Source organism: Coffea eugenioides, chromosome 4, assembly GCF_003713205.1.
Source record: "Coffea eugenioides isolate CCC68of chromosome 4, Ceug_1.0, whole genome shotgun sequence".
NCBI lineage: Eukaryota > Viridiplantae > Streptophyta > Magnoliopsida > Gentianales > Rubiaceae > Coffea > Coffea eugenioides.
This window is the reverse complement of record NC_040038.1, coordinates 42,552,596-42,624,684: the sequence shown is the minus strand read 5'-3', so window position 1 is coordinate 42,624,684 and position 72,089 is coordinate 42,552,596. Positions and strand designations below refer to the sequence as shown.

Below are 72,089 nucleotides of genomic sequence, written 5' to 3'. Positions count from 1 at the left end.
AAATAAAGTATGAAACTCTAGTGATAAAATAGAAAATGTATAGGAAGCATTTCTTCTCCCCTCTTTCAAATTCTCATTTTGCGTTTTGCATTTTCGTCTCCCTATGTATCAATCCCCTTATCAACCTCTTTCAATTTTTCTCTTTTTCCTCTTATCATTTTCCAATTTTCCCTCCGTATCAAGCTCTGAGAGTTTTCCAATATTCCTTTGACCAATTTTGCTTTGACTTCAAACCAAAACCATTGCAGTGGACACTTGGGAAATTTGTTTGCTCTGAGAAATTTCCAAAATTCATGATGGATAAGGATCAAGATTCTTCAAGTTTTAAGCTCATTCTTTTATCAATCCTTTTTTGCTTGTTTTGCCTTTTTTGCCTGAATTTTGGACTCTTTTTCTTTACTTTTTATCCCACTGTAAATTTGTAAAGTAGGAATTTGTTATTTCCTTATAATTCATGATTTTGTTTTTGGATTTTTTAGTTTGATGATCTTGTTTGTTTTCCTAATAAGTTGATGAAGTTTGATTTTTTTTTTTAACAAAATTGATGCTGTGAAATTAGGTCTTCGATGCATGTACAAGAGATTAGGCTTAGCAGAAAAACCATGGTTGAAATTAGGTCTTGGATCATGTGTATGAAATTAGGTTTAGTACAAAATTGTTGTAAAGTTTTATTTCTTACTATATACTGTGCAAATATTTGAATGCGATACTACGATTCTACCTTCTTAATTTACTTTTTGCTTTAGGGCTCCTTGAGGTCTGATTTATTTAATTATGAACTGAAATTGCAATTTGTTACTAAGAAAGCTGAATGTGTAGTGCCTTTAAAGAGGTAAATACTAAACTTTTTTTTGTTAATTTTGACTTTGATATGCATTTTTAATTCAATTTCAATGAAATAATCATGTGCACTATGCATCTACAATTTGTTGTCTATTTGGGAAATTCATTTTGTTTGATTGTGTGTTTAGTTTCTCTTCTTAAATATGTACAGCTCCATGGATATCTATAGAGGCATGCAATTTGTTTTGATTGGTTATTTCTTGAAGTTAGAAATTTTCAATAGAATTGATACTATTCTATTATTTTTGTATTTAGTAAGCCATTTATCATATTATCATTGTATTAATGGAATTTGGCACACATTTACTTTAAATTTCAGAATTAGTAGTTTCTTATGTTCATATAGGTGAACACATGATAGATTACTACTATATGTCTCTATGCTTGTTTGAGTAAAGTATCAAGTAGTTGAGCATGACTTATCAACTTTAGGCTCCTGTGGTTATTTTTTGTTGATAAGGTGTGTACCTATGTCATTGCTTTTGCAAATTTTTTATGAAAAAATTGAAAATTAAATCAATGATCTCCATTCCTAATAAATCTTACAATACAAATATGAACTGGTGATTGCTGGCACTCATAATTTGGAGTAGTAATATCAGTTACATAAGAATTAAGGTACCATTTGTTCTTTATAAATGGAATTTAGCTGATTGTTTGAATTTGGAAAAATATAATTTTAAGACTCAAAACATATTCAAAATGATTAGTTGTTCAAGTTAATTCATTCGTTTAGATCAGTATGACTGTGGTAGTCTGTAAATATGGCAAACATGACAAAAGTTAGGCCTTCCAGTTTCAATGTTTAGCTTGCTCTGTCAGTTGCTGCATGGGGCAGATTTTTATTTGTCCCTAGCCTAAAATCTCACCATGATTAATTTTTTGATGTTGGCTATCTAGTGATGCATATATTTTAAGAGTGTGGTTTGTCTTGATAATTAATCTCTTCTTGGTACTTAGTTATTTATTGGATCCACTTTCCAAGATTAGGTAAGGGAGGTTTTGTAGACCTATTCTTGTGGATGAAACCGCTCCTGTGGAGAATGTTCATATTCAAGATTTTGAAAAAGATCCATGAAATTAATTTAGCTTTAGTAATTGCTTAATATAATAGTTCTTGGTGAGACGTAGAAGGACATCAATGTTGTGGTAAAAGTAGAGTTTGTAATGTAAAATTCATGAAGAACATTTGCTTTTGCTGGTTTATGGGTAACATCATATTTGCAGTCTTTTTTTTTAGCCTTGCATATTGAAAATAACAATTCTATATTTAATACTTTCATAAAATGCACTGATTCTATTTTTTTTATGCCTTATGTTAATCACAAATGGTTTTGAAATCTTGATATATGGAAATCTTATTTTATATTAGTATCAGTGATTTACCTTTATTTTTGGATTGAACAGGAAAAATTGAAGTGCTGGAATTTCATGTATTTGGGTGGTCATCCCAACTCATATCTAGCTGCCTAAGAGAATTCTTTTCTGGCAAATTTGCCTTTTACTCATCAACTTGATATTTATAAGCTTATAGAATTGTAAAACACCTGAACATGAAATTGGAATTTGAGCACTAGGTTCTTTATTTCTTGTCAATTTAAGATAACCTCATTTTATATGGTGATGAAATAAGTAAAGAATGTGTTGAAATTTACTGAATGGTGATGATTCTATTAAAATAACCTAATTTCATATTTCAAAATTTGAACTTTGAATACTTTATCTATGTCTTGTAAACACTTATTTTCAAAGTGGTTGGCTTGAATCTAGCCATGATATGAGCTACAAAATGTTATTATTATTTTGCTATGTTCATCTCTTTATTGATAGCGATGTGTTGAAGGAAGCTATTTTAGAAAGGTCTTTATTTGTTGCTCCCAAACTCAGCTTCTTAGTTCTAGAAATTCATGTAGGTTGTTGTGCTTTTGTTTTAACTGGGTGCATGAATTGGTATACAGAGTTCTATTGTAATGAGATGGATCGATAGTATATACTGGTCCTATTTACAAGACATAAAGAAAGAGATATAATTTAGTAATATATTTATTGTTGCTTCAACAAAAAATACTACAATGACTTCCTATAGTGGCCTAAGAATGAGCAATTGATTAGTTGCATGGTACTTAGATATAGGCAGTCGAGGAAATTAGATTTTGTTGGTTCGGTATTTTAATAGCCTTTTCTATAGACGGATCTTCCTTGGATATATTTTTATATTTGTTCTTTTATTATATTTGCTTATGTTATGTGAAGCAAAGCATAGCAGCTGTTCAATTATATTTGTTTTAGTATTATATTCTTCCTTTTCTGTAGTTGTTGCACTGATAGGTGTTGTGTATTGGTTGTAGGTTTTCTTTCTTTTTATTAGTTTTTAGGACTTCTGCTATTGTAAACAAAGTAAGCTGATCATTTGATGGCAGAGGTAACTATGCAACTTTCAAGTTCTAACTTTCTGGTTCTAAGATACATGTCGTTGACATCATTAATTGTCCATTTTATGCAAAGCTTGAAGTAGTGATCAAAGATGATGTGCCTATGCGTGTGCCTACGGTAACTGAAGGTGATTTTACTGTGGTCACTGAAGATGCCACGGAAACAAGTGAGATCTGAATAAACAGTTAAGGCCAAACATCCAATGTGGTCTTGGAAGCAGGTCAGGGTAGAACAAGGGGTTCGAGCCAAGCATCCAAGAAGGAAAATGAAAATAGCCAAGCCATCTTACCCTGGGTCATATTTGGGGCATTGGCAGTTAGTGTGGCTGCTCATACAACCATCTCTGGAGTTGTGGTTTTCACCAAAAAGAGTGGTGACACTCTTGAAGAAGAGCTGGTGAGCTCTTCTTTCAAGAGTGTCACCACTCTTTTTGGTGAAAGCCACAACTCCATAGATGGTTGTAGGAGCATTGGCAGTTGGTGTGACTGCTCCTACAACCATCTATGGAGTTGTGGTTTTCACCAAAAAGAGTGGTGGCACTCTTGAAAGAGCTGGTGAGCTCTTCTTTCAAGAGTGTCACTGCCTTGGCTAAAAAATGGGCAGCAGCGCCTCCTGCTGATACCCACATTGACAAAAATATCACAACATGACATCATTCAAATTAGTTATTATAACTAGCAAAAACTATCACATGATAGAAAGAAATTGGCTCATTTGTTTAGTTCAGATTCATATCCTTCGGTATAGAAATTGTGCATCCTTCTGAAACTTGTTTGTGAGTTTCCTTCTTTCGAAGTAACAAACCCATCCATTAACTTGTTCCCTGCAAAAAAGTTCGAAGGTAGATTGAAAGTCAGTGTCACATTTGCCTCCAATTTTTCAATTGGCAATACCATATATATGTTTTTTCTATTTTTCTATTAACACGATGTACCTATGAAGGATTTGTATAGCTTTATCCCAACTTATGATTTTTCAAATAATAGGAAGATGGCAAGTCATAACTTTCTAAATAAATGAACAATATATAGTTAGCTATTTTCTAGATGTTTAGTTTTAGTAACCTTATAAAAGGCTTGTCATCTACATACATATTTGAAAATTGAAATAGACAACATCATACGTAAATTGGTTTTTTCTCAAACATTTTGAATATTCTTTTCTGAGCCTGTTAGTAGGATGAAAAAACTAAAAATACTGTTAAAAAATGCTATTCGAAAAAATGCTGACGAAGAAAGTCCCTACACAAAATCAAGCCTACAGACAAAAAAGTCTCAATATAAACTATACTTTATTGATAAAAATGTCTACAAGCTATTGGCTATTGAAAAAAGAAAATCTCTATTAACAACAAAAATAACTCCAAGAAAAAACTATAGTATATGGTTAATGTATTCCTCTTTTCTCACACATATTTTGCCAAAAGGGCACATACATTGATCTATGAAATTTGTCTCCTATAGTTTTTTTGATAAAATTTTTTGGGTTCTACACTTGGTGCTTAGATCATTCAGTTTTGATAGGTATGAAATTTTCTAGATGTGGATGTTTAGCTTGTTCTTATCGTGTAATTAATATTATATTATTAATTTATTTCTTTTCTTCCACACATATTTTGCCTCCCTAGTCCCCATATACATTGATTTTATAAAACATATTTTTCCTATAGTTTTTTGATGAAATTTTTTGGGTTATAAACTTTGTGCTTGGATCATTCAGTTTTCATAGCTATGAAACTTTCTAGAATATGAATGTATTCTTTAAATTTATTCTAGTTCTTTAGATTTTGCTATGTGACGTCTATAATAGAAATTTACATTAAAAAAATGACATGTTTATGGAAATTTTATACTTCCTCGACAACAATAATATGTATTCTTCTAGTCTTATGGTTGTCAGCCTTCTAATTTCATGTTTTACATGTTTCTTCCTCCTTTTTTAGATACGAGTTTTCTCAATTGTGATATATTTTTGTGCATTCTCCGTAAATGGAGCTCCTATTGAATTCAAATTCATTGAGGATCATTTGATGTTCCTTTTTTTTTTTTACTAAAATGACTCAGTTGATATTCTAGAATGAAAGTTCCCATGCTTGAGCACGGAAAGTTCACTACTGCTCATTAACAAATTTTTTTTTTACCAAAGACAAAAGTTCTATTTGTAGTACATAGATGTATTCTAGTGATTATAGGATATGTGTTACATGATCAGGCGATAACATTATAAATTTGGGTGTATCTAGAATATTAAGAAATATGTTTCTCTTAGAGTTCATGTTCAAATAAGGAAGGGAAAAGAAAATCTAAAATCTACTACTAATGCTATCGATGAAGCGTAAATCCTACATGACAGGTGTCGAATCTAGTCAATACTACTATTTTAGTTTAAAAGAGAGCATCATTCCATTTTATGTCTCAAACTTTATATGAACTCTTACTTTGCACTTTATACTTTAATTCAGGTCATATTTTACCCTTATTTTTATAATCAATCCGTTTTAGGTCCAATCATTAACAGTTTGTAGAAACTAAATTTTAAAAAAAGCATATTAGCAGTAATACCGTATTTACCAAGGAAAAGGAAAAAAAACTAACATTTTCAAGTGATAAATAATTTTCTGAATGTGGAGGAATTATCAAAGGATTAAGAACTATACTGCTGACATGCTTCATCTCCCTCATCTTTCAATAGTATTAGCGCCATTGGACTAAAGTCTATAGTGGAACAGATATATATATATATATATATATATATTAAAGTTAAGGTTGCTTCATCAAAAAAAGTTAAAGGATACAATGAGTAGCATATTATATTTTGGGGTACAAAGTGAGAACCGGTATAACTAGACCTAATAAATTCACCCATCTTTTCGTTCACCTTCTATAATTGCATCCTTTCCATCAGGTAACAAATTCATCCTTCAATCAGTTGCAAACTTTGTAATGGGATGGCCTGCCACTCTAACTATAGGCAACAATTCCTTCATTTTCCTTCAAGGATCATTACATGCAAGGATTAGAGGTTTAGTTGTTAAGGCCATTAATCAACTTGATGCTCTCATAATACTTTAATAAAATGCTCTGATTCTATTTTTTTATGCCTTACGTTAATGCCAAATGATTTTGAAATCTTGATATATGGAAATCTTATTTTATATTAGTATCAGTGATTTACCTTTATTTTTGGATTGAACAGGACAAACTGATGTGCTGGAATTTCATATACTTGGGTGTTCATCCCAACTCATATCTAGCTGCCTAAGAGAATTCTTTTCTGGTAAGTTTGCCTTTTACTCATCAACTTGATATTTATAAGTTTAGAGAATTGTAAAACACCTGGACATGAAATTGGAATTTGGGCACTAGTTTCTTTATTTCTTGTCAATTTAAGATAACCTCATTTCATATGGTGATGAAATAAGTAAAGAATGTGTTGAAATTTACTGAATGGTGATGATTCTATTTAAATAACTTTATTTCATATTTCAAAATTTGAACATTGAATACTTCATCTATGTCTTTTAAACACCTATTTTCAAAGTGGTTGGCTTGAATCTAGCCATGATATGAGCTACAAAATGTTATTATCATTTTGCTATGTTCATCTCTTTATTGATAGCGATGTGTTGAAGGAAGCTATTTTAGAAAGGTCTTTATTTGTTGCTCCCAAACTCAGCTTCTTAGTTCTAGAAATTCATGTAGGTTGTTGTGCTTTTGTTTTAACTGGGTGCATGAATTGGTATACAGAGTTCTATTGTAATGAGATGGATCGACAGTATATACTAGTCCTATTTACAAGAAATAAAGAAAGAGATATAATTTAGTAATATATTAATTATTGCTTCAACAAAAAATACTACGATGACTTCCTATAGTGGCCTAAGAATGAGCAATTGATTAGTTGCATGGTACTTAGATATAGGCAATCGAGGAAATTAGATTTTGTTGGTTCAGTATTTTAGTGTCCTTTTCTATAGACGAATCTTTCTTCAATTATATTTGTTTTAGTACTATATTCTTCCATTTCTGTAGTTGTTGCACTGATAGGTGTTGTGTATTGGTTGTAGGTTTTCTTTCTTTTTATTAGTTTTTAGGACTTCTGCTGCTGTAAAAAAAGTAAGCTGATCATCTGATGGCAGAGGTAAGCATGCAACTTTCTAGTTCTTACTTTCTGGTTCTAAGATACATGTCATTGACATCATTTATTGTTCATTTTATGCAAAGCTTGAAGTAGTGATCAAAGATGATGTGCCTATGCGTGTGCCTACGGTAACTGAAGGTGATTTTACTGTGGTCACTGAAAATGCCACGAAAACAAGTGAGAGCTGAATAAACAGTTAAGGCCAAACATCCAATGTGGTCTTGGAAGCAGGTCAGGGTAGAACAAGGGGTTCGAGCCAAGCATCCAAGAAGGAAAATGAAAACAGCCAAGCCATCTTACCCTGGGTCATATTTGGGGCATTGGCAGTTAGTGTGGCTGCTCATACAACCATCTCTGGAGTTGTGATTTTCACCAAAAAGAGTGGTGGCACTCTTGAAAGAGCTCGTGAGCTCTTCTTTCAAGAGTGTCACTGCCTTGGCTAAAAAATGGGCAGCAACGCCTCCTGTTGATGCCCACATTGACAAAAATATCACAACATGACATCATTCAAATTAGTTGTTCTAACTAGCAAAAACTGTCGCATGATAGAAAGAAATTGGCTCATTTGCTTAGTTCAGGTTCACATCCTTCGGTATAGATATTGTGCATCCTTCTAAAACTTGTTTGTGAGTTTCCTTCTTCCGAAGTAACAAACCCATCCATATATAGTTAGCTACTTTCTAGATGTTTAGTTTTAGTAACCTCATAAAAGACTTGTCATCTACATACATATTTGAAAATTGAAATATACAACATCAAACGTAAATTGGTTTTTTCTCAAACATTTTGAATATTCTTTTCTGAGCCTGTTAGTAGGATGAAAAAACTAAAAATATTGTTAAAAAATGCTATTTGAAAAAATGCGGACAAAGAAAGTCCCAACACAAAATCAAGCCTACAGACAAAAAAGTCTCAATATAAACCATACTTTACTGACAAAAATGTCTACAAACTATTGGCTATTGAAAAAAAAAATCTCTATTAACAACAAAAATGACTCTAAGAAAAAACTATAATATATGGTTAATGTATTCCTCTTTTCTTACATATATTTTGCCAAAAGGGCACATACATTGATTTATGAAATTTGTCTCCTATAGTTTTTTTGATAAAATTTTTAGGATTCTACACTGGGTGCTTAGATCATTCAGTTTTGATAGGTATGAAATTTTCTAGAAGTAGATGTGTAGCTTGTTCTTATCGTGTAATTAATATTATATTATTAATTTATTTCTCTTCTTGCACACATATTTTGCCTCCCTAGTCCCCATATACATTGATTTTATGAAACATATTTTTCCTATAGTTTTTTTATGTAATTTTTTGGGTGATACACTGTGTGCTTGTATCATTCAGTTTTGATAGCTATGAAACTTTCTAGGATGTAAATGTATTCTCTAAATTTATTCTAGTTCTTTAGATTTTGCAATGTGACGTCTATAATAGAAATTTACATTAAAAAAATGAAATGTTTATGGACATTTATTCTTCCTCGACAACAATAATATGTAGTCCTCTAGTCTTATGGTCGTCAACCTTCTAATTTCATGTTTTACATGTTTCGTCCTCCTTTTTCAGATACAAGTTTTTCCAATTGTGATATATTTTTGTGCATTCTCCGTAACTGGAGCTCGTATTGAATTCAAATTCGTTGAGGATCATTTGATGTTCCTTTTTTTTTTTTTACTAAAATGACTCAATTGATATTCTAGAATGAAAGTTTCCATGCTTGAGCACGGAAAGTTCACTACTGCTCATCAACAAATTTTTTTTTTTTACCTAAGACAAAAGTTCTATTTGTACTAGATAGATGTATTCTAGTGATTATAAGATATGTGTTACATGATCAGGCGATAACATTATAAATCTGGGTGTATCTAGAATATTAAGAAATATGTTTCTCTTAGAATTTATGTTCAAATAAGGAAGGGAAATGAAAATCTAAAATCTACTTCTAATGCTATCGACGAAGCGTAATTCCTACATGACAAGTGTCGAATCTAGTAAATGCTACTATTTTAGTTTAAGAGAGAGCATCATTCCACTTTATGCCTCAAACTTTATATGAAGTCTTACTTTGCACTTTATACTTTAAATCAGGTCATATTTTACCCTTATTTTTATAATCAATCAATTTTAGGTCCAATCATTAACAGTTTGTAGAAACTAAATTTTAAAAAGCGCATATTAGCAGTAATACCGTATTTACCAAGGATAAGGAAAAAAAGCTAACATTTTCAAGTGATAAATAATTTTCTGAATATGGAGGAATTATCAAAGGATTAAGAACTATGCTGCTGACATGCTTCATCTCCCTCATCTTTCAATAGTATTAGCGCCATTGGACTAAAGTCCATAGTGGAACAGATATATACATATATATTAAAGTTAAGGTTGCTTCATCAAAAAGGGTTAAAGGATGCAATGAGTAGCATATTATATTTTGGGGTACAAAGTGAGAAGCGGTATAGCTAAACCTAATACATATATTGTGAAATTCACCCATCTATTCTTTCACCCTCTATAATTGCATCCCCTCCATCAGCTTACAAATTCATCCTTCAATCAGATTCAAAACTTTGGCATGGGATGGCCTGCCACTCAAACTATAGGCAACAATTCCTTCCTTTTCCTTCAAGGATCATTACATGCATGGATTAGAGGCTTAGTTGTGAAGGCCATTAATCAACCTGATGCTCTCATAATACTTTTATAAAGTGCTCTGATTCTATTTTTTTTATGCCTTATGTTAATGCCAAATGGTTTTGAAATCTTGATATATGGAAATTTTATTTTATATTAGTATCAGTGATTTAACTTTATTTTTGGATTGAACAGGACAAACTGATGTGCTGGAATTTCATAACTTGGGTGGTCATCCCAACTCAAATCCAGCTGCCTAAGAGAATTCTTTTCTGGTAAGTTTGCCTTTTACTAATCAACTTGATATTTATAACCTTATAGAATTGTAAACCACCTGGACATGAAATTGGAATTTGGGCACTAATTTCTTTATTTCTTGTCAATTTAAGATAACCTCATTTCATATGGTGATCAAATAAGTAAAAAATGTGTTGAAATTTACTGAATAGTGATGATTCTATTAAAATAACCTCATTTCATATTTCAAAATTTGAACATTGCATACTTCATCTATGTCTTGTAAACACCTATTTTCAAAGTGGTTGGCTTGAATCTAGCCATGATATGAGCTACAAAATGTTATTATCATTTTGCTATGTTCATCTTTTTATTGATAGCGATGTGTTGAAGGAAGCTATTTTAGAAAGTTCTTTATTTGTTGCTCCCAAACTCAACTTCTTAGTTCTTGAAACTCATGTAGGTTGTTGTGCTTTAGTTTTAACTGAGTACATGAATTGATATACAGAGTTCTATAGTAAAGAGATGGATCGACAGTATATACTGGTCCTATTTACAAGACATAAAGAAAGAGATATAATTTAGTAATAGATTTTTTGTTGCTTCAACAAAAAATACTACGATGGCTTGCTATAGTGGCCTAAGAATGAGCAATTGATTAGTTGCATGGTACTTAGATATAGGCAGTCGAGGAAATTAGAATTTGTTGGTTCAGTATTTTAGTGCCCTTTTCTATAGACGAATCTTTCTTGAATATATTATAATATTTGTTCTTTTATTATATTTGCTTATGTTGTGTGTAGCAAAGCATAGCAGCTATTCAATTATATTTGTTTTAGTATTATATTCTTCCTTTTCTGTAGTTGTTGCATTGATAGGTGTTGTGTATTGGTTGTAGGTTTTCTTTCTTTTTATTAGTTTTTAGGACTTCTGCTGCTGTAAAAAAAGTAAGCTGATCATCTGATGGCAGAGGTAACCATGCAACTTTCTAGTTCTAACTTTCTGGTTCTAAGATACATGTCATTGACATCATTTATTGTCCATTTTATGCAAAGTTTGAAGTAGTGATCAAAGATGATGTGCCTATGCGTGTGCCTACGGTAACTGAAGGTGATTTTACTGTGGTCATTGAAGATGCCACGGAAACAAGTGAGATCTGAATAAACAGTTAAGGCCAAACATCCAATGTGGTCTTGGAAGCAGGTCAGGGTAGAACAAGGGGTTCGAGCCAAGCATCCAAGAAGGAAAATGAAAACAGCCAAACCATCTTACCCTGGATCATATTTGGGGCATTGGCAGTTAGTGTGGCTGCTCATACAACCATCTCTGGAGTTGTGGTTTTCACCAAAAAGAGTGGTGGCACTCTTGAAAGAGCTCGTGAGCTCTTCTTTCAAGAGTGTCACCGCCTTGGCTAAAAAATGGGCAGCAGCGCCTCCTGTTGATGCCCACATTGACAAAAATATCACAACATAACATCATTCAGATTAGTTATTCTAACTAGCAAAAACTGTCGCATGATAGAAAGAAATTGGCTCATTTGCTTAGTTCAGGTTCACATCCTTCGGTATAGATATTGTGCATCCTTCTAAAACTTGTTTGTGAGTTTCCTTCTTCCGAAGTAACAAACCCATCCATTAACTTCTTCCCTGCAAAAAAGTGAGAAGGTAGATAGAAAGTCAGTGTCACATTTGCCTCCAATTTTTCAATTGGCAATACCATATATATGTTTTTTCTATTTTTTTATTAACACGATGTACCTGTGAAGGATTTGTATAGCTTTCTCCCAACTTATGATTTTTCAAATAATAGGAAGATGGCAAGTCATAACATTCTAAATAAATGAACAATATATAGTTAGCTACTTTCTAGATGTTTAGTTTTAGTAACCTCGTAAAAGGCTTGTCATCTACATACATATTTGAAAATTGAAATAGACAACATCATACGTAAATTGATTTTTGCTCAAACATTTTGAATATTCTTTTCTGAGCCTGTTAGTGGGATGAAAAAACTAAAAATATTGTTAAAAAATGCTATTTGAAAAAATGCTGACAAAGAAAGTCCCAACACAAAATCAAGCCTACAGACAAAAAAGTCTCAATATAAACCATACTTTACTGACAAAAATGTCTACAAACTATTGGCTATTGAAAAAAAAAAATCTCTATTAACAACAAAAACGACTCTAAGAAAAACTGTAGTATATGGTTAATGTATTCCTCTTTTCCACATATATTTTGCCAAAAGGGCACATACATTGATTTATGAAATTTGTCTCCTATAGTTTTTTTGATAAAATTTTTAGGGTTCTACACTGGGTGCTTAGATCATTCAGTTTTGATAGGTATGAAATTTTCTAGATGTGGATGTGTAGCTTGTTCTTATCGTGTAATTAATATTATATTATTAATTTATTTCTCTTCTTGCACACATATTTTGCCTCCCTAGTCCCCATATACATTGATTTTATGAAACATATTTTTCCTATAGTTTTTTTATGTAATTTTTTGGGTCATACACTTTGTGCTTGTATCATTCAGTTTTGATAGCTATGAAACTTTCTAGGATGTAAATGTATTCTCTAAATTTATTCTAGTTCTTTAGATTTTGCTATGTGACGTCTATAACAGAAATTTACATTAAAAAAATGAAATATTTATGGACATTTATTCTTTCTCGTCAACAATAATATGTAGTCCTCTAGTCTTATGGTCGTCAACCTTCTAATTTCATGTTTTACATGTTTCTTCCACCTTTTTCAGATAAAAGTTTTCCCAATTGTGATATATTTTTGTGCATTCTCCGTAACTGGAGCTCGTATTGAATTCAAATTCGTTGAGGATCATTTGATGTTCCTTTTTTTTTTTTTACTAAAATGACTCAATTGATATTCTAGAATGAAAGTTTCCATGCTTGAGCACGGAAAGTTCACTACTGCTCATCAACAAATTTTTTTTTTTTACCTAAGACAAAAGTTCTATTTGTACTAGATAGATGTATTCTAGTGATTATAAGATATGTGTTACATGATCAGGCGATAACATTATAAATCTGGGTGTATCTAGAATATTAAGAAATATGTTTCTCTTAGAATTTATGTTCAAATAAGGAAGGGAAATGAAAATCTAAAATCTACTTCTAATGCTATCGACGAAGCGTAATTCCTACATGACAAGTGTCGAATCTAGTAAATGCTACTATTTTAGTTTAAGAGAGAGCATCATTCCACTTTATGCCTCAAACTTTATATGAAGTCTTACTTTGCACTTTATACTTTAAATCAGGTCATATTTTACCCTTATTTTTATAATCAATCAATTTTAGGTCCAATCATTAACAGTTTGTAGAAACTAAATTTTAAAAAGCGCATATTAGCAGTAATACCGTATTTACCAAGGATAAGGAAAAAAAGCTAACATTTTCAAGTGATAAATAATTTTCTGAATATGGAGGAATTATCAAAGGATTAAGAACTATGCTGCTGACATGCTTCATCTCCCTCATCTTTCAATAGTATTAGCGCCATTGGACTAAAGTCCATAGTGGAACAGATATATACATATATATTAAAGTTAAGGTTGCTTCATCAAAAAGGGTTAAAGGATGCAATGAGTAGCATATTATATTTTGGGGTACAAAGTGAGAAGCGGTATAGCTAAACCTAATACATATATTGTGAAATTCACCCATCTATTCTTTCACCCTCTATAATTGCATCCCCTCCATCAGCTTACAAATTCATCCTTCAATCAGATTCAAAACTTTGGCATGGGATGGCCTGCCACTCAAACTATAGGCAACAATTCCTTCCTTTTCCTTCAAGGATCATTACATGCATGGATTAGAGGCTTAGTTGTGAAGGCCATTAATCAACCTGATGCTCTCATAATACTTTTATAAAGTGCTCTGATTCTATTTTTTTTATGCCTTATGTTAATGCCAAATGGTTTTGAAATCTTGATATATGGAAATTTTATTTTATATTAGTATCAGTGATTTAACTTTATTTTTGGATTGAACAGGACAAACTGATGTGCTGGAATTTCATAACTTGGGTGGTCATCCCAACTCAAATCCAGCTGCCTAAGAGAATTCTTTTCTGGTAAGTTTGCCTTTTACTAATCAACTTGATATTTATAACCTTATAGAATTGTAAACCACCTGGACATGAAATTGGAATTTGGGCACTAATTTCTTTATTTCTTGTCAATTTAAGATAACCTCATTTCATATGGTGATCAAATAAGTAAAAAATGTGTTGAAATTTACTGAATAGTGATGATTCTATTAAAATAACCTCATTTCATATTTCAAAATTTGAACATTGCATACTTCATCTATGTCTTGTAAACACCTATTTTCAAAGTGGTTGGCTTGAATCTAGCCATGATATGAGCTACAAAATGTTATTATCATTTTGCTATGTTCATCTTTTTATTGATAGCGATGTGTTGAAGGAAGCTATTTTAGAAAGTTCTTTATTTGTTGCTCCCAAACTCAACTTCTTAGTTCTTGAAACTCATGTAGGTTGTTGTGCTTTAGTTTTAACTGGGTACATGAATTGATATACAGAGTTCTATAGTAAAGAGATGGATCGACAGTATATACTGGTCCTATTTACAAGACATAAAGAAAGAGATATAATTTAGTAATAGATTTTTTGTTGCTTCAACAAAAAATACTACGATGGCTTGCTATAGTGGCCTAAGAATGAGCAATTGATTAGTTGCATGGTATTTAGATATAGGCAGTCGAGGAAATTAGAATTTGTTGGTTCAGTATTTTAGTGCCCTTTTCTATAGACGAATCTTTCTTGAATATATGATTATATTTGTTCTTTTATTATATTTGCTTATGTTGTGTGAAGCAAAGCATAGCAGCTATTCAATTATATTTGTTTTAGTATTATATTCTTCCTTTTCTGTAGTTGTTGCATTGATAGGTGTTGTGTATTGGTTGTAGGTTTTCTTTCTTTTTATTAGTTTTTAGGACTTCTGCTGCTGTAAAAAAAGTAAGCTGATCATCTGATGGCAGAGGTAACCATGCAACTTTCTAGTTCTAACTTTCTGGTTCTAAGATACATGTCATTGACATCATTAATTGTCCATTTTATGCAAAGTTTGAAGTAGTGATCAAAGATGATGTGCCTATGCGTGTGCCTACGGTAACTGAAGGTGATTTTACTGTGGTCACTGAAGATGCCACGGAAACAAGTGAGATCAGAATGAACAGTTAAGGCCAAACATTCAATGTGGTCTTGGAAGCAGGTTAGGGTAGAACAAGGGGTTCGGGCCAAGCATCCAAGAAGGAAAATGAAAACAGCCAAGCCATCTTCCCTTGGGTCATATTTGGGGCATTGGCAGTTAGTTTAGCTGCTCCTACAACCATCTATGGAGTTGTGGTTTTCACCAAAAAAAATGGTGACACTCTTGAAAGAGCTCGTGAGCTCTTCTTTCAAGGGTGTCACTGCCTTGGCTAAAAAATAGGCAGCAGCGTCTCCTGCTGATGCCCACATTGACAAAAATATCACAACATGACATCTTTCAGATTAGTTGTTCTAACTAGCAAAAACTGTCACATGATAGAAAGAAATTGGCTCATTTGCTTAGTTCAGATTCACATCTTTCGGTATAGATATTATGCATCCTTCTAAAACTTGTTTGTGAGTTTCCTTCTTCCGATGTAACAAACCCATCCATTAACTTCTTCCCTGCAAAAAAGTTCGAAGGTAGATTGAAAGTCAGTGTCACATTTGCCTCCAATTTTTCAATTGGCAATACCATATATATGTTTTTTCTATTTTTTTATTAACACGATGTACCTGTGAAGGATTTGTATAGCTTTCTCCCAACTTATGATTTTTCAAATAATAGGAAGATGGCAAGTCATAACATTCTAAATAAATGAACAATATATAGTTAGCTACTTTCTAGATGTTTAGTTTTAGTAACCTCATAAAAGGCTTGTCATCTACATACATATTTGAAAATTGAAATAGACAACATCATACGTAAATTGGTTTTTTCTCAAACATTTTGAATATTCTTTTCTGAGCCTGTTAGTAGGATGAAAAAACTAAAAATATTGTTAAAAAATGCTACTTGAAAAAATGCTGACAAAAAAAGTCCCAACACAAAATCAAGCCTACAAACAAAAAAGTCTCAATATAAACTATACTTTACTGACAAAAATGTCTACAAACTATTGGCTATTGAAAAAAAAAAATCTCTATTAACAACAAAAACGACTCTAAGAAAAAACTATAGTATATGGTTAATGTATTCCTCTTTTCTCACATATATTTTGCCAAAAGGGCACATACATTGATTTATGAAATTTGTCTCCTATAATTTTTTTGATAAAATTTTTAGGGTTCTACACTAGGTGTTTAGATCATTCAGTTTTGATAGGTATGAAATTTTCTAGATGTGGATGTGTAGCTTGTTCTTATCGTGTAATTAATATTATATTATTAATTTATTTCTCTTCTTGCACACATATTTTGCCTCCCTAGTCCCCATATACATTGATTTTATGAAACATATTTTTCCTATAGTTTTTTTATGTAATTTTTTGGGTTATACACTTTATGCTTGTATCATTCAGTTTTGATAGCTATAAAACTTTCTAGGATATGAATGTATTCTCTAAATTTATTCTAGTTCTTTAGATTTTGCTATGTGACATCTATAATAGAAATTTACATTAAAAAAATGAAATGTTTATGGAAATTTATTCTTCCTCGACAACAATAATATGTAGTCCTCTAGTCTTATGGTTGTCAGCCTTCTAATTTCATGTTTTACATGTTTCTTCCTCCTTTTTCAGATACAAGTTTTCCCAATTGTGATATATTTTTGTGCATTCTCCGTAAATGGAGCTCGTATTGAATTCAAATTCATTGAGGATCATTTGATGTTCCTTTTTTTTTTTTACTAAAATGACTCAGTTGATATTCTAGAATGAAAGTTCTAATGCTTGAGCACGGAAAGTTCACTACTGCTCGTCAACAAATTTTTTTTTTTTTACCTAAGACAAAAGTTCTATTTGTACTAGATAGATGTATTCTAGTGATTATAAGATATGTGTTACATGATCAGGCGATAACATTATAAATTTGGGTGTATCTGGAATATTAAGAAATATGTTTCTCTTAGAGTTTATGTTCAAATAAGGAAGGGAAAAGAAAATCTAAAATCTACTTCTAATGCTATCGACGAAGCGTAATTCCTACATGACAGGTGTCGAATCTAGTCAATGCTACTATTTTAGTTTAAGAGAGAGCATCATTCCACTTTATGTCTCAAACTTTATATGAACTCTTACTTTGTACTTTATACTTTAATTCAGGTCATATTTTACCCTTATTTTTATAATCAATCAATTTTAGGTCCAATCATTAACAGTTTGTAGAAACTAAATTTTAAAAAAAGCATATTAGCAGTAATACCGTATTTACCAAGGATAAGGAAAAAAAGCTAACATTTTCAAGTGATAAATAATTTTCTGAATGTGGAGGAATTGTCTAAGGATTAAGAACTATGCTGCTGACATGCTTCATCTCCCTCATCTTTCAATAGTATTAGCGCCATTGGACTAAAGTCCATAGTGGAACAGATATATATATATATATATTAAAGCTAAGGTTGCTTCATCAAAAAAGGTTAAAGGATACAATGTGTAGCATATTATATTTTGGGGTACAAAGTGAGAAGCGGTATAGCTAAACCTAATACATATATTGTGAAATTCACCCATCTCTTCGTTCACCCTCTATAATTGCATTCTCTCCATCAGCTAACAAATTCATCTTTCAATCAGATGCAAACTTTGGCCTGGGATGGCCTGCCACTCAAATTATAGGCAACAATTCCTTCATTTTCCTTCAAGGATCATTACATGCAATGTGTAGCATATTATATTTTGGGGTACAAAGTGAGAAGCGGTATAACTAAACCTAATACATTTATTGTGAAATTCACCCATCTCTTCATTCACCCTCTATAATTGCATCCTCTCCATCAGCTAACAAATTCATTCTTCAATCGGATGCAAACTTTGGCATGGGATGGCCTGCACTCAAATTATAGGCAACGATTCCCTCTTTTTCCTTCAAAAATCATCACATGCAAGGATTAGAGGCTTAGTTGTGAAGGCCATTAATCAACCTAATGCTCTCCGCAAGATAGCCATTATGCTCCAACCAAGAATAGTTGCAACCCTTCGACAATGGTCAGAGAAAGGGAGAATTGTAGCAATGCAAGAAGCTAAGAAGGTATACTAATATATGTATAAAAAATCTAGATCTATATAAAATTTTCTTGATGCAAGTTATCATACTAATGTTAACTTTCATGAAATCTCGCTAGGCCATCATTTTCCTTATTTTTCATTTTTTTTAATTGTCCTTGAAGGTTACTTTTGAAAATATTGGAAAGTACTTTTCCGGGTTCGAGCCAAAACCCCATTTGGATACACTTGATCAGCTATTTGCGGGTATGATCAAAGGAGTTAGAAGTCAACCAATTAAGATTCCAGGGACTGCTTATCATCACGCCCTCCAGGCCAGCAAATTCACTCTTAAGCTAAAATAGTAGAAAAATGAGTAAATTCCCTTTATGGGAGGTTTTTAATTTCTAAAGTTCCAATTCTTGTATGAGAAAAACTTGAATTCCAATGACTAATTTGCCATTTCACAGTGTCGGAAGAAAGTCATGACAATTTTGACCAAGGAGATAAATAAGAGAAAGTTTGAAGGCAATGCTGCAAGAGCTGAGTTTGATTTGTTGGACCAACTCTTGAACCTAAAAGATGACGATGGTCACCAATTACAAGATGAAGAGGTGCTTGATAACATTGTAGGCCAAATAATTGCTGGCTACGAATCCACTTCACTTTCAATTATGTGGATTTTGTATTATCTCGCCAAATACCCCAATGTACTCCAAAAGCTACGGGTATAAGTAACTTCCAAGCTCTAGATAGATGACAACCAAAGATAAACTTCTTTACTTGTTCTTGATTACATTTATATATGTTTCCTTTCTCATGACTCTAAATCGAATGAATTGTAGGAGGAGCACATGAATGTTGGTACAAATGGTGATTTTATAACACGTGATGACATTATGAAATTGCAGTACACAAACAAGGTATATCTGCACCAAGATTATATGACGGAAATTAGTTAGGAAATGCTAATACTATTATTAATTTGTTAAAGGTTCGTCCATTTGGTGTCCTAAGGTAACCGACTAAGAAGTAGGCCTATTTTTTTTTTTTAAATGTAGAAGAGTAAATTTTATTGAAAAGTGTTACAATTAAGGGAATGATTAGTAATTTTAAAGGTTTAATACTGACCCCCAACCTTCTTTTTTTTTGTGCTTATCTAGTTCCTTAAGAACACCAAATAGAAAACAGAAAGAAAAAAACATTTACATTAAAATAGTAGTCATGTGCCTTCTTGAAAATCTCATCATTTGTGGAGGATGCAGATAGTGGCGATGATGCATCTTGTTTTATAGGAATGTATTTTATAGATCCAACTTATCCCTTTATCATATAGTCAGAATTTATATATACCATCAGTTACTTGACATGGTACTTTATTTTTGTTTGATACCACATAAAGAATTATGTGGCTAAGCATTCATAGGCAGATAGTTACTGTACGTATTCCTATGCATTTTCTTGTGTATTATTGCTTCATTGTCTAAATTTACTCATATTTACAAGCAGGTTGTGGAAGAAACAATAAGACTAGCCAATGTATCAGCATTTGTTATCAGGACAGCTAAGAGGGATGTTGAGTACAGAGGTAAAAGCACTCCATTTCTTTTAGTATATAGAATAGAAGTACTTAGGATGCGCATGTAGCAGGGATGCAGCTCGTCTTCCTCTGCTTAAAAACTGTTGAAACTCTTTCTTACAGGATACAAAATACCTAAAGGATGGAAAGTAATCTGCTGGCTACGATACATTCATACAGATCCAAAAAATTTTGAAGATCCATTGTGTTTCAATCCAGATAGATGGAACGTAAGCACAAATATTTATTTGCACTTGTATTTAGAAGACGAATTTTGGGTTATACATTGATCAACTGTCAGATATTTCCTTGATCAGGAACAACCAAAGCCTGGGACATTCTTGGTCTTCGGTGGGGGTTCAAAGATTTGTCCAGGAAATATGCTTGCTCGAATGCAGGTTGCTATTTTTATCCACCATCTAGTTGTAGGATACAGGTGAAATTTCTAAGTGTCACTGTACCTTTTGTTTTTTTTGGAGTCAAATCTTTTATTCACTACTTGTGACAATATTAACAAATTTAGATACATGCTATATATATAAAATTTGGTATTCAAATTTAAATTGAAATAAACCAATGTGCATCCAAATCCGTCAGTGTATACACTGAATGTGTACGAAAAATTAATCTTTTGTTTTTTTTTTGTTGAGAACACCAACTTTTCTTTCTTTCCAAAGGAGAAAGAGAAAAACATAAATTCAAAATCCAGAAATTATTATTTATTAAGAAAATAAAGTCTCACAACAGTGTAACTTTGTATGTATGCTTATGTCATACTCATATACTTATGAACAAATTTTCAGGTGGGAACTTGTTAATGCTGATGCAGAAATGAGTTATCTCCCACATCCAAGACCAATTGATGGGGTTGAGATTAACATAAGTAGAACCTAATAGCAAAAGAAGGCCGCTGTTCTATTTTGTGCTTCATGATCTTGTTTGGAGTTTTCAGCCTTAATCAGTCTCTTTTAAGAAGTCCTCACGTTTGCAGGCCCTTTTCTTCTTCTTTCTTTTTTCTTTTTCAGTACATTTTCTATTGATCTAGCAAAATCACAGTGTAATAACTACTGGCAACAAGTTTGAAACTTATTCATCTAATTTATGGTATATCTATGTAATAAGTTTGTTAAGTTGATTGTCCAAAGTAAATGTTTAGTTAGAAAATAATTGGTACAAGTGTTTAGACAACAAGTGTTTGAGGACATATATGTGCACCAAGTTGCTTTAAGTAATGGATCCGAAAGTGAAACCTGAATGCTGTGTACTTATGCATGTAACAAAATTTAGAGGGCTATATTATATTTCTTGGTGACATAAAGAGAAATGCTGTGACAAAATCACAGTCTGCTCAGCATCATTTTTTGTATCAAAAGATCTTCCGTTACAACTTTTCCTATTACGCTTTCATTACACTGTTAATTCAACTGACACGTGTCTCTTGCAATAATGGATAAAAATTGAATTTTTATAATATCTCTATTAGTGGGACACTTGCTCTCTTTGAGAAGTTGTGTAATATAATGTACCATGAAATTTATAACAGAGGATCCTAAGTCCATATTTTAATCAAGTGCAAAATTTTTCACTATGAATATTTATAGCTTCAAGGATGATAAGTATTCAACCAATTCAGTTAGACTAGGGAAAGAGAAATGGAAAACAATCTAATTGTACTGAATATATGGAAGTGACAGGGGGAATGTGGTTGATAATAGCTAGCGATAGGGATTCTAGTTATGGGGTGGCTGTTGTGGTGGTGGAATGACATCAGTTACGCCCTTCCCTTCCGGCTAATATCCGGTGTTCCGCCCGTGGCACCAAGCTTCCTCCTGACCATATGGGACTTCCATTTATTGGGAAAATGCCCCATTTTCTATATTATATTACTTCAAGGTTCTTCGACGCCCGGATGACTACATTAATGCTAAAAAAGAAAAGTAAGACTAATTTGCTCTTTCTTTCCACTTAAAAACACATGAAACATCAAGCACAAATGCCATATACAACCACGTTGATGAGCCTAATTAAGGTATATACACGTAAGGATTTTGTTTAAATTATGGGACTTGTACATTTAATTCAATTTCAAAATTATAGGATGATTTAGGTGCCCATTTTTTTTTTTAAAAAAAAGATTAAAAAACAATCATTTCCCTTGTGGTTTGGTTAACAATCATGGAACCCCCTATCATTCAGAAACACCCAAATAAATTCTTTGTGCTTTGGACTGATGTGGAATGTGGCCAGGAATCATCCAAATTGATGAAATTCAATGATAAAAAGTCAAAGTCAAATTGATAAATTGACAAATTCACCCTTTCACTACTTTTTCTTTCTTTTTTCCTTGCTCTCTTTCTTTCTCTCTTTGGGAAAAGAAGAGATTATTTGAAAACTTATATTTTGGCCTACAAAATCTTAATTTTCCCCAAATGTAAAAGAGATAGAAGGAAAATAAAAAATAAATAAATAAGAAACAAAAAAGATGAAAGGGAAATATAAAACAAATAAATAAGAAACAAAAAATTTCAAATCTTTTTCGACTACAAATATCATTATAAGTTTTTTACCCAAATCTTTTATGGTATTTACTCGTTCTTATTTATCAATTTTAATATTTCAATTTCTTCTTTTTTATTTTTGGAGGAAAAAAAGAAGCAATGAAAGGGTACATTTATCAATTTATTAGTTTGACTTTAATTTTTTTACTATTAATCATTAGTTTTAGCCAAAAAATTAACGATGACACATTAATTCAAATCACGAGAGAGTTATATATATATATATATATATATATATTTAAACCATAGGAGCGTTTTGTGGTAAAACACCAAACCACAATAGGGTAAAAGGTAATGTACCCAACAATAAACAATGGTCCACCATCTATTTTTCAACTATTACCATATTCGTATCCATCACATAGCTTTCTCGTGCCTTGTCCATTACTTTCTCTAATTGAATTGATTTATTTATTGCATCAATATCACAAATTCATACATTAAATCATCCCAATTTGTAGATGTACATTATTCTTTTTTATGTTTGTAATAGTATTTTTCTCCGTTACTAATGTAGTATAGTATAATCAATTCAAGTATCCATCCATTCGACATATTATTGGTCCTGACATTCAATTTCAAAAAAGCATAAAAAAATAGGGTACACTGTACTTGGTTCAGAGTGCAGGCCTAGTTCATTTGATTCACGCCACAATCAAAAGAGAAGGAAACATTGGACTTGGTTTAATCTTGATCGATAATTTATAATTTTTTTTAGATATTTTCCCACCAATATTCACCCATTCAGTCCATGTGCCACACATAGACTAAGCCTATTCTCTAAAGAAATAAAAAAAGGGATAAATCTTTTTGAAAAATAATATATACATTTCAGTTTTTGTTTCACGCACGTTTTTATATCGTAAAAAAGAGTCTTTTGAACTATTGAAAAAAAAAAAACAAAAGAGAAAGTGTATGAACCCAAAAAGTATTGAACTGCAAAACTCATTTCCCAAAAGTTTTTTTTATGCATCATTAGCCCATACTCTTTGAGAAACAAACAATTGTTTTGTCAACCACACTTAAAAATATGAAAAAAAGAACCTTCAGAAAGACTATACATTTCTTATTAAATGTTTTGGAAATCCTTTTTAATCAAATATTACATGTATTTATAATTTTTCGGAGGGATGGATGAACTAGGTGGTTCGAAGAGATAAAGTGTAAGTGAGCGGTCTCGAATTCGAACCCTTCCACTTACACTATTAAAACAAATAGTATTTATAGTTTTCAAGAAACTGGGCATACAAAATAAATTCTTTAAACATTCTATATTTATATTCAATTCTTATTAATTCTTTATATTTTAACAGGGGGTTTGATCTGCCAGGCATTTGATAAGTCAAACAATACAGGTAACAAGGTGAACTCATAAGTTACCTTCTTTGCTTCTTCATGTGCTACAATTCTGCCCCTCTGTGCCCAGGATCGGAGGGCACTGACGATGCGGGGCTGGACCATAACCATAAGGGCCACCCTGTGGCGAGCATCAGGCTTATTGATGGCTTTTACCACATTTAAAGATTTTGAGTCTAGCATGTGCTGCACCTTGAACCACTGGGCCAATGGCTCAGTGGCCTTAAGTCCCTCCTTGGGCTGTAGGTGAGGGTTCAAACCTCACCCGTAGCGAAAAAAATCTAAGAGTTGTGCCATAACACTCCCTTGGTCTAGTTGGATCTGTATACCCATTAACCCCTATCACAACCTCCTTAGACTCCCCCTCCCCCCTAGATTAGGATAAAATAGATTATACAAATGAGGTGAGTTTTGAACGTTCCTGCATCGCCATACCTGATAATATCACATTATTCAAGCGAAATTTTGTTAATTACAGCTTCATCGAGGCGAGTCAAGTTATTTCCATTTTGAGACTGTTTCGACTTTAGCTTTGATTTAACACAAAAATAAAATAAAAATACGAGCATAGTCAATTAAATTCGAGTTGTTGTAACAAAATGAGTAAAAAAAAAAAATCTGACGGCATTCCCCTCCCATTCTCTGAAAGAGCATGCCCATTATCGGACACTTTTGAAGTGGAACAATAAGTGTTACGAATTTGCAAGAAATGAGGAGAAATGGGAATCGAGAAAAAGTTTGTCAAGTTAGCTATCAAATTTGATGAAGATAAGGAGAAGGAAAGTATTCTGTTACATTCATAGCAATGCACAGAAATGGAAAGACACAAATGTTACCAAACGGAACCGAAGTTAATAGGAAAGAATAATATGTCTCCCCATGTCTTATCTCACCACCTAATCCAGTTACATCACTCAATTAAATTAACTAAACCCAAAACAGCAATTACTTAATCCACCACATTTTGGGCTGCATTGTGGATCTTGGAAAAAAAAACTTTTAACTAATAATTGCAATAGGCCCAGCCCAAATACAAACACTAAAATGAATTTTACAGTAAATATGAATTTTGTAGATAGACTATGGATTCGACCCAAGATGGGCTAGCTATTGAAACTTCCTTTGTAAAGCAGTATTGCTAAAAAGAGCAAGTTGAGATTGCACTATTGCATTACCAATATATACGTATTTGTGTACATTTCGTTTTTTTTTTTGTAACCACTTTTATACAAATAGTATATTGATTTACGCAATATTAGGGTGTGCTTGATAAAACTGAAATTTGAATCCATTAATTATTAAATTATTAAGTATTAAATCTAATACATTTAAATGCATATCACATTCAGTGATAAGTGAATACCTTATCACTTAATTTTGAAAGCAAATTTTGCCTAGAAAATTCAGTACCACTTAATTAATTCAGATTTTCAATTTTTAGTTATCAAACAGTTTGAATTTATTAAGATCTGAATTCATTAAATTTAAGTGCTGAATTGGATTATCAAACGGGAGCCTTAGGAACATGAATAAGTAGAAGAGAGGAAAAATATGAGAACAAATTATTGTGTTATTTCGTATGTTATCTATTTACATTTTAGTAGTAAGATGTGAATTGTAATTCTCAAAGTTAATCAAGTGTTCCTCTTAATGAGAGATCTTCCTGTGCTAATCCAGGTTATTTAGATTGATGGGTTGGTTGCTTTAAGAATGGCAACAAGTAGGATAAAATTCGATAAATTGTGAATATGAATCTAATTATACAGCTGATAGATTTTTCTATCAGAATTTTGGTATTAATAAAGGGTACCAATTGAATCCAATAAGACGTCATTAAAAGTCGAATGCCGAATATTAGATACATAAATATGTGGGTATGTGAGTATGTGTATAGGCTAGCAATTATGGATTTATATAATCAATTCATGAGATCAACACTCTCGTAACTTCAGTATATTCTGATTGTAGGTCCTAATAATGTTCTTGAGTTCATGATCTGAAGTTGGAAGAAAGAATTTTGCCATTCCATCTTCTAAGGGATTCTTGAATGCTTTGGTTAGTCTTTAAATACGTGTGTGTATTTTAAGAAGAAAATAATGAATAAATAAATTTCAAAAAGACAAAGAATACCAAATTAATCAGAGGAACAAAGGGTGGAAATAGTTTATGCAACTTCTAAAATATTATATGAGTGTCATAGGTTAGTGGTGGTTCGAAAGAAGTTATACTAAATAATATAATTGAAGAGAAGTGGGTTGTAAAAGTCTAAAAGATGAAGTGTATATTAGGCAGTGTATTAAATGACAGAAAATTTTAAAATTAAAAGATACTTATATATTTATACATATACATATAGTAGAACGTGAATAAGTAGAGAGGAAAATTATGAGAACAAATTATTGTGTTCTTTCATATGTTATCTATTTACATTTTAGTGGTAAGATGTGAATCAACTGTTTGGACAGCTGATTATTTCCCCAAATATATTTGTTGCATCATCATTACAATTTTCAATACACCTTTTTATCTTCCCAATTACCTTTTTATCTCACATACATCACATCATAAAAAGTGCTACAGTAAAAATATTTCAAACAAACATAAATTTAGATTGTTGAGTTGGGTGGTTTAAGGATGGCAACAAGTAGGATAAATTTTTTTATAAATCGTGAAAACTCGGTCCAATGATTAATCCAATTATATAGCTGATGGGTTTTTTTTTTTTTTTTTAACATCAGAATTTAGTATTGATAAAGGTTCCAATTGATAAACTAATAAAATCTAGTAAGAGGTCATTAAAAATCGGACACCAGATATTTAATACATAAAAAATACAGTATGTGGATCTGTGATAGTGTGTGTATGTTTGTATAGGCTAAGCCATTATGGATGTTTGTGATCAATTCATGAGATCAACACTCTCGTCCGTACCTTCATTGTCTTCTGATTTGTAGGTTCTAATAAAATGTTCTTGAGTTCATCATCTGAGTTTAGTCGAAAGAATTTGTCATTTCATCTTCGAAGGGATTCTTGAATTCTTTGGTTAGTCTTATTTCATTCTGACCATTTGCACTTCATCCATATTATGACATTTTATTTACGTACTCCACAAAAGTTTCGAGATTGTGTAAGCCAAATGGTTAGCCTGAATCCACCAGCAAATAATCAGGTTTGATAATGGAATTTAAACTCGTAGAATTACTCATCAGAATTTTTAGTTAGAGATTGCCGGTAAGAATTTAGTAAAAGTATTTTTTTTACTGGATACCTTACCCATTGTCATCCCTAAATTGGTTTTAAAAATCAACAATATTCAAATCAATCAATCCTGAAAGATCAATCAACAATTATCAAAAAACCATCCTCATGCGACATCAGAATTTTTGCACACCTTGAAGACATCAAGGATTTTAGTTCAATATTTAGGATATGCTCATTTGATTGTCCAAATGCTGAACAGAATAGACTAAGTAACAGATTGAGCAAACTTGCTCAAAACATAACATTTGATGAGGAATTCCTACTAGATCTTCGATGTCTTGGTACACTTTTGTATAGCTCATACGAGTCCCTACTCATTAATAGTGCGTTTGTGAGGAGAGATTTGATCAGAAAAGAAAAGAAAGTAACAGAGGAAATTAATTTTCCACCCTTTGGAAGATTTTTTATGTCAGAAAAGAAAGGAAACGGACTGATTTGATTAGATCCATTTTGAAGCTACAGTAGAGAAAAGCTTTCCGCCCATTTTGGCCTGATTTGGACGGAAAGTGGAAAAGTGGTTACAAATTTTTTTCAAAATGCCAAATATGTCCTTAAATGGTTATTGAACAAATTTTTAATGACATATATATCAAAAATCTTTCCATTTCTTTCTTTAAACTCCCAAATATCATAAAAAACTCTTCTTTTCTTTTCTCATCCTTTCTTTTCTTTCATAACTTAAGGTTTCTTTTCTTTTCTTTTCTATCCTAAACTCCCAAACTAGCCATAAGTGTATTATGCCTTCGTCATTAATAAAATCTCCTATTGTTTCCGGGAAAAAAAAAAATCAACCAACCCCAGTCAACCCGACCTACTTCACCCGGGTTGACCCGTTTAATTACAACACTACTGCTTCTGGGACCGTGGGACATGTATTCCAAAGGATCCTCATACTGAATTGAAATCTTCTGAGATTGCATTAATTATCAGACTCGGGCAGTGCAAAGTCCCACTTTTTGGCATTTAAAAAACCAAAATCTAAGCAACAGTCCCAACTCCCCATCCCGCACCACCACATATAATATTATGGATTTGAGCATCACTCGCCAGGGACAGCACCCAGCTGTCCACTAGATTTCTATGAACCCTTCAAAATTCAGACATGTTTCCCTCTGATTATAGCTAGTTTGAATTGGTTCTGACACTCAAGAGAGTGAGCATGAGAGCTGTCTCTGTCTTTCTTTCTTTGAATCGCCCCAGTGGGCATTGGACAACGGCTCTTTCAACCTCATTGCACAGCTTTCTAGGCTTGGCCACTACTACTATATACTTTCAGTGTAGTCTCCTTCTCACTCAAGACTCTAAGTCTTTTACCTTAAGCCCATTCTCTCTTTCTTCATGCTTGAGTTGGAATTATTGCGGATTTTTCATTTGAAGCAACTATAATGATCACAGGACTACACCTTTACTAAAGCCCCACTGCCCCACTCAACCGTTTTTCCTCTTCTTGTTTGGTTGGTGGATTTAACATTCTAAAATCTACAGTATACCAGTGACCTATAGCAGGGAAAACAGGAAGAAAAGCCACATTTTAGATCAAAAAATGAAAAGGGTTGTGTTGATTTTGGCATTTTCAGCTGCACTGACAGCTGCAGTTTTGAGCCAAGCCTCCTTGGCTCTCAATTCGGATGGTATTTTTTCTTTTACCTTCCATATTCAGGTTCAGCAACTTATGTTCGTGTTAAAGTTTGAATCTTTTTGTGGGATTTAAAGCCCTTTTTTGGTTACAGAAAGGATCTTTAATGTGTTTTTCTTTTGGGGACTCGTTTTTGTTTCAGGCATTGCACTGTTGGAGTTCAAAACCAGTTTGAATGATAGCAAGAACTACCTGAGCAACTGGAATGCTTCTGATGCTTCTCCATGTAGATGGACTGGCATTTCTTGTCATCCTGAAGACCAAAGTGTCATCTCTATGTGTGTTACTTTCTATTGTTTCGTTTGCAAGCTCTTTGTACTGCATTTCTTTTGCTTGAGGTTTCGTCAAACGCTTTTGATTTTTTAGCGAACAAGGCTAATTTCCTTTTTGTTTTCTATTTTTTTAGAAATTTACCCTATATGCAACTTGGAGGGATTATATCTCCCAGCATTGGTAGATTAAGTAGATTGCAAAGACTGTAAGTGCCATGACATATCTGTCCTTAATCAAGACAGTAAATTGCAACTAATTTTGGTCCATAAGTCACTTATGGATAATTAGCTCATCTCTTGACCAGGGCACTTCACCAGAACAGCCTACATGGTATGATCCCCAGTGAGATTACCAGTTGTTCTGATCTCAGAGCCCTGTAAGTGACATTGGGCCATCTCTTTTACGTGTTAGAATTTCTTATTTGTCATTTCCTATGTTATATTGGGAGTGTGAGTCTCATGGGTGAATTCCATGATTAAGGTACTTGAGAGGTAACTATCTTCAAGGTGGAATTCCGTCAAATATTGGGAACCTATCTCTTCTGACCATATTGTAAGACATTTGTGTTTCTTTTACCCAATAATGAAGAGGTTAGTTTCAATTGTGGTAATGATGCTGGTTAATGATATTTAGGGATTTGTCAAGCAATTCACTCAGGGGTGCTATACCTTCTTCTCTTGGTCGCCTGACACGTCTGCATTCTCTGTAAGTTGCCAACGCCTAGTCTGGATAGGGTAGTAAGTTGAGTTTGTTTGAAAGATAAAAATGTTTATCTCTAGTAATATGCCTGATGCAATTTATTGCAGAAACTTGTCAACAAATTTCTTCTCGGGTGAAATACCAAATGTTGGAGTTCTAAGCTCTTTTGGAAACAATTCGTAAGTCTTCTTCCCATTAATGTCATTTGGATTTTAGTGCAAGGATAAATTTGGTTGTGAGATATAAACCTTCGGATTTTCATAACCATTCTAATGATATTGAAGGAAATTGGCATATGAGTGTTGGAGCATTGTACGATTGCCTAAATGTAGGGAGTGAGTTGCTGACAAAACAGAAAAATCAACAATCAAGAATTTGGCCCAAAAACGTTCTTTTGTTGATATGTGATACGATAGAACTTTTTGTAGAAAAATTATCATTTAGATCATTTGGCCGATTCTGATCATCAGAAATGAGAGCTAAGGGCCTAAAAGTTGATGAAAGTATAATTGTTCTTTTGGCACTTTCAGTTTGGTTGTTATATCTATGCTTATATCATAACGGGTTAGCTGTATGTCTAAGAACTATCCTTACATGTTAAAGCACACAATTCAAAGAAAGATAGCAGTGCAATACTCCTCTTAGATATTAAATTTTTTTTGGTTGTATTATCAATGGGGCTGCACCAATTTCTTCGACTACTTCTTTCGAGGGGTATTCTGAATATGTTATGCTTATTCCTAGGTTTATTGGTAATTTAGATCTCTGTGGCCAACAAGTGCAAAAACCTTGTCGAACCTCACTTGGGTTCCCTGCAGTCCTGCCTCGAGCGGAAAGTGATGAAGCAAGAGGTAACTATTTATGAGTGAAATTGATTATAACTTTTGATGTTTGTGGAAGCTTTCTGGCAATGTTATTTTCCTCACCCCTAGCTGTTTTACTAAATAGTACTTGTCTCTTTTAATCGGTTCTTTACAGTGCCTACAAAAAGATCATCAAATTATATTAAAGGAGTCGTCAATGGTGCAATGTCTACAATGGGCTTTGTATTCATTGTGCTCCCTGCTTTGTACTTTATGGATGGAATTGATTACAATTTCTGATGGTTGTGGAAGTTTTTTTGGCAATACTATTTTTTTCATGCCTTGCTGTTTTACTAAATAATAATTGTCTTCTTTAATTGGTTCCTTACAGCGCCTACAAAAAGATCATCACATTATATTAAAGGAGTTGTCATTGGTGCAATGTCTACAATGGGCTTTGTACTCATTGTGCTCCTTGCTTTTCTTTGGGTCTGCTTATTGTCGAAGAAGGAAAGAGCTGCTAAAAGATACACAGAAGTGAAAAAACAAATTTACCAAGAACCAAGTAACCCTGAAGTCTCTTATGTTTGTGATTTCTACTTTCAATCTGTTTCTATGGCTCTTGATTTTTCATTTTTAACTTTTTCACACAGGTGCCAAGCTAATCACTTTCCATGGGGATCTTCCATATCCTTCATGTGAGCTGATAGAAAAAATTGAATCTCTGGATGCGGAAGATGTTGTTGGTGCTGGAGGATTTGGCACTGTTTATCGAATGGTTATGAATGATTGTGGTACATTTGCTGTTAAAAGGATTGATCGTAGCCGTGAAGGTTCTGACCAAGTGTTTGAAAGAGAGTTGGAGATATTAGGCAGCATTAAGCACATTAATCTGGTTAACCTGAGAGGTTATTGTAGACTTCCTGCTGCGAAGCTTCTTATCTATGACTACCTGGCCATGGGCAGTCTGGATGATTTTCTGCATGGTATGTTTCTCTTTCTGGGGCCACAAAATTTCATATTTGCTTGACATTTTTGACAAGCTAAATTTGAGAATAATGATTGGACTTTGCACAGACACTAATACATGTACCATTAGTAGTTTTTTGTGCTGTAATCTAAGCACTAACGTATCATCTGCCTTTCTTTCATTGGAGTTGTCATATAACCTATTTTATAGTCTGACTGCTGAATAAAGTGACAATTTCATTCTCCATGGTGTTTATATGTTTTAGCCGAGGAATGAGTTATTTATGTAACCTGGAATTTTGCAATACCAAGTAAGAGCCGTGTCAGTATTCTAAACTTCTCTTGAGCAGGAAAAATGTCATCAAATATTGATCATACTTGTCATTCTGGCTTGGTGTTATCTTAGCTTTTGGGCATGCTATGATTGTCATCACAAAATAACAATTTCAACGTGGAGAAAGTCACATTTAGCACTTCATGCACTATGAATTTCCTCTCAACTCCTCTTTACATTTACATGTACCATCAAGCCATGCCCCATTGCTTCTGCCACGAGCCTGGTAACCAATAGTATGAACCATGATCTATGTCCTTTTGTTGATTAAATGCTTCGGTTAACTGTTATTTTTCCTTGCACAATAATGTTGCTAGTCTTGCTGGTCAGGAATTATATGGCATTCTTCTATCTACTCACACTAACATTCCATAGAATGACTGAAGTCTTGTGCATTTATCACCCAGTTATCTGTGATAATGTCTTCAGACTATCAAATGTTTTCACATTTATCTGGAAAATCTGCTAATTGATCTTCATATTGCTCATGCTCTAAGAGATAAGGAAGATTAAAACCAAAAGCCCTGTATTATGATTGGTTTAGTGATGCTTATCCAAGATGGAATCTTAACTTCTTTATTGATTCTTCATCAGAACATGGGCAACTTAACCGATCCCTGAACTGGAGTACTCGTTTGAAGATAGCCCTTGGGTCTGCTAGGGGAATAGCATACCTACACCATGACTGTAGTCCTAAGATAATCCATCGTGATATAAAGTCCAGCAACATACTTCTTGATGAGAATCTGGATCCTCATGTTTCCGACTTCGGCCTTGCAAAGCTTTTGGTAGATGAGGATGCTCATGTCACAACTGTGGTTGCTGGTACATTTGGTTACTTGGCGCCAGGTGAGTCATATACTAAATGTGAATGGAACTCTCGTCTCACCGCATATAACGTTTGTACTAGGAATATCATTTACATTTGGTTCATGATTTGGCGAACAGAGTACTTGCAGAGTGGAAGAGCAACTGAAAAATCTGACATCTATAGCTTTGGAGTGTTGCTGTTAGAGCTTGTTACTGGAAAACGACCTACTGACCCAACTTTCGTAAAGCGTGGTCTCAATGTCGTCGGCTGGGTATGCACTGAAGCATTCTTTTGTATGCTTAATGCTTAATGCTTAATGCAATCTTAAAGGCCAAAGAATGCAGGTCTTTTCCTTGCAATTCACGATGTCCTTAACAGCTATACTGATTTTGGTCTGAAAATTTATAGATGAATACATTGGTAAAAGAGAATCGAATGGAGGATATAGTAGATAGAAGGTGCACCAATGCAGATGCGGAGACTGTAGAAGCTGTTTTAGAAATAGCGGCAAGGTGCACAGATGCAAATCCAGATGACAGGCCTTCAATGCAACAGGTGCTGCAATATCTAGAGCAAGAGGTCATGTCACCTTGTCCGAGTGATTTCTATGAATCCCATTCAGATTGCTCGTAACTGTATTTACTGTCAGCATCAAACTTGTATGGTTTTGGTAAAATTTCTCCATACCCCACCATGTGGGGCTGTACATTATTCTCTGAATGTGTATCTGCAACTTGGGTTGCACCTGTTTCTGTGTATTCTTCTTGAAATCTTATTCGATGATATCTGATAGCTGGTTTTTTGTACGGATGTATACCTCACCATACAATTATTTTTTCAGACAGCAAGTGCAGATTGGACTACAGCTGCTTGTCGTGTTGATGAAAGATGCATTCAACACGCTATTTTTTTTTTAACCTAATCGTCTTTTCCTGCTCATAATTTCATCATCTTCCTTCAATTGTGCTAACCGTTGCTAAGTCCTTCTGCAACTGGAAGGAGCATTGTGACATTCATTAATAGAAAGAAAACCAGAATTCTTTGCACCCCAAAAACGATGAGAAATTTGTCAATGATGCATTTTAGTATGAGCTCTAAATATGGTGAAATAGTTTTAGTGCCTACGCGTGGAAAATCATTATCTATCTACATGCGGTGAAATTTTAGCATGTACATGGTATGCTAGATTTTGTGGCTTATGTACGTACAGATTTCAATTAGTTTTCAGTTCCATTTTTTATGACCAATGTTGTCATTTTCCTTTTATTGTCATTTGCAGTCCTTGTTTGGATAGTAATTTTTCAAATCTTTAACACATTTTTCAATCATCTTTTTATTTTATATATATTAAATCGTTACAGTAATTTTTCTACAAAAAATCTAGAAAAATGCAATCCAAACAAGGGTGGAGGAAGAACAACATGAAATTTGAAATCACAAAAACAGTACACAATCAGTAACAAATTTTGATGATTCTCTAGTTTTTGATCATTCTGAACTACATTCTACTCTGAATGCTAGCTCAAAACCACCCGATAAGCAATGTCTGTGATGATTTTTACTCCAGTCTAAATCGACAGGATGGTACACATGGTATAATATCTTTGATATATCCTCTGTGAATGTCTCATAATCAAGGGAGTAAAATCTTCTAATGATGTCTTGAGGGTAATTATCTTGTTTAGATACATCAATTCATTTGCATATTGTAGTATTTTCATTTGTGTGACGTGACAGTCGAAGACATGTTCTTGTGTATGTTTCTATTCCACTGAAAAAAGAAAAAGTAATAGGCTCAAAGATCTGCAAATAGAGAATTTCCTTGGCCATAATCAAGTGAAGAAAAACGAAGAAGTTTGCTAAACAATTGTGAGTTGAGATCGATAAGAGCTGGCAATGCATTAACTATCAATGAAAGAAGGGATTAATTTTTATACACTATCAGTATAAAGATTTTTTTTTTTACACAAGTAAGTTTAGATAAACGTTACATCATCATTATTCAAATTTTAAATTCACTTTTTGTTCGTGTGTCATATATCTATACCTATTAGTATAAAAAATCATAATATATTAAGTCCACAGGCCAATATTAGCCAATGAAAATGTTGGATAATGAAATACATAAGCCACTCAAACTCTAAAAAAGGCTTGTGAGAAGGCAATTATTGTATCCTTGTCACCATTGAACTAATGATTGTGATGTGAATGGGATGATCCTACCCCTGTTATGCAGCATAATTTAACCAAAACTACCTTCTCTCATTTGAAAGACTATGCATGTAATGTAATGCTAAAAGCAGCAAATTAATAATTGTTTCTTTTTTTAAAAAAAATTGTAAGTTCTGAATCTTTTATTGATAGGCAAGTGAATTAACACTAAATAAGGGACTCTCCCCTTTTATAAATTAGAAAGGATAAACGCAAAGAAAACCTGTATACTGTCTCCCAAAAAAAAAAAATTGCATATAGCCTGATGCTCACGTCAATGATATGATGCTAACTTAAACCCTAGATGCTAGATCTACTCTTACTTCTACTCTAACCTATACTAAGGGGGAGAGTGCAATTGGGCCATTGAAGAACCGACGGGGACTGAACTACTATCGGATTAGACGAGTGCGTTTTTTTTTTATACACCCGTATGAAATTAAGCCACTTAAAGTGGTAGCCACGTATAATGGCAAGTGGTGGAAAGCAAAATTTAAACCCTTGATCTCCCATCTCATTAACTCTTAAAGGCTATGGTGGTGGCCAATAGTCCAAATCTAAATGACTGTTGGTTATATGATGCTAACTTTTGTTGGATAACATAAGATTAAGCAACGTACCCATCCAGTCCAAACGATTGTCAGAAAAATCATTTGGGTCGATTTTGTTGAATTTCACATAATGTAACTTAATTTCAACAACTTACAAACATAAAATAAAATTTTGTAAATTCCATACGTAATATTAAAATCGACATACAATATGCGATTTCTTTTTTTTTTTCAACAAACGGAATTAGTACTTTCATATATTAAACTTGATAATACAAGAGTTAGTTACAAAAAAGGACAATTGCCCTCATATCTTTCCTAGCAATATCCATCAGCCATACCGAAAACTCATTGTTCCATTCTATGTCATGTACTAGCTTAATTGCATTTTGAGCTAGTGTATGACTACACGTGTTGCCTGTTCTATACACAAAAGAGAAGTTGCACTATATACAATATGCGATTTTATACTCTTTTGTTCTATACTCATTGTTCTATATACAATATGCGATTTCAACGTTACATTTTTCTAGCCAAATCATGGCTGTCAACCCTTTCAGGTAGCAACCGTGCTTGCCTCGACTCCCCCCACTTACATGGTTGTCTGATGCTGATCAAATGTTGAAGAGAGTATATTTGATCAAACAAAGGGCCACATAATATGCTGTCCAATCTGGTCATGTGTGTGGTAGAAAAGTTAGTCGCCGACGAAGTCAATATAGAATCATTTCCTTTCCTTTCATTGCTGAAAGATTTACAACTTCTCCGTTATCAACCATACAAAAAAATATCAAACTAAAAAAAAAAAGTTAAAGACGGTTAATATTTAGTTTATATCCTTGGATTTTTTTTTTGTTGGATTAATGTTCAACTTTTATATGTGTCTTATTCAATTTATTACATGTCCATTCTCTGCAGGTTTCACCATCACAGAACGATCCCACAAGTAAATACCATTATTGCACTTGCATGTTAAAAATGACAAAGAGTGTCAGACCTGCATACGTTGAAATATTTACTTGCAGGGCCATAGCGATTTTTGTTTTACTATTTTTATGGTTTTTAATATAGAAACCTCAATCATAGCTAGGTACTATTTTCAGATCTACAGCTCATTCAAAGGCAAGAAAAATATAGCCAAAACTTCTGGCTACGTTTGGATTAGCTGTTTTTGGAATTATTTTTTAAAAATAGCACTGTAGCATTTCATTTTTCAAATACAAGTCCATTTGAATTAGTTAGTTTTGGGATTATTTTTCAAAAACTATATGAAAAAATTTTATTGTAGATGATTCCAGTAGCTCAAAAAGATTTACTACATCATTGCTGATTAATGTCCACTGGCTAAGTACTTGGCCATTAGTAAAATTTCATTGACAAGTGGTCAAATTTTTTTGTTGTATAGTGTATAACAAAAGTATAATTAGCTGTAAAATGATCTACTAATTAATTTCCAAAGCATCATGCTCTAGGTAAAATTGGTTCTAAATTGTCATTCCCAGGTCTTGTAGCCTTCTCTATTCCATCCTCTTTTTTTGGGTCACTTGTGTGAGGGGAATATGCGCCAATTAATACTAGGTCTTGTTCTCGTTTGCTTGAGATTTTGCAAAATGTGATTTCCTTTATTCAACTTTTCACTAACTCTTAATCTTTTTTAAAAAAAATTTTCATCTCACATACGTCATATCTCAAAAAATATTTCAAATATTTTTCAGTGGACCCTCGTGATTATTTGCATAAGTTGCTTGTCCGATTTCTTTAATCAGGCTTAAACAAACACAAAGTGGTACATACATTCACACATTTGGAAAGCAAGGAGATACGAACTTACGAAGTGCTCAGCTCTTTACTTATCTGGACAGAAATGGCTGAACCTTCTCTTCACCTGAAAAAATTGGAAGGCAAAGTTGCGATCATCACAGGCGGTGCAAGCGGCATAGGGGAGGCAACAGCACGACTTTTCTCCACTCACGGTGCATTATTGGTAGTCATTGCCGACATCCAAGACGAAAAGGGCCAAAAAGTAGCAGAATCCATTGGCTCAAATAATTGCAGCTACGTCCATTGTGATGTTTCTGATGAAAACCAAGTCCAAGGCATGGTTGAATGGACTCTAAAGACTCATGGCCGACTTGACATCATGTTCGCCAATGCCGGAATATTCAATAAGTCATCTCAGACCGTTCCAGATCTCAACTTATCCTATCTGCAGCAAGTTTTCTCCGTCAATGTTGCTGGGATGGCTGCGTGCGTGAAGCATGCGGCTCGCGCAATGATCGATCAGGGCATCAAGGGTAGCATAGTCTGCACAGCGAGTACGGCCGCGAGCCGTGGAGCAGAAGTTCGGACTGATTATTACATGTCCAAGCATGCAGTTTTGGGACTGATGAGATGTGCGAGCAAGCAACTGGGAGAGCACGGAATAAGGGTGAATTCTGTGTCGCCTTACATGGTGGCGACACCTTTGGTTTGTAATAACCTAAACATGACGGTGGAGGAAGCTGAAGCGTCTTATCCACTTCCATGTTTGAAGGGGCGGGCGTTAAAGGCTAATAATGTGGCAGATGCTGTTCTGTTCCTTGCCTCAGATGATTCTTCTTGTATCACCGGCCATGACCTACTGGTTGATGGTGGTTCAAAAATATGATAAATGGTTACTCTCTCAACAAAGGGTCTCCAGATTTCAAGGATCCATGCATCTAGGTAATGACCATTTGGAGCTTTAAGCCATATAAGGTAAGGATCTAGCTAGAATCACCAATCATGCTCAAATTTGATTTTTTTTTTCCCGATCTATATTACTCCTATCCTATGAGGGAGAGGGTAAATCCAATTGAACTTGTATGAGAGGATCAGGAGATGAACCTCCAGACTAGGCAATATGTAATAATCATTTAGAATAATGATCGTTGGTCATTAGAATAAAGTCCAATGGTTGTGGCCAAATTTGGTGACCCGCAAAGGTTACAAAATCCAATCCTTGAAATTGAGTCTGAAAAGTTCAATTTTATGATGAATTAATAGGCGCTGTAGATCCATTTTCAGATTGCTTTCAGTGGTGTATAGTTTAGCACTTCAAACCAGTGTTTTCAAAATTAGATGGGGTAGACCAGTTGAACGGTGAAACCTGCCATGGCACTGGACGAGTTCGTTATTAAACAAGAAAAGTTAATTCAACTAGTCAAACTTGATCAAGGCAGATTAAATCGGTCAAAAACCGATAAACATTGGATGGCTGGAATGGTTTCAACTAGTTTTTTTCCTTTTTTTTTTTTAAAAAAAAAAAAATTTGATGTTATCCATATTATTTAATCCCCCAAATTAAAGAAAAATTGAATATTTGACGGGATAGGAGTAAATCGAATGCCTCCAGATTATTTCTTCGCAAACAGGATCTTAAAAGAAATCAAACTCTTAATTACCAATAGCCTTTAGAGTGGATACTATTTATCAAAAAACAGAACGTCTTAATGATTCTGAAACTAATTACTACATAATTTAATTCTAATAAAAAAGTCAAAGAGTGTACCTTGCTTTGCTCGGGCAGCAATCTCTTTGTATCATCACTATGATTCTAGTAGAACTTTCAACAACAATGAAGCATTATTTTCCTCACCTGCATATCTATCTCCATATTAACTTTTTTCTTTAGGAACCAAGCTGACTGCCCATAATTCTTTCATCACGTGTATAAACATGGGGAGGTTGGCTGAAAGTGTTTGTTAAGCTGTAATTCGCCAGTACAAAGAGCTTTACGTAGCATTCAGATCCGATCATGCATGGCCAGTAACCCCCCTTTTTTTTGGGGGGTAACTGGAAATGGTTATAGGTAAGATTGTTTATAATTGTTTCTCTTAAGGTTTTCAAAATCGGGAACCTACCTAGGATCGTTTTTTGGTTGGCAGGATCGGATCGTAGAATCGGTATATCCTACAAAAAATGTAATAAATTGTCATATTTATGTGACGTCCCCACTTCTTTCTAGGACGAATCCAAGGATATCCGCGGAACGCCTACCCAACTCTCGCCGGAGCTCACTACAATCCACAATTCAAAATCTAGAAATACTTCAAATATTTTCTATATACATTTAAAGTACTTCAAAACATTAATACTTAAAATTAGTTAACCTTCAAGTTTAAATATAACCCAAAAGAATATGTAGTACAGTCATTGCTATAATACAACTTAAAATTTTCAAGAGAAAACAACTTAGTACTATTCGTGAGCACTCTCGGTCTTGAACCCTGTTAAGGAAAACAAAGGAGTGGAATGAGCGGGGTATTGCAGAATAACTTATGAGCTCACAACATTTAAACCCAAATCTTAGATTTTGAGAGAAAGAGGGAAAGATGACCCGAGAAGGAAAGCGAAAAGGAAGGCAGCAATTGGTTCACAACTCTAGGTGCTGGTGATGACAAAAAGGGAGGGGCAAAGAGCAAACATGGTGCAGAGGATACGGCAGAGGTAGGAGGTAAGGAAGTGTTGATAACGATGGTGGCGAGAAGCGGGCTGTGGTGGTGGATGGTAGGAAGTGCATCTACTGGAATTGATCGCGGATTGGAGTTGAAGAGAGCCTCACGGATGGAATGATTTGCAGGGTAAGTGAGTGCTGAGTCTGAGCTTTGGACTAAAGAGAAAAAATTCACTTTTATTGCTGTGGCAGATCTTACACCTGTCGCTCTAGGAGTGGCCCTATAGATGGATTCCACCCATATTTTTGCCATAATGCCATTGTATTGTCTACACCAAGTCCGTTTTAGGTACAATAATTGCGCACCAAAATTCATGAATGAAAAGGGAAAAATCTTTAATGGATTATGATTTTTATTGGTTTCTTTCTGGTTGATATAAAAAAAAAAAAAAAAAAAGAGTGGAATGAGCTAAACAGCCCAGTGAGATTCCAAAACACATAAGTAGTTCCAATAAATCAAGTAAATTAAGGCCTTCTGAAATTGATTCAGTGAGTTAGAATTATGGTCTCAGTTGGGATCTTTACCCCAGCTAAGGCCTTCTGAAATTGATTCAGGGCTTCTAACTTTAAATGGCCTTAACATACTTTATTTGAGATATTTTGCTATCATTTACTCTTACAATGAAGGTCATCCTGTTTGTGCCCCTTTATCATTCTTAGTTATATTTGTAAAATTTAAAGTTGGTTATCCTCTCTCTGCATACGGAGTTTTGCCAAAAGGAAAGAAAAAAGTTAACGGAGTTTAATGCTATTAACCCTGTGAACAATGATGAGAATACTTCTCAAATCACTTTAAAATTCTCCACACTTGAAATGATTATCAAGACAAAACAACAGAACTAATAAAATGATCCAAGTCATTCAAATACAAATAAGGCTTCATGCGTCGGTCTCGAAGGAGGATTTGACCAAATGCACTGAACCCAAAAAGAAAAAAAAAGTAAAAAATAATACATCCATGGGATGCTTAACAATTATAACAGTTCAAATGCCAAACCAGATTTTCCCAGCTTTTCTTCCATAATCTTCTTGTAACGTTCTGCCATGGAATTATTGAGAAAATTTTTCCAATCTCCTACTTCTCCCTTTCTGAAAAAGGAACGAGCCTTAAACTTAACAGTTGGAGATAAAACAAGAAGACCGTTCTTGTTCACCTCCATATTTTTGAGATTCTCTAAGCTACAAAGCTTAACTATTTCTTTGACTACACCATTTTCATCTTCCTCTGGAGAAAAAGGAAATCCCAAGAACTCTGCTAGCATCTTCACGTGAGAAGTTGCATCTATTTTGAGATCCTCGTACTTGAGAAACACCACCTTTTGAACATCATTTAGGCTTGCATTCCAGTACCCCTCAGCATGATCCCAAACGGGACCAAAAGGGTATATGCCTTTGCAAAATAATTCAAAAGCTTCATCAATAGGAAGTGCTTTTTGCTGATCTTCACCACTATTTTCAAGCAAAAAGTGCCGGAGAGACATGAACTGATCCAAAGGGTTTCTACATATATAAATTATGCGACATTTGGTATTCAAAATTGATTGAGGAAGGGCATGGTAGGGTAGGTGTGTTGAGAAAATTCTTGGACATGAGAAGGCCTCAAGATCAGGATTTTCGCTATTCAGAAATAAATCATACTCCATGCAACTTACAAGATCATGAGGATTGGTGATGAGGAGAGGGCTCTCTGGTGTTGTGCACTTCTTGCGGTTGATGATGCTAAAGCTTAGTGATTTTAGCCAAGTGGTGCCTGATTTAGGGATGGAAGCTAAGATAATGTCGGAATCCTTAGCTTTGAAGTTTCTTTGAAAGAAAATTGTGGATTTAAGCACTTCTCCTGGACACCAAAAATTGTTGTAGTAGTATAGCAACAGTCCATCCCAGTTTACTTTAGGAATTGTTTGTAGCAATCCTTGAAATTCATCCATATCCTCTACAACTTTGGTTGAGGGTGAAGGACGGAATATTGGTGTTTCTTCAATGGGAAAGTAAAATGGATAGATATCAGCAAGGCAGGATTTGTTGAATCCAACAATATCACATATATAAAACTTGTTCAATAATGGGATGTTGTGGGGATCGCCTCAATAATTCTTTACCTGCAGTGGATTACACTCTCACTCTCAACCGAGTGTAATCTACAATGGATTAAACTCCACATAGTTCAAATCACTGAGTTTTGACTTAGTGGCCATAAAAAAAAGATTAAAGCCTCATTTTGGACTATAGGTCAAGATTCGAATTCTATCTACAGTAAAAAAATTCAAATGAAGTGTCAGAATATCTCTTTGGTCTAGTAGATTTTTATACATATTAGCCCTGCATATACAGTCTCTTTAGACTTTCCTCCCCTTAAATTAAAATTAATTAGATTATAGAAATACTGTCGTTACAGTAAAAAAAAATGATGAGACTTATAAGTAAGGGCCAACGGACATGGGCAGCTCACACATTTGGATGATTGGGTTAGACATAACGTGACAGGATTCAGAACTAAATGAAATGTCATTGATTAAAAAACCCAACTTCACTAGCATCCGTATCTCAAAGAGAATGAATTAAAAAAAAAAAAAATTTAAACCAGCATCCCTTACTTCTATCCTTCAGTTAAGCACCACAGCCACTCAAATGTCATTCGATTCATGGTTTATTGATGATTAAAAAAGAAAAAAACTCAGCCAGCTATGTCTCTGACTGAGGCGTTTCTCGAAAAAATTCCAGGCTGTTGTTAATTTTGAGTAATAGATTTGATTATCTAAAAGACTAAAATAGAGGATAGTTGAGGCCCCAATCACCGAATTTTTTTTTTTTTTTTTTTTGTCTATGAGATCGAAATTTGACTGATAAAAATCGGATTTTCTCTTCAAACTTTGAATACAAAATTAAGAATAGTCCTCTAACACTCAAAAACAATATAATTTTCAGCTCCTAAATTGTTTATTGTGTCGGTTTTCTCGAAATATTTGAAATGAATTTGAAAAATCCCATTTGAGCTTTTATACAAAATTTTACAAACTTATACCATTCTATTTTACAGCTATACTAGCGCAACTTGTAAAGTGAACATACGTGAGTGTGTTTGGATAGTAGGTTATTTTGAATAATGAAAAATGTTATAGCACTATTTGACGTGGTGTAATAAAATAAAAAATTAATTAAAAAATATATTGACGACGTAAGTAATTAAAATTATGCTAATAATTTACGATCCGAAACATTGAAAAGTTCCATCGTAGCTCTAATTATTCTAAGCTAGCCAACGCTACCCCACTTCCCTTATCATTTCACCAATGCCAATTTTTGCATGGCCCACACTAATACTTTGCGCGAAAATTCTACAAAATGGTATAGTGGTTTGTACCAATCGGTTGGTAAGGGGTACGGATCACGTAAATGTAAGACACGATCACAATTACTGACATCAAAGCGGTTTGGATCAGGCACATGAGTGCTAAATTTTACCGGGAGACATAAGGCTTAATAAAGATTGAGAGGAACGAGGTGCTGTTGTGACAGGGTTATGGGACCCAGATTGAATGGACATAAAGATCATTGAGAGAACTGAAAGTGCAGAGCTATTGTTGTGGTGGGCAGAGTCGGGGAAGTTAAAAAGCAACTTGTGAGTGGTTGAAGCAATTAACGAGGAGAATTAAACCAAGGGTTAATCAAATTTAATCCCCTTAAGGTATACCTCATTTTTCAGTTTACCCTCTAACCTTTAATTTTGCTCGCTTAATCTCCTATAGGACAAAACTGTCCTTGCATTATTTGACTTTTCATTTACCTTGTTTTCCTTTCTTTTATTTCTTTTTCTCTTTCTTCTTTATTAAATTCTTCCTCTTTCCCACAAAAATTTTCACCTTACTGATTGAAATTAAAAAAGAGAAATTACAGAGATTTATCTTCTCCTTAAATGATTAAAAAAATATTCAAATCAATTTCCTAAAATACAATTTTTTTAACCTTTCTAGTCTTTTATTTTTTGATTTTCCTCTTTCCTTCCTAGTTTCTCATTTTATTCCCAAAAAAATATCTTAAAATGAAATTGTGACCTGATTAATAATCATCAATTGAAATTTGTGACACCTGGTATCATACAATAAATCAAAATTAGTTTTTGATGCCATTTTAATCTTCACCTAAAAATATGCAATTACAAATTCAAAACAAAAATTTTCGTTGAAATTGAATTTTCTATTGGGAATGATAAAAGAAAGAAGAAAGAGAAAAAGAAATAAAAGAAAGGAAAACAATTTCATCTTATGATATTTTCTTGAGAATAAAATGAGAAACTATAAAGGAAAGAGGAAAATTCAAAATTAAAAGAATTGAAATGCTAAAAAAATTGTATTTTAGGAAAGTGATTTGAATTTTTTTTTAATCATTTAAGGAGAAGATAGATCTCTGCAATTCCTTTTTTTTTAATTTCAATCATTAAGGTGAATATTTTGTGGGAAAGAGAAAGAATTAAATAAAGAATAAAGAGGAAAAGAAATAAAAGAAAAGAAAACAAGGTAAATAAAAAGTCAAAATAATGCAAGGGTAATTTTGTCCTGTAGGGGATTAAGTGAGCAAAATTAAAGGTTATGGGGTAAATTGATAAATAGGATATACCTTAAGGGGATTAAATGTGAGTAGCCCTTAAACCAATCATGGGTAGGAGGAAAATGATCGTAAATTAGTATGTGCAATTAATTAAACCAATCATATGAATTAATAACTGTAAATGAGTAAACGAATGGTTAATTAATTAGTTGAGATGGAATATTTGTAGCAGAAGTAATATGTTGTTGCATGATTGTTTTTTATATTTTGTGGGTAGAACATAAAGAAATATTTTAAAAATGCATTTGTAATGGTATTAGACCAAATTAATGAGAATGAATTGATGACATAATAACCGCAGTGCGTATAGGTGAATTTAATTAGACCATATTTGTCACTTTTAAATTTTCAGCATTATCATCGCAATCACTTACGAGCAAAACTTATATACACTGACAGCGTATACACTATCACTATTGAATCTATGACATATATGCAAAAGTTGAATTTTAAATTTAAATTTTGCATATTTGTAATTCATCCAACTTTGATAGTGTATACACTGTTAGTGTAGGAAAGATTAATCCATCACTTAATTATACTTTTATCATCTGATTAACATGTTGGCTATGTATTGTGAACCAATACCACAACTAACTTTCACCAATAACCAACCACAAACATTATAATTACCAAATTCATTAAAATAATATTAAATTTTTTTTTAAAAGATCAAAGTTTTTTGTTTATTAAAATTTTATGCCATTTTGTTCCATATAAAAAATGATTGTTTAAATTGTACATAGATTGAGTGCACCATTTATCACTAGTAATACTAATGGTATTTGTACTAATGTATACATGCTTGAAATCAAATATTCGTATTAATTAAACTATGTAGTGATACAGTTAAGAAATATTTTTAATAGGTATAAATACAAAAATATAACTGCTTATTGTCTATTCTAAAAGTAGGACATCAAACAATTTTCACATTAAAAGTATTCCATATATTTTCATGGATAATATAATACAAGATGACATGCCCGAATTTACTAATGAATGAATAATTTTCTTTCAAATAACATAAAAACTTTTTACAACTGGTACTCCTGAACTTGAACATATTTTTAGGCAAAAAGAGATTAAAATTTATGATTAAGTGACAAATCACCTCCATTTTATTAGAAAATGACATCACGATAATATTAAAACTAAATCATCACTAACCAACCATTATGAAGAAAATAAGTTTAAAACTTGTAATTTAAATCAATACATAACATATATCCAAAATTTGGAAGAAATACAATTCCTGTTTATAATACTCTGCATGTGTGTAAGACTGATCATTAATGCTTGGATCAAAACAAATTTGGTCCCCAGTGTTTCAAATCTTAAGCATATTTAGTAAATTGACGAAAAAATGATGATTAAAGATCAAAGTCAAGTTGCCACTACTGAATAGTTTTGACTTTGCATTTTTTATAGCAATGTTTCGAATTTGGATCATCATGGTATCTTAGATTTTAAATAGTGATATTAACGGTTTCAAAGGAAAAGAAATGCAAATTAGATTGAAATTATGTTGAAAATGTGCAAAGGTTCACGAAACTTCTTTCTTTTATTGTTTTATTTTGTGTATTCATCCCACTTGTTTCTCGTAGACTTTTACTCTTGCATAACTGGTCCCAAATGTAGCATTATATATGTATGTATGGTTTTGCATTATGGAGAATTAATTGATAATGAATTTTTTTTTTGTTACTTGTATTGATATTTAAACGCTCAATTAGATATCCATTCAAACTATAAAGAATATGAACTATAAGTAAATCAGGTTTGTTTTCTTTTTTCAATTTTAATAGATTATCAATTGAATTTAAGATGAAATTAATATTTTGTATAATTCTTTGAATCATTCAATAAGATTCTTAAGGTAACGGGGGGAGGGTTGTGGTAAAATATTAAGGTAAACAAATAGCAAAGTAACTATTTTAAAACTTTCCATTGAAACTTTGGATTTAATAGACAGAAAACTGAGAAAAGTATATAAATTGTGCCCCTACTACTAGAGCAATTTAGCACGAGTTCAAAGTATTTTAAATGTCTCTTGGTTATATGTAGTTTACCTACTATAGTTTTTTTTTTATGAAATATATTTTGATTGTTTTACTTTTTTGGTTCTATAGATAAATAATTCAAATTAGATAACACAGTGTCGTTAGCCACTATGTACTCTATATAGAATAATATAGGCACAACATTATCATTTAACCTAAAAAGTATATCTTCGTTAAATAAGTTAAAATTGGATAATAATACATATTTGATATACAGAACAAAAATTAGGAGGTTATAATATAGGAAAAATTGAAATAGAATTTTATTGCTAAAACGATTTTGACTGTTAATCAATGTTAAGTTCCATCAATTGTTCTAAATGTGCTTAAAATTATAAATTTTGGAGACTAAAATTTTTTTTATTGAAATATTATCATTTTAATATATAACTAAACATTCACATTCATAACCTGCCTGTCATGTGATGCAATTCTCAGCACAAATCTTTATCAGCTTACCGGTAATCTTTTAGTTATACTCTCTTATTTTGTGCTTCATTTTCAAGGTGAAGTCAGCCTTGTCAGTTGTCCTTTGGTTCCTATTGACTTGATGCGAGGCAGAATACCTTGTACCATTGTGTCAGTCTAATACCAAAGAAATGGTAGAAACCGCTATACCATTTTGAAGAGGCTTCGATACTTTGCGTTATAAAACTGCAAGCAAGATCAGCACGACGAGCCAGACAAGAATGACCCCATCATCCTGACTACTTGGCACGACGGCACCTCATATTTTTCTTAGGGATAATTTCAGAAATCTTCCTTGATGTTTCTGACAATTTCGCTAAACTCTCTCAAGGTTTGAAAAATTACACTCATTTCCCTTGATTTGATATTTTTAGTAACAAAACCTTAAAATAATATTGAATTGGCCAATATTTTAAATGAATACCCAAAAAATGCCCTTATATAATGAGTTAATTTATTTCTCTATACAATTATAAGATTATCTAGTATAATTATAAGAAAGAGGTACCAAATTTTTCATGTACATACCTACTATCTGATAAATAATTATAATAATAATTTTATCACTATGATAGGATACTTTTGATGACACTTTATTATAGATTTAGATTTATAAGATAGAAAAGAAAATGTTGAAATAATTCATTTAATTTTTTATTTATTGTTAGTTTTAGTACCAAAAAATAGAAAATAAAGATTAGCAAAAATATTGGATTAAATATAAAATTAACTTGTCAAAAAAATTCAAAAAAGAAGAAGAATAAGAACGAAAAAGAATGAAATAATAATTTTAAAACCCATTCTAAATATAAGCATGCCAAAAAAGGGAATTTCATCAAAATATTTAAGGGTAAATTTATCATTTTAAATGATAAGGGAGGTACGTGTAATTTTTCAAATCTCAAGAGAGGAGGTTTCTGAAATTATCCCTTTTTTTAAGAATTATTTTGCCCATCATTCCTTGTCAGCGTGACGGGCATAGAATGAGAAAAGCTACGTGTTGGAGCCCTAATTGACTGTTTTTTTTTTTAAAAAAAATAATCAATATTTTGAGGAATTTGCCACCCATTCTATGGTGGCATTCTTCGAGTCTTACATTTGCAAAAATATCCTTCGCGAATTAAAAGTCAAAAAACGTCACAACTTGTCATGGAATCGTGACAACTTCTACTGCATCAGTTGTGGATGTATGATGCGAGAGGCATCACCAATAGATATTTTCAGTGCATCTTTTATTTTAGTAGCATTTTTTTTGGTTAATCAACAAGTCATTATGGTGCAAATTGGTATTCTTCACAACCATCATCTTACATTTGCAAAAAATATTCTTCTTTTTCTCGTTAGAATAAAAGTTTAAGTGATTTTGACTCAATTCATTATCATGAGTCAAAGCAATTGCACAAAACATATGCTGCCCGCGCAAATTAAGATTGATGATATTTTCAGGAAAGGGCTAATTGTTGAAATTTAAACACGTAGTGTCACAAATCAAAGGCCCAAACTCATGGCAACTAGTTCGATAACTGCCAATATGCCTGCATGAAGTGAGACGTATCATCAATAGATATTTTTAGTGGATCTTTTTGAAATTAGTAGCTTTTATTTTTATTTTGGTTAAAAGAATGACAGTAGCATATCATGGTTGTGATAGTAAAAATCAGAAATATATACTACTACACAACGTAAACTTATATTATTACTCTTTAACGTCGATAATTTTGCTACTTTCTGACAACATAGTGCAAGTTAATTGGTAAGACATTTTACTTATAATCGAGAGTTCGAATCATCAATAGGATATTAACAAGGGTAAGTGAAAAATGACTGTTGATTCTCTCCGAAGAGAAAAAGAAAAAAAAATTATTGCTACTTTCCTTTATGTAAATCAACTAGTTATTATGCATGGTACATATTAAATCCTATATTTTACATATGGCGACGTTCTCCAAAACTAGCCAACAAGCACAATAAATAACTACGCCAGTATACATTAAAGGGCAAGCCTTCCAAAAGATTGGATATCAAGAAGACACTTTAGTGCAATTTTACATTTATCCTCGACCTTCTTGGACAGAATATGTCTAGACCTACTCTTCAGTTGAAAAAACTGGAAGGAAAAGTAGCCATAATCACCGGCGGCGCTAGCGGCATAGGGGAAGCAACAGCACGACTTTTTTCCACTCACGGAGCACGGGTGGTAATCGCCGATATCCAGGACGAAAAGGGCCAAAAGGTGGCGGAGTCCATTGGCTCCAACACTTGCAGTTACGTCCACTGCGATGTTGCTGATGAACAGCAAGTCCTAGCCATGGTCGAATGGACTCTAAAGACTCATGGCCAGCTCGACATCATGTTCGCCAACGCAGGCATAGTAAGCCAGTCAGATCAGACAGTTCTGGATCTCGACTTCTCCCAACTTCACCATCTCTTCGCCATAAATGTGGACGGCGTGGCTGCCTGCGTGAAACATGCAGCTCGCGCGATGGTCTCTCAGGGCATCAAAGGTAGCATAGTCTGCACGGCTAGTACATTTGGAAGTAGTGGAGGACAAATTCGAACAGATTATCACATGTCCAAGCATGCGGTGTTGGGGCTGATGAGATGCACCGGCAAGCAACTCGGAGAGCATGGAATACGGGTAAACTCAGTGTCGCCGAGCGCGGCGGTAACACCTATGGTTTGTAATCAATTTAAGATCACGGCAGAGGAAGCTGAAGAGGTTTGTCAACTTTCAAGCTTGAAAGGGAAGGCGTTAAAAGCCAATAATGTGGCGGACGCTGTTTTATTCCTTGCCTCCGATGATTCTTCATGTATCACTGGCCAGGACCTACTCGTCGATGGTGGCTCAAGATGATGATGGATAGTCATCTCTCACAGGAACAATTTAAGGTTCTATCTTAACTTTCTGAAAGCCTACAGCTCTACCCAAAATGGTTCAAGTTGTATTATAAGTTGTTCAATTAAAAAGTCGTTCTTCTTGTTTTTCGGGGTTAATTTTATCTTGCACCTTCGAAATATATCTCGATTCTTACTTTGATCCTTAAACTGTAGTTTGAGACACTTTATTCCTCAACCTCTTAAATTCTTTTCATTTTAATTCAATTGTCAACAAGATGTACACAAACTAACAAAATAGTTTGGAATATTCTGTTAAGTATTGGATTAAAGTGGAACGATATTAAGATCTAGGAAAGTGAAATATCTCATATTTTAGCTCAGGGATCAAGTGAGAATTAGGGTCAACTCAGGGGTACAAAATAGAACTAACCATGTCCCCCCCCCCTCCCCCCCCCCCAATAATAAAAAGCCAAACAATTATGTGCCTATGAGATTATCTATTTATCTTGAACAATTACGTCTCTTTTTCTGAAAATTGTGCTGTTTTATTCTCTGAGGTCAGGTCACATAAAAATTCACGTTCACAGTATATTGCTCTAAACAATGGAATAAAAATCAGATAATCCTAAATTCCCTTGCGGTGCCATTCATTATATGCTTCTCACTTTCATGTTAATGTAAATAACACCTTCAATTTGAATATTTTGAGTGAATTGAAATTTTGTTAGAAAAGAAAAATGTTTTGTGTAGCGAGTGATCCAGATGTTTCATCTGCTAAATTAATAACGTCCACACATTCTTACATTAAGCAATGGGCCATATCTATCAATAACAAACCATTTCCGGTCACAATTGGAATCTTAGCTCTAGGTGCCATGCTTCTTCACGTCAATTGAAATTGGACACCTATAGTCACATTGGAAACACAACTGACCGCACGGCACTGAAAGCAGTCGGTAATTTGCCAAGTCCTTCGTCTAGTGATTGTGACAAGGTGTTTTAGTCCATACGCGTGCGAAGAAGAAATCAAAGATAGGCCAACACGGATACCTTTATGGTAAGAACCTGCCTATGGTAGGAATGCCGGCAGAGAGCGACACGTGTTGGGGGCAAAACGGTCCAAACGGAGACGTTAAATTGTTGGAGAGCGCGTGTATAGGGAATCAAGTAGAAGCGTGTACGGATGGAAGCAAACAGCAGACTGACTTCCGTACTATGTTATTGCAAGTCTTTCCTTTGTACCAAATATTTGGTGACCCCACTTCTTCCCCATAGCGTCTGAAGTAAGCTTCAACTTTGGCTTTCCATTATTGAAGTTCGGTTTCCACTATGGACCCGAATACCGGATGACACAATGTAACTACATTCATTTTATATTCATTTTTACATTACATATGCATGTCATTCTTTTTAGTGGTTGCACCTTATATTCGTGAACTATCTGCAAAAAAAAAAAAAAAATTTTAGACTATACCAAATTTGTTATACCAAATATGTTATTCTTATTATTGTATTATTTGTTATGCCACTTTTCTCATTTTGTTAGGTCTACATTAATGCAAGTTTAATTCTTATTATGTCTCGTGTATCAGAAAATACATATTATCTTATTGACGTTGATACGTCCAATAGGTAATCAAATTGATGCTAAAATTTTAGAATGAATAAGTTGCTTTTGCATAACGGTTATAAAGGTTTCTTGAGAGTTTATGAATTATTCTTCTTGCGTTTGCAAAAACAATTGCAGAAGATTTTTTGTAGTGGAAATGGAGTTAAAACTTGCTATAGGTTACTTTCCTGTGTTTCAATTTTATCCTAAAGGGTAATTTGCTGTTCAACCTAATTTTATTCCCATTTTATCCAACTAGTAAATTAACTTATGAAAAATAGTGAAGTGGATAATTTATGGAGGCAAGCCGTAAATAGTGGGTGGTTAATTGTAAAACGCCTTTATGTTTATTTTATTTCGATAAATAAATTTGTTTTTGAGAAAATGGGTACTCTTTCCTTATAATGCAGGAAAGCCATAAACAGCGACTGTTTTATTAGAAAACGGGCTTATTTTCTTTTTTTTCGAAAAGAAAATTTGTTTTTGGAAAAATGAGTGTTAAAATAAATTTTCATTTAATCCGATCAATAAATTTTATCTAGACATCCATACAAAAATTTATTTATCGGATAAAATAAAAATAAACCTGTTTTTGAATACAACACTAGCTCTTTATGACTTTCCGCCATTATAAGAATAGAGTACACATTTTTCCATAAAAAAAATTTATGGATAAAATAAAATTCTGCATAAACCCATTTTCTAATAAAACACTAGCTCTTTATGACTTTCCTCCATTATAAGAACACAGTGCCCGTTTTTCTCATAAAAAATTTTATTTATCGGATCAAATAAAAATAAGCCCGTTTTTCAATAAAACACTAGCTCTTTATGACTTTTTTCCATTATAAGAACAGCGTACCCATTTTTCTATAAATAAAAAATTTTATTTATCGGCTAAACTAAAAATAAACACATTTTTCTATAAAATACTAGCTCTTCCTGACTTTCCTCCATTATAAGAATAGAGTACCCATTTTTGCATACAAAAATTTTATTTATCGGATAAAATAAAAATAGATCCTTTTTGAATAAAACACTAGCTCTTTATGACTTTCCTCCATTATAAGAACAGAGTACCCATTTTTCATAAACTAATTTATTTATTGGATAAAATAAAAATAAATCTATTTTTCAAAATAAGCACCAGCTACTTATAGCTTTCCTCCATAAATTATCTATTTTCTTAAGTTAATTTATTAGCTGGATATAATCAGAAAAAAAATTAGGTTCAACAGCAAATTACCCTTTACGATAAGATTGAAATACAGGAAAGTAACCTATAGCAAGTTTTAACTCCATTTTCAATACAAAAAATCTTCTGAAATTCTTTTTGCAAACGCAAGACACCTAATTCATAAAGTCTCAAGAAACCTTTACAACCGTTATGCAAAAGCAACTTATTCATTCTAAATTTTTACCATCAATTTGATTATATATTGCACGTATCCACCTGAATAGGATATTTATGTATTTTCTGGGACACGAGACATAATAACAATTACACTTGTATTAATGTAGACCCAACAAAATGAGAGAAATAGCGTAACAATTAATACACTAATAAGAATAACAGAGTTGGTATAACAAAATTAGTATAGTCCAGAATTTTTTTTTTCTGCAGATAGTTCATGAATATGAGATTGAACCACTAAAAAAAAGACATCTATATCTATCTATATCTATATAAATTTGAGAAAGAATTTTTAGCAACAAGCCTTCACACGTCTTCCCACTACCAATTCTATTTTTGTAGCATTTCACATTTAATTTAATTTATAAAATATATTTCTCTTAACTTCCACATCTACTCTTCACATTTGAAATTGTTAGTTACTTTTTAAAATCATTTCATTTCAAATTGTTGGTTAATGTGCATGTTATCTTATTTGTACTTCAACCTATCACGTTTTCGATTACCTTGCGTTATTTATGATTCTACTCCAATTAAAACTTCTATAAGACCATAACAAGAGATAACAAATATGACATCCTTTCATGCTTTCTTATTAATTTAAATAAGTAAGATTATTTACACTATATTTTTGTTATTCACACTTCAATAATCATTTTGATCATATAGTTTTCATTAATTAGACTATATGATAAAACAAATGGTGGAATTACAAATAATAAAAAATGGAGTGCAAATAACATTTTTCTAAGTAAGAAGTGCCTTCCATGCCTTTCTAATTTAAATAAGTAAGAAGTGGCTCCACTTATATAGGAATTTGGTTTGAAATTTATTAGTGGGAAGGTAAATAAAGAGAAAACATTACCAAACTTAGTAAAAGTAAAAAAGTAAATAATAATATTTTATCTTTTAACTTAGTAATCCTAAGTAAAATAGCAAAATTATACAGAAAACAAAAGGAAATAATGTCGTGGATTTAAAAAATAAAGAATGGTACCATTCATGAAATCTAAATTATGAAATCACTAAATAAAAAAAAAGTACTACTGGCCTTTTAACGTGGAAATTTTTTTTTGATAAATATGATAATAACAACACCAATTCTACCAAAAATTTTAAAAAAAGTAACATTATAGTTTAAGAAAAAAATATAGAACATTCGACCCTAAAATACTACTTAATTTGTATATATCTAACCCAAATTTGACCATGATTAGATTTGAATAAGAATGTAAAACCCAAACACTAAGGATAACTTTTGGTATCATTAATTATTTTATGTATTCTTATTACCGTCTTCATATGTAAATATGTATTTGCTATGTTAAATAAAAGTTATCTTTAATTAGCTGGCAATATCTAGGCTGACTTAGTCTTTCAAAACAATTGACTATTGTATTCATATAATAGGCAATATCCGAACCTGTGCTTTTACCTTGCAGCCGCGGACAACATGTTAACGTTGCATCTCCACGCGCGATTCCACGGTTTAATGTCTCCGTTTGCAATCCATCCACCTGCAACACGTGTCGGCCTCTGAAGACCTTCCTACCATAGGCACGGTCAACGCGTTCCTACCATAAAGGTATCCAGGCCAACACCTCGTATCCTTTAAGGCCATCATTGTCTCTGTTAAGTGTCCTTTTAGAGTCTCATGCTGCTAAAGTCCACTCTTCACACACAGGACTCGGGGCACGGACGGTTGCACATTGCAGGTGCAACCGTCCCTGCCAATTTTAGTCATTATCAACTGCGCGTAACTTTCTTTGTACATCGTATAATTTTTTTTTTCACAGGATGTATTTTCACAACAGATAGTGGTGGGCCCCACACTTGGCGCGAAAATCGAGTTACATGGTGTAATCTCAGCCGCACAAAATTTTTAGGGCAAATCTTGGCCCTTAACCGTGCAGGGACGGTCATATTGATGACCGTCCCTGCCCCAAATCGTCACATACAGGTTCTGGTTATGTTTGCAGCATCAATGAAAGGGTTTATAGCCCACATATGATCATTGCACTTGGTCCTGCAGGGATGAGTTCTTATACCAATCGTAGTTTAGGGAGACTATGGTTTGTAATTTCCCTTCTCTAAAATTAGTTTCCTTGTCAAATTGGAGAATATAGGAAGTAGAGAAGAAATAAGAAAATTTAACATTTCAAATCTAATATACTTTTGAGTTCTTACATTACACTACCAACACAAGCCGAACCAAAGCAGATGCAGGGCTACTAAAATTACTGTTCCAATTATATGGTGCACTTTAAACACTGATACAACATGTTTAGACACTACTTAAACAATAAATGTATATACTAGAACAATAATGTGCAAAAATACTACTCATTCCGTCCCATTTTGATAGTTCTAATTTTTCTTCACTCAGTTTAACAAAAAGTAGTTAACTTTGTTGGAAAAATAAATTTAGATTGCTATTTTTCTAAAATACCCTTACATTAAATAAAGTTGGCTTTTCATATATCAATATGTTTTGAAAGATCTAAATGTATTAAATGGGGTAGGTTATATTCAATACTAACAATCTATATTAAATAAGGTAGTTTATAGTAATAACAACTTACATTGAATAAGGGTATTTTCGAAAAATTAAAAGACAACTATACTTTCAATTAGAAAGTAGACTACAATTTGGAACAGACGAAAAAGAAAAACAGGACAATCAAAGTGGGACGAAGGGAGTATAATAATGTTTTTCACTAATTGAAAATTGTGTCCTACAGTTAATTTCATCCCCGCAATTCGAAATTAAACTCATCCCGAATATTAACTGCACCTTACAATCAAAACTACACTTGTAGGAGCCCCAATACATAACAAGCCTCCATAGATAATTCCACTGTTTGAGCTTTACAAGATTAAGTGACTGCAAAAATAAGGGAGTAGTGGATACACTGAAGTATGACACACTTGATTTAGTACTGATGATCTTGCATAAACCTTAATAAGCACAGCACAATATTATGTCAGGGGAAGTACAATGTTTAGTTTCCTCTTCTAGACCTTCGATTCTTCGTTAAATTGGAAGTATATAAGAAGCAATGAGTTTTAAGCTTTCCAACCTCACTAGTTAATTTACTATAAATGGTTGTTGCTGCGGCTTTTTCTTTTTTCTTTTTGGCTTACGAACCAGTCCTCCGTTTATCCGAACGTACTTGCCATGCAGATAGATAGGTAGATTTGAACTTTAGTAGGCCTAGCTTGGCCGACGGAAATTCCGGGACTGCTGTCGAGCTTCAGCCGCATTACGCCCTTCTCCTTGAAGCTTGACCATGGTATATGCCCCTGCTCCCGCCAGGGCCCCGAGTGTAGGAGCCACCAAGTACACCCAAACTGACGTGTAGTTTCCAGCAGCGACGGCTGGCCCCAGAGTTCGGACAGGATTCATTGAACCGCCGCTGGCTGGCCTGCCGACAGCAACGGCAATGTTGTCAGTGCTTGTTTTGTAAGTATGTTAGTAGGATTCTAGTAGCATAACAATGTAATATCCGAAATCCAAAATGCCAATAGTAAGTTAACATATTTCAATTTTCTCGAAAAAAATATTGCTCCAAAATAATATTCCATATGTTTTTTCCATCAAAATTCAATTGAAAAAAAAATCAGCACATCAATCATCAATTCAGCATCACATTAAATAAACAAAAAAAAGAGTCAATATTGCATCTTGCCACTTTTGCTGTCCAAACTCCAACCAATTACGTAATGCAATAAACCAATACTAAAATGTCAAATAGTTAGAAGTGAGTACTCAGTAGTTATCCTTCCAGATTGAAGGGCCTGATTGGACTGGAAGTTTGAATTTTAAAATGATCTATAAAAGTGATTCGGTCATCGTAGACAAAATTGCTCTGGTAGCAAAATTCTTACAGCCTTTATTAACCACCCGTGGGTGCATATGAAGCGAACCCATTCCATTCTTTATTTACTTTGTAACAAGCACTAATTCATTGGCCTACTTAGGCCCCTTTTTTATAAAATTGAAGCCTGAAATCTGATTTTTAAAATCTAAAAAATGAAGTGCTTTTCAGTATTAAGTTGCTCAATTGATTAGATTATATCTATTTAATAATTAACAGAATTATAATGCTGAATTGAAATATCGCAGAAATATTATGTTGTTATCTTTAAAAAAATTACCTTTATTTGTGTATTTAGAGAGAGAAAAATTGTGTGCGCTTGTGTGTGTGATTAAAAAAAAAGTTAGAGGTGGTGTTTAAGCGTGCATAATTGTGTGTGATAGTGTATATTTTTTTTTTCAAGATGATAAACCTAATCTATCCTACACTAAGGGGAAGGGGGCGGACCTAAGAAGACCTAGGGATAACTCGAAGGGGACTGAACCACCACCAGATCAGACGGGTGCACAGCACACCCGTCTGGATTTTTTTTGGAAACAAGCCACTTAAATGTGGCATTTTGGTGGTGGCCACTAAGCCAATGGCCTAGTGGTTGTGTGATAGTGTATATTGCAATGTGTATAAGTGTGTGAACAAAAAGAGGTGTACTTTGTACGAGAGATTGTACAAGAATGTGTTATATGTGTGAGAGTTATAGCATGTATAGTCAATTCGAAAAATTCAGTAAAATTTTTTCACTTGAAAGTTTGTACACTAGTTAAACAATGCTTAATATACTATAGGCGATAGGAGATTTCTGCAATCAAACACGTTGAATTCAAAAAGTTCTCAATGAATTAATTTTCACCATTAAGTAGAGTAGTTATCAAATAAACCCCTGGCCAAAACTCACCCGGCAACAAGAATGTTGAGCATGACTGTAGCTCCGACTGCTATTCCTGCCAGTTCTCCAACCTATTTACATGTGTAGCGACAGTATGAGCACATGTTAAAAATAAACTATGTAGAGGCCAAAATTCATAGCTAACCTACGAAGGCTATATAGGTTCGCAGTTGAACAGATTAAGTCTGAGGAGCAAGGATGATGTGCTTACTGCGCGAGTGTCTGTGGCGACCGCTGTAACAACAAATAGGAGAATGAAGGTTACAATAAACTCAAGGGCGAAGGCTTGGGCGTTGCCTACGGACGGAACCGTGACACCACCTGACATAAAGGGGTTAAAAACAGCTTTGAGAGCAAAAGAAGCACATATCGATCCTGAAACCTGAGCTGCTATGTAGGCAGGCACCTGAGCCCATGGGAAGTGGCGAAGTGCCGCGAATGCAATAGTTACGGAGGGATTCAGATGAGCTCCCGAGATATGCCCAGTTGCCAAGATCACTATCAAAACTGCTAGCCCCGCACAAGCTGCGTTCCCTATTAGCGTTTCTGCTCCGTCGTACTTTTGGTTTACAATGGGTCCAGCTGTGGCTCCAAATATAAGGATGAAAGTCCCCAAGAATTCTGCTCCCACCTGTATTCATATTTCGCCAGTTGCAAAAGTTCCAATTCAAGGTTAAGTTATACTCTTGTATCCATTAATCATTACTGAGATTGGAAGTGATATAAACTGCAAGTCAACAAATGGATCTCGTCCTGTTCTTCCCACTTGTTGTAGCTAAAGGAGTTGATTGATTCAAACACTTTGAGCTTTCCATTTACAAAGTGTACACGGATAATAAACCACATTTTTTTTACTACATTATCCTTGAAGGTAAATTTTAAGACCAGCATATTGACATTTATTTATTTTTCTTACATCCTTCCAACCTCCAACAGTCAAGTTTAGGATTGGGTAATTTTAACAGTCCTCTCATAGCCACCAGTATCAAGTTTAAATTCAGTAATACATGACTTTTACACAGTTATCAATGACGTCTTCAACTAATCGTGGTTAAATAACCAAGGTTAAGACATTAGATGTTGGGATTTTAATCATGAATTTAGAGTGTGTTTGATAAGATTGAAATTTGAAAACTAAAATTTGAATTTTGAATCCATTAAATTATTGAATTATTAAATATTAAATCTGATATATTTGAATGTATATTATATTAAGTAATAATAAATGAATAACTTGTCACTTATTTTTTTAGAACAAGTTTTGCCTAAAAAATTTAATACTACTTAATTAATTTAAATATTCAATTTTTAGTTATCAAACGCGTCTAAACATATTAAGATCTAAATCTATTAAGTATTGAATTGGGTTATCAAACATCTCCTTAGTTTTTATGCCTCAATTTTGTGAGTTAATTGCAATGTTAACAACCGTAACTTATTAAATATTGATCCTACTACTGCGCATTAGTTGTATACATTTGAAAAACTAAAACCAAGAAAGAAAAGAATCGTTGCAAAATCAACCAAGAACAATGATGATCCTTCCTCAATTACTTCTGTATGCTCTCCACGAACTAATATGTGGGATTTATATAAAACTGCTAGATGAGAATGTAATCTCTGCTGAACTTGTTAGAATGGAATGAGAATATTGTACAGCGCATGCATGGCACCTACAAGGACAGGAAGAAGGATAGAAAACAAGAAAAGACAGAAGTCATACCTTGCGGGGGAGCGAGATATCTGGCGCGGGGAAGTTGGTGATACACGATTGAGGTCCAGCCAATACTGGGAAGCACTTGCACGCAGGCATTGGCTTCCGATCATCAGCCATTGAATCAATTCGCACTGCGGTAAACAGCGGTGTTGGAGTACTCCCTGGCGTTGTAGACGCCGTCCCTCGCGGACTTCCGGGCGCTGATTGTGCCATTTTCTTCTTCAAAACTTCAAGTATAAGTTTTTTTTTTTTGGGAGATTGATTAGATCCTAGATTAAGAAACTTGAGAGAACGATATTACGTGATTTGTTGATTTTTATACAGGTTTGGCTACAGGAGCTCCTGAGCCACGCCCAGCCAGCTCTGTAGCACAATACTGTAGGGAAACAAGGTACCTAAATGAAAAAACTGATACTACGTTTTTTTTTTTTTTTTTTTTTTTGGTTTTGGAAGAGCCGAATATGGAGCTGATCAAAATTACATGCTGAACAAGTTTTTTATAAATGTGCAGCTACGGAATAGAAAGAATGATGTTATCCAGTTTGTTGCACGCTAGAAACTTTACATGGTGGATTGATGAGTAAATTGGAGACGAGAACCAGGTTTTTACGATTATGATCAAGAATTTGATTAAGGAGATGATGCAAGAATCTGGGGACAATTGGAATAAAAGAGCCACAGGACGTTGCAGAAACGCAAATGGAACAAGTGCAACTAAGTGGGCAAATTTCGGGACTGGCTGAAACAAGTTTCAAATTTTGGATGAGCAAAATATGCATCTGCTTAAAGGTTATATATAATTCGCACACAAAACAAAACTGAAAAAGAGAAAAAAGAAAGAGAAGAAAAGGAAAGAAAAGGTCAATAGTACTCTCCAATTTTCTTGCACCGTGTTTCAGTCGTGTCTGTTGAAAGGTCACGGAAAACGCTGCAGCACCAATAGTTACGTTTAACTTTGAGGAATTGGTGCTTTTTAGTGTCATTTCAACTACTATATGTATTCAACTCAAAAAAGGGTGTTGATGGAGAAGAACTTGGTCAGTTATTAGCAACCAACCATAGAGCTGCCTCACTTTCCTATATTCTAGTAATTCCACCTTGCCCCCGAAAATGCACTTAGACAAGCATATATACCGAATTGTGGACTAAACAGATAAACAAAGATATAAAGATTTATACTCCCTACGACTAACATGTACATTGTACACATCCCTGTATAGTTTGTATGTATTTACACATGTTGTAGAACCCTGAGTCAGGATTTTGGTTTTATCCTAAGGCGGAGGGGGAAGTGACATGTATATATGTGTGCGTGTGTGTGGATAATTGTAGTTTGACAAGTGGAAATTTAGATTTTTGGATTGTATGATAATTCTTTTCTATTTTTGACACTTAATTATCCAATCTCGATGTCTTATTACACTCAAAATAAAAAGTTTCAAATTAAGTTTCTATATAAAGAAGTCTTTTTTTAATCATTATATTATTTTAACTTAAATGTATAGAACTTTGTTAAGGAATTTGTATATTTATTAATAAATTGAAATGTGCAATACTTATCTATAACAACTCATTATTCATTATTATATCTTATCATTCTAACAGTCTTAAGGGAAAAAAAATATAATTTGACTATTTTCTACTATCAAACTTTGAAGAGCAATCAAATCTCAAAGTGCAAATAGAAAGTAGACAGATGATATTTTCACAAAAACTTCCCTTAAGTTATAGTTAGATTTGTAATTTACCCCTAATTTTTTTTCTCATTTAACCCCTAAGAGACAATACTACACCTCTATTATGCTAAATTTTTAGTTTTCTTTTTCTTCTTCTTTTCTTTATTAATCTTAAATTGTGGCTAAATTTTGATTACTCTAATTTGTAGTGGTAAAGTACCAAAAGATAGAAGTAGATTTACTAGGAACATATTAATATTTGATTACTTTTGAAGAAATAGTAAAGAAAGTAATATTATAAGAAAATATTTAATAAAGGAAATAGACCAAAAAGATGTCCAAATAATTAGCTTGTTAACATGATTGTCAAAAATTAATCTTTTATTTCAACTTGTCTAATTATAATGATACTAAATAAATACATATATATGTATGTGTGTGTGTGTGTCTATTTATGTGTGTATATATATATATATATGTATGTATATGTATGTATGTATGTATAGTTTCTCCATGCAGTTATAGAACAGACAACATAAAACTAGTCAAGATGGTTTTTGACAAATAAAAGAACACAAATTAGTATAGAGAATTGTGATATGTAAAACAATGATAAAAAAAATCAATTCAATTAAGATTTGAATTGAATACAAAATTTAGCAAAGAAATATATTATATAGAAGAATTTTTTATTTACTTAACAATAAGAATTTAAAAATTACTGATTTGAAGGAAAAAGGAAAAGAGAAAAGAAATAAAATATCGACATAATAGAGTGTTAGAGTTCTTCTAGAGGAGGTTAAATGACATAAAAAGAAAGTTAAGAGGTAAACAGACAAATAGGATATATATTAGGTGGATATATGGTAATTAACCCTATTACTATTAGATGCAAATGTTGGTTTTATATATTTACAGAGACAACTTTGAATGTATACAAATTCTGTTAGTTTCAACTTCACATTTAGAAGATCATATGTAGTAGATTTAAGTACTTAAATTTGAAATTTGGTTGATCAAAAATTAAAATTAAAATCAAACAATTAATCAAAAGGCGTATGTAGTTTAACATTAAACAATTTTTTCTTGACATAATAAATAAAGTCCTAAAAATTCAATATATAATGCTAATGCCACTAATAATAAGATGCATTTTATATATCAATTAACTAAATAGTTGATAAAAAATATTTGAGTAAGTGTTAAAAGTTCAAATTTTTCGTAAAGAAAATACTAGTAAAAATTTGTTGTTTGTCAACTAAAAGGACTAAAACGTCCTTTTCTTTTTCAAGCAACCTATCTGCAAGCCACCAGCATTCCTGCAATCTACCACCACCACAATGCCCACCTGCAAAGCCATTTTGCTAATAATGCATCATTCTCAAACACCAATGTATCTGCTACAATATGAATTCATCGAAATTTTGCAAAGTTTTATTTTCCTCTTTTGAGGAAGCCCATAAATATATGCCCATCCAAGAATTCACATTTTGGTCCCCTCTCAAGGGCAAGTTCTTACGGGTTACTCAATCCACGAAGCTGCATCCTTATCACCTGATCCTGCACATCAGTCTCTTCGAGAGGTTGGCTGTCTATCCAAACCTTTTCACTTGCAAGAAGATCCGGGCTCGATCTCTTAATTATCAAGGTGATTCTCTTGCTCTTTCTACAGGGATAATTTCAAAAACCTTTGACTATTTCATTGGCCTTCCTCTAGATTTTAAAAATTACACTAACCTCACTTGGTTAATTATCCTGTAACATTTAGATCCAATCAATAATTAAAAAGTGATATTAGGAAAGAGAAGATAATATGATTCCATTATTGCCCCTCTTCTATCGCATTATTTAATTAATTCAATACCAAGCCATACATTAAGGAAAAACACTAAAATTTGCTATTTATTATTAGGGATCAAATCTTATATAGCATCAAAAAATAGTATATCATTTTATATTTTTCACTTAATATTAGATCCAAATTACTTTTTTTAGTTACATATTCATTTTCAAACACAATCAACAATAAATAATCAAAAAATTTGCAACTAAAATATTACAAAGAACAAACTTTAATATCATAAATATTCTTGTCAGCATGAAAGAACAAACTTTAAGTTGTTGAGATTTTTATGGTATTAAAGTTTGCCCTTTGTAATATTTTGATTATAGATTTTTTTAATTATTTGTTGTTGATCTTGTTTGAGAATGGATTTGTTACTGAAAAGAGTAATTTGAATCTTACATTAAGTGAAATATATAGAATGACATACTATATTTGATACCATATGTGATTTAATTTCTGATAACAGTGTTTTAAAAGGCATTCATAGGATGAGTGTCAGGGTAAAGCGTTCCAATACTGCCCCTGGGTGGTCGCATAAGGTGAAAGTGTTCTAAGGCATACGTCCAGGTGTTTAGGTGTGCCTCTGAAGTGGAGCGTTAAAAGCATGCACCTCACAAATTATCCTTAAAAAGAGGAAAAAAAGATTTAACTTCATCAATTAAGTCTTTAACTTTTTAATATTCAACTTTATTACTAATTTACTATCTATTATATTAAGACATAGAGTGAATTTGATATGAATTTGTTTGAAATATAATATATGGTTAGCCAAGAAAGGTAAAGGAAAAGAGATTATTACCTATAGATTGGATCCTATAATATGATGAAAATTTCGGAACCATCATCAACTATTAGAAGAAAATTACTTAGTGTATATACACTAGATGAAGATGATGACATGGATGATATTGACTTTGATGAATAGTATCATTTTATTTGTCAGTTTGTTTCTAATTATTGGTGCTATTCCTTGTTATGTATTATAATTAAGCAATATGGTTGCTAATTTGGCATTCTATTTTTCATACTAGTTAAGTGTGTTTATTGAAACAATTAACCTTTGAAATTTGTGTTTATTTGAATTTATGTGTTTGTGATTTAAGTGCTTGTTAATGTGGTGACTTCTAAGTTGTGACTAGTTGTTTCTAAGATTGAACTTTTTGTAATGTTAATTATTCTACTTTTTTGTGCAGCTAATATCAATATATGTATTTTTCTTAAATTATTAGTTAGAGTTATACAATAATAATTCTTTTTCTGTATAAATTTTCTTAATTTTATCTAATTTTAATATATTTATTTATATCTTCAAATGACTTTTATAATATATATATATCATATTTATATATATTTAAAAAATAAAAATTCGCGGGGCTTACGCCTCATGCCATGGGGCTTTCACCTCGTTGGGGAGGATACTAAATGCCCTACCCAACACTTTCGCCTTTTAAAACATTGCCTGATAATAAATAGCAAATTCTAATATTTTCTTTAATGTTTGGCTTGGTATTACATTAATTAAACAATTTAGTAGATCAAAAGCAATGGTGGAATCATACTCTCTCTCTCCCTCTCCTAATATCACTTTTTAATTGTTAGTTGGATCTAAATGTTACAAGATAATAAATCTCAAAAGAGGTTAATGTAATTTTCAAAATTTGGAGGTAGGATAATTAAATAGAGTGAATTCATCCCTTTTCTATATGTATAGATCCTTGTTAACAAATCTATTGGCACTCCATCTATGTGCAAATATATTGAGAGCCTTGTCCAATCTAAAATTCGATAAGGTCATAATAGTATTGGACTTATGGTCCAACCTTGGTATTGTGTAGACTAGAACACGTTTATATTATATATATATTTTTTATAAAAACTGAACTAATTAACAGAGGTTCATCCTCGCTTTCGTACACCACTAAGGCGACAGTCAAAAGGCAAGGATCTTAGCTTAGGAATGAGATGAGACCACAATAGGAGCCGGCCATGGGCAGGAGGGATGACTTGCAATGACCAAGTCAAGCTGGCAATCTGGTGCAGATGTAGTGGAGGCACTGATTGTGCCAACTTTGTCCGGTAGCAGGTGATGGACTAGCTGAAAACAGCTGCGGAACGGGGGCACTCATGTAGCCTTGGAAAGGGGATCATTCGTCATTCCAAGAGTTATTGAATTCTTAGTGCCACCCTTCAACGTCACATTTAGGGCTACACTGTTCGAACTCTGCTTCAATAAAATTTCTTTAACTTGATCTCCATCTCGTTGCTCGTTGAATTCTTAAAAATTGAGACTTGAGCTCGAGTTTGAATTCAAACAAATTGAGCTCAATCAAAAGATTTTTTTTTTAACACAAACATAAGTATTTTATTTATTTTAAGAAAGAGCTCAATCAAAAGATTAATCGAACTCAATTGAGTTCAATAAAATCTTGAAGTTTGATTTTTTTGGGGTAAATTTCATAAACTTTTAGCTTATAAGGTTTAATAAGTACTTGAGTTTTGATTTTGGTTTATTATCATTTTACCATCTTAAATTATATCACTGCTATCAATTTACTCTCCAATGTTATCTTTTAATCATTTTACCCCCATAAGTAATTCAACTCAATATATTACTTTCTTAAACTATATCACTATTATTAATTTCTTATTTATATTTTTTCAAAAAAGAATTGATCTCTCTCTCTCTCTTCCCCCCCCCCATCTTTCTATTTTTTCAATATTAATAAGATTGCGAAGAAGAAAGAGATTAATACTTTGACTTTTTTGTCTCGATACTAAAAAAGAGAAAAGCCACTCTAAATTTTTTATTATTTTTATTATACAAAAAAGAAGGTACTTTCTTCTAAAATTCTTCAACTTGCTATGTGTGTTTAATGGTGGGATAAATTGTATAAAAAATAACTCTATGGGGTAAATTGATAATAAGGTTATAGTTTATGAGGTAAAGTAATACTAATTTTAAGAGCTAAATATGTCTTTTCACTTGATTAACAAACTCCGTTAAATTTGACAGTTAGTCTTGGGGGTAAAATAACTAAAAAGTAATGTAGGTACAAAATGTTAAGGGGGTAAAGTGATAATAACCCTTTGATTTTTCCTATTTGTACTTGATTCGAATACCTTACCAAGTAACTCGAATTCCACTCAAACTCAATCAACATCAAATTCAAATCGAATCTTGAACTAAGCTACTCGTGAATTTGAGTCGAGTAGCTTGGTTAAATTATACCCTGACATATTCTTATTTCTCCAATTGCCCTCTTAGCAATGGCTTTATTAGGCTTTCCTTGATTGTTTTGGTTATCATGGTTACTGGATGATGTTTTGCTGCCTAAAATCCTACCCAGACCAAGGCTCCTGATTCTCTGAGGTCCGGCGAGAAAACCTGACAATTGTCATTACATACTATCGGCAAAAAGCAACCAAGAATGAAAAATAAGACAATACAAGATGTTAACCTCAATTCATGATGACTATGGACTCAAATGGAGGCCGGACAGGTGATTTTCAAGCATAGAATACACATGGTGTTAGAATGCCTTATCAAAAAAAAAAAATACCAAAACCTCAAAATAATTTAATCAGATTTTCATTTAAAAAATTATGAATATTTTTAAAGGTTGTAACAGTCATATTAATGTCGATTTGATCTTTTATAAAATGAATACGGACAAATATGATTATTACCAAAAGTTGTCTAAGAAATTTCACTTACAATTCTTTTCATAAATGTGTAAAGTATGCAGTGGTTGTAAAAATCCTATTAACGATATAATGACCATTATTGACTGTACGTAGAATCTGTACCTGAAAAATCTGTGTTCAGACTACTTAATATCTGGACTTGTAATTCCTAAATTTGAATCTATCAACGGAGAGTATTTATAAGAGACACATAAGAAGGGAAGAGAAAAAAAAAATGTGGTCCATAGGCCAACCTTGTTTGATCAAAGGCTTTCATAAACAAGTCGAACTTCAAATCCTAATCAGTGTTCAAGTTGTGAAACAAGTCGAATTTCAAATGCTTTGAATGGAAATTTGGAGAAACAAGTCGAATTTCAATTATTATGAAAAATAAAATAATCGGATCCAACCACATTAAAACACGACAGCACCTGCTCATGTCCCCTCTCCCTCTAAATGCAACCATGTTACAAGAGTTTGACACAAACCAACTAGTAAGTGACACATGGTGGGGTTTGGACCTGCCTTACCGTAGAAAATTATATGATATCTGAATCTGGATACATTATTTGTGGCCAATAAAAACCTAGTAGGATCACTTGTAAGAGCCAAAACATGCGGAACATATAAACACCATCCACATTTTTGGCCTATTCTGATTAAAGGAAATGACAGAACCAGCATCGACTTTAGCAACAAAAAAGCTAGAAGGCAAAGTTGCGATAGTAACCGGTGGAGCCAGCGGAATTGGGGAAGCAACAGCACATCTTTTTGCTGAAAATGGTGTGAAGGCTGTTGTAGTTGCCGATATACAAGATGACAAGGGCCGACTCGTCACTGAATCCATTGGTTCACACCAGTGCAGCTATTTCCATTGTGATGTTAGTGATGAAAATCAAGTCAAGGCCTTGGTGGAGTGGACGGTTCAAACCTATGGCCAGCTTGATATCATGTTTAGCAACGCTGGCATAGTAAGTCCCTCTGATCAGACCGTACTTAACCTCGATTTCTCACAATTCGATCGTTTGTTTGATATCAATGCCCGTGGTATGGCTGTCTGTGTAAAGCACGCTGCACGAGTAATGGTGGAGCAGGGGGTGAAGGGAAACATTGTTTGTACAACAAGTGTGGCAGCCAGCAGGGGAGGAGTTATTCGGACCGATTACATAATGGCTAAGCATGCAGTTCTTGGACTAGTTAGGTGCGGGAGTCAGCAACTTGGAGTTCATGGAATTAGAGTAAACAGCGTTTCCCCTTCTGCCATCGCAACGCCGTTGACATCTAATTGTGTGCGAAGTACAAGAGGAAAGGATATTGGGAAGGTTTACGGGCCGCTTACTAGCTTGAAGGGAATTGCCTTGACAGTTAGACATGTTGCAGAAGCAGTGCTGTTCTTAGTTTCTCAGGACTCTGCATTCATCACTGGTCATGATTTGTCGGTGGATGGAGGATTGATTAGTCTTCCTGGTCCAAACAATTGATTGATTTTGTCTGCAAACGAAGTCGATGTCATCAGATGAGGTTTCCCTTATTAATTAGTCGCTGTATTGGGAGCCAGTGATATATTGTGGTCAATATTTCAGAAAACCTTCTTTGGATCAGCCATGGTTTTGTATCATTTTATTGACAGTATATCATTAGCTTTTGGTTTCAAAATATTAAGCAAAACCTTTGCGAGGATGCAGGGAAAAGGTAAATCTCAACCAAATAATTCAATGTTTTAGAGTTGCTTGGTTTGATCACTTTGGTGTGGCGTCTTTAGGAATCTAAATGCTGTAATTTTCAAGTACTTGTCATCAAGAGCATTTTAACGGACTGTTTGTCTCAACCAAATATATATAATAGTTGTTACTTACAGAATTTGTTACTTACAGAATAGTAGTTTTGAAAATATCTTGGTGATGGGGAATTTTTAACCTCACTCGCTGCTGTCTAATGGGTACCCTTTTGATTTGATGTTTCAGCTCAGATAATTTTTGTATACGGTGTTAGTATCCTGTAAATCCCAGGTGGACCAGATTACTAAAGGATATTTACTTGGGTAGAACTAGGGCGTCAACGAATCTAATCAAGCTGATCAAGCTTCATTATTTTAATAATCAACTTTGTTTCACTTAGATTGATTATTTTAATAAATTTAAAGTTTTGTTCAAGCTTTACTTATTTATTTGAGGCGAATTCAGATGAATTTTTATTTATTCAAGTAACTCGAATTTTCAACCTATAAATTCTACTTTTATGATAATCGAGTCGAGTTTGAAAGTTTACTGAATACAAAATACTATTCAGACTTGTCTTGATTAGTTGACAAACCAAGATCAAATGAGCTTCTGTCCGCTCGAACTCGATCTACACATTGAGTAGTTTGATTCGATTTTTATCCCTAGGTAGAACAGGTTTTCACACAGAAGAGCCACTTATGCTATCAACAGGAATCTGCAAACAAGAAAGGCTGAAATTCTAGCATTCCATCCTGTGTTGTAATAGAAATGATTAATATGTCTTCGTTTACATGGGTTCAGGATCTTATTGACTCCAAACTCTCAAAAAGAAAATTCCTAGATTCCCTATTATATAGGACACACTGCATCTAATTACACAAACTGGAGCATTTCTGTGACAAAGATTAGATTTCTGTCCCGTATGATAGATATTGCCTGAATAAGCAAGATGATCAAACAAGGAGCTGAAGAATTCCTAGATTAGGAAGTAGGAACTCTACACCTTTGAGGTGTCGAAGTCAATTTTACATCACACGGGCTAAGATTTGTTATTGTACAAAATATAGAGTGCTACTCTAGTGGAAGATTCCAGTAGTGGCACTATTCGTACTTCATAGTCTTAACCTAAGGGCACCCAATATTTCACGGAAAACAGAACTGCAAGGGGATTTAAACCACCACCGCACCTATTAACAGCAAAATATAATGCATATTTTGGACTCTTTCAAGTTTCACATTTAGCAGATTTTAGATCCTGCGGGTAGGATTTTAAATGTTCTTTCTTGACCAACAGAACTATAGTTACATGGATCGAAAATATCGATGCATTGGATGCCCTTGTCCAAAGTGGTCGTATGAAAGAGCATCCATTTTGAAAGTTTGTGAACTTAATTTTGAAGGGTAAATTACTATCTACCCCCCCCTCCGTGGTTTCATGCTCGACCACATAACTCCCTATAGTTTCAATATGACCACATAACCTGCCTATGGTTACATGGAATGCGGAAAGTGGACGGAAACATCCTCCATAACGTCTAAATATGAATTCTCTAAAATGTCCCCATGTATATACCAAAGAATAAGATCAAGCAACCATCCTTGAACGCTTAGGAATTTTCTCCTATTCTTCTTAGAGAGAGAGAGTGAAAAACCGAAAGAGAATCAACAATAAAGGGCTGCGTAGCAAGATCGAAGTTGGAGCTAATATCGAATCAAGGGTTTTCTGTAGTAGTAAAACATCGCATAACACTGATTTGGTAAGTAAATACTACTTTCTTTTTTAATCTGATTTAGCGATTTTAGAGTTTTGGTATTTCAAGGTCTGAATTTGGAAGTTTGAAATTTGAATGGCTAAATAGCTTTCGTACTGGTGTTAGCATATTTTTTTAAATTGCCGATCCAAGGTTTCATGATAATTTTCTTAACTCCCTATGATATGGAATGATGTTATGGTCTAAAATTTGTCGGTAGCATATCAAATTTTGTGTTATTTCACTAGTCGGGTATTCTACTGTTGTGTACACATGCATGTAATTAAACAAATTCTGCCAAAAAAAGTTGGTGAAGTAGTAGGTATAAAGTAATATCAGTTGTTTATTTTTTGGGTAACACTGTGGTCCCTAAGCAGATGTTGATGTTTAGTATTCAGTGGTCCTTTGATAGCTTATGCTATAGTTTGAGCAAAATTGCTCTTCTAAACTTTTGTGACATGGAGTGGAATTACTCCACCCCAGAGTGCTAATTGCACTAATGTTAAAATAGGAGCCCTTGCTCCAACAGTGTATAGCTTGATTGTGATATAAAATTTCTAATGTTTCGGAAAAAAAAAAAATTCAGTGGTCCACTGGGGGTAACCACCAGTCATTGGACTGGTGACCACACCAATGCATTAAGGCTTGTTCACTTTGTCTCCCATCAATTTGTCATAATTAAATGTGATCTTACTTAAAAAATTTAAGCGGGTGTGTAGTGCACTCGTCTGATTTGGTGGTAGTTCAGTCCTTTTCGGGTTATTCCAGGACCTCTTCAAGCCCTCTCCCTTCCCATAGTATAAAAAGCTATCGTATCGACAAAAAAAAAAAAATTCATTGGGGGTAATAATGTAGTATTATTGGCTGGTCCTTGAAACATGAATGTGTTTTATATATTTTGACAAGTTGGAAGAAGACAATTACTTATGCAGACATTTTGTCATCTATAGGCTTTGATAACATGAAAAATATGCTGACGACCACCCCTGGTAACATGCATATATATAGGTGGAAGGTTTACATGAGAACCTGAGATCTCATACAGTGGAAACAGGATAGAAAAGTTAAGTGGTTATAACCTTAAAAAGAAGTTAACTAGAGCCTGTCTATGTCACTTGTATTCTAGAGTAGACAAAGAAGCAAAGCAAATTGAGATTTGGTATCAAATTCCCTTTCATAGTTTGGACGTGGAGGTAGCCAAAATTAACAATGACAAGGACATTGACACACTGCTAAAGTTATATGAAGGGCTAAAATACATGGCCTTATATGTTGAAAGATGTGATGATGACCAATGTTTTAAAACTTGGACCGTTAATTGAACCGACGAGGTGTTTGGATCGAGATTCAATCGATTGGATCGGTTCAACTCTAGTTTAATGAATTTTTTTAAAAAATAATTTATATAAATATATATGCACAAAATAAGACATGCAATGGACTAATTTAAAACTTTATATGATGAAAAGTTTAATATTTTCAAAGAACTTGAATTTTCACAAATAAAATTTTTAAATTATAAGTTGAAACAAATAAATTTCATCTCAATCTCAATTCTATCTACCAAAAAAAATAATATTAAATCCAATCCAAAAATACCATAATATTATGAAATTATACAAAATTCACGAGAATTAGACATTGTGAGTTTAAATTTTAATTCATTTTTTTAGGATTTAGAGATTGCAACTTCAAAAAAAAAAAAAAAAAAAAGTTTGGAGTTTGGAGTTTGGAGTTTGGAGGAAGAGGCAAAAAAAAAAAAAAAGTGAGTGGATGTGGCATTTAATAATTAGTCTTTAAGGTTCAGGAAAACCTATTCATTTTTTTTTCAATTTCATAGACAAAAAAAAAATCACCTGTTCAATGGTTCAATCCGGTTAGAATATTTCTTACCGG

The 72,089-nt window shown here is 33.2% G+C and overlaps 7 protein-coding genes across 8 annotated transcripts; 5 read left to right on the top strand and 2 right to left on the bottom strand.

Moving 5' to 3' along the window:
* The first annotated feature begins 18,765 nt into the window (after positions 1-18,765).
* LOC113769597 (ent-kaurenoic acid oxidase 1-like) lies at positions 18,766-21,084 on the top strand. Its single transcript, XM_027314104.1, has 7 exons — positions 18,766-18,860; positions 18,996-19,253; positions 19,371-19,448; positions 20,035-20,113; positions 20,228-20,334; positions 20,422-20,540; positions 20,908-21,084. The coding sequence occupies exons 1-7, from the start codon at positions 18,795-18,797 to the stop codon at positions 20,996-20,998; spliced, it is 798 nt and encodes a 265-aa protein (XP_027169905.1). The 5' UTR covers positions 18,766-18,794; the 3' UTR covers positions 20,999-21,084.
* Positions 21,085-28,496: 7,412 nt separating this feature from the next.
* LOC113768139 (LRR receptor-like serine/threonine-protein kinase FEI 2) lies at positions 28,497-33,644 on the top strand. Its single transcript, XM_027312385.1, has 13 exons — positions 28,497-28,910; positions 29,058-29,193; positions 29,322-29,393; positions 29,493-29,564; positions 29,669-29,740; positions 29,822-29,893; positions 29,995-30,066; positions 30,632-30,738; positions 31,082-31,255; positions 31,344-31,676; positions 32,588-32,842; positions 32,942-33,075; positions 33,213-33,644. Exons 1-13 carry the CDS (start codon positions 28,823-28,825, stop codon positions 33,435-33,437), a joined length of 1,812 nt encoding a protein of 603 aa, XP_027168186.1. The 5' UTR covers positions 28,497-28,822; the 3' UTR covers positions 33,438-33,644.
* A 3,723-nt stretch (positions 33,645-37,367) lies between these two features.
* LOC113768717 ((-)-isopiperitenol/(-)-carveol dehydrogenase, mitochondrial-like) lies at positions 37,368-38,513 on the top strand. The gene has a single exon (XM_027313172.1). It carries the CDS (start codon positions 37,431-37,433, stop codon positions 38,211-38,213), a length of 783 nt encoding a protein of 260 aa, XP_027168973.1. The 5' UTR covers positions 37,368-37,430; the 3' UTR covers positions 38,214-38,513.
* Positions 38,514-41,014: 2,501 nt separating this feature from the next.
* LOC113769420 (cytosolic sulfotransferase 15-like) lies at positions 41,015-41,968 on the bottom strand. The gene has a single exon (XM_027313866.1). The coding sequence runs from the start codon at positions 41,966-41,968 to the stop codon at positions 41,015-41,017; it is 954 nt and encodes a 317-aa protein (XP_027169667.1).
* A 7,187-nt stretch (positions 41,969-49,155) lies between these two features.
* LOC113768507 ((-)-isopiperitenol/(-)-carveol dehydrogenase, mitochondrial-like) lies at positions 49,156-56,270 on the top strand. 2 transcript variants are annotated; one of them, XM_027312897.1, is made up of 2 exons: positions 49,156-50,065; positions 56,189-56,270. In XM_027312897.1, exon 1 carries the CDS (start codon positions 49,254-49,256, stop codon positions 50,028-50,030), a length of 777 nt encoding a protein of 258 aa, XP_027168698.1. In that variant the 5' UTR covers positions 49,156-49,253; the 3' UTR covers positions 50,031-50,065; positions 56,189-56,270. The 2 variants fall into 2 exon arrangements, with proteins under 2 accessions (XP_027168698.1, XP_027168699.1); XM_027312898.1 differs by lacking the exon at positions 56,189-56,270 and adding an exon at positions 54,852-54,889.
* On the bottom strand, positions 56,226-59,728 carry LOC113768506 (probable aquaporin NIP5-1). Its single transcript, XM_027312896.1, has 4 exons — positions 59,522-59,728; positions 58,010-58,429; positions 57,808-57,869; positions 56,226-56,462 (listed from the first exon to the last, which is right to left on the bottom strand). Exons 1-4 carry the CDS (start codon positions 59,726-59,728, stop codon positions 56,252-56,254), a joined length of 900 nt encoding a protein of 299 aa, XP_027168697.1. The 3' UTR covers positions 56,226-56,251.
* A 7,497-nt stretch (positions 59,729-67,225) lies between these two features.
* Positions 67,226-68,322, top strand: LOC113768496 ((-)-isopiperitenol/(-)-carveol dehydrogenase, mitochondrial-like). Its single transcript, XM_027312880.1, has one exon. The coding sequence runs from the start codon at positions 67,390-67,392 to the stop codon at positions 68,200-68,202; it is 813 nt and encodes a 270-aa protein (XP_027168681.1). The 5' UTR covers positions 67,226-67,389; the 3' UTR covers positions 68,203-68,322.
* The last annotated feature ends 3,767 nt before the right edge of the window (positions 68,323-72,089 follow it).

Excerpts from the sequence above, each read along its gene's own strand:
- LOC113769597 (XM_027314104.1), top strand. The coding sequence starts at position 18,795 with ATGATCAAAGGAGTTAGAAGTCAACCAATTAAGATTCCAGGGACTGCT. Across the intron at positions 19,254-19,370 it reads ATGTACTCCAAAAGCTACGG|GAGGAGCACATGAATGTTGG; the intron begins GTATAAGTAACT and ends AATGAATTGTAG. Across the intron at positions 19,449-20,034 it reads AATTGCAGTACACAAACAAG|GTTGTGGAAGAAACAATAAG; the intron begins GTATATCTGCAC and ends ATTTACAAGCAG.
- LOC113768139 (XM_027312385.1), top strand. The coding sequence starts at position 28,823 with ATGAAAAGGGTTGTGTTGATTTTGGCATTTTCAGCTGCACTGACAGCT. Across the intron at positions 28,911-29,057 it reads CTTGGCTCTCAATTCGGATG|GCATTGCACTGTTGGAGTTC; the intron begins GTATTTTTTCTT and ends TTTTTGTTTCAG. Across the intron at positions 29,565-29,668 it reads TGTTCTGATCTCAGAGCCCT|GTACTTGAGAGGTAACTATC; the intron begins GTAAGTGACATT and ends TCCATGATTAAG.
- LOC113768717 (XM_027313172.1), top strand. The coding sequence starts at position 37,431 with ATGGCTGAACCTTCTCTTCACCTGAAAAAATTGGAAGGCAAAGTTGCG.
- LOC113769420 (XM_027313866.1), bottom strand. The coding sequence starts at position 41,968 with ATGGATGAATTTCAAGGATTGCTACAAACAATTCCTAAAGTAAACTGG.
- LOC113768507 (XM_027312897.1), top strand. The coding sequence starts at position 49,254 with ATGTCTAGACCTACTCTTCAGTTGAAAAAACTGGAAGGAAAAGTAGCC.
- LOC113768506 (XM_027312896.1), bottom strand. The coding sequence starts at position 59,728 with ATGGCACAATCAGCGCCCGGAAGTCCGCGAGGGACGGCGTCTACAACG. Across the intron at positions 58,430-59,521 it reads ATATCTCGCTCCCCCGCAAG|GTGGGAGCAGAATTCTTGGG; the intron begins GTATGACTTCTG and ends ATATGAATACAG. Across the intron at positions 57,870-58,009 it reads TCGCCACAGACACTCGCGCA|GTTGGAGAACTGGCAGGAAT; the intron begins GTAAGCACATCA and ends ACATGTAAATAG.
- LOC113768496 (XM_027312880.1), top strand. The coding sequence starts at position 67,390 with ATGACAGAACCAGCATCGACTTTAGCAACAAAAAAGCTAGAAGGCAAA.